Source organism: Alosa sapidissima, chromosome 16, assembly GCF_018492685.1.
Source record: "Alosa sapidissima isolate fAloSap1 chromosome 16, fAloSap1.pri, whole genome shotgun sequence".
Lineage (NCBI taxonomy): Eukaryota > Metazoa > Chordata > Actinopteri > Clupeiformes > Clupeidae > Alosa > Alosa sapidissima.
Window position 1 is genome coordinate 32,874,651 of NC_055972.1, and position 72,089 is coordinate 32,946,739.

General features: G+C 39.9%; 1 protein-coding gene across 1 annotated transcript; it reads left to right on the plus strand.

Moving 5' to 3' along the window:
- The first annotated feature begins 685 nt into the window (after positions 1-685).
- Positions 686-59,612, plus strand: tm9sf3 (transmembrane 9 superfamily member 3). Its single transcript, XM_042066043.1, has 15 exons — positions 686-898; positions 21,947-22,142; positions 23,183-23,305; positions 24,813-24,973; positions 25,846-25,923; positions 27,881-28,012; positions 38,515-38,681; positions 46,342-46,436; positions 49,686-49,816; positions 50,536-50,675; positions 54,535-54,603; positions 56,830-56,976; positions 57,117-57,200; positions 57,894-57,970; positions 58,121-59,612. Exons 1-15 carry the CDS (start codon positions 803-805, stop codon positions 58,186-58,188), a joined length of 1,764 nt encoding a protein of 587 aa, XP_041921977.1. The 5' UTR covers positions 686-802; the 3' UTR covers positions 58,189-59,612.
- Positions 59,613-72,089: the final 12,477 nt, after the last annotated feature.

The following is a 72,089-nucleotide window of genomic DNA, read 5'->3' on the forward strand; positions in this document are numbered from 1 at the left end:
TGGGAGTCAATGGAGCTAGACAGCTAAATTTGTCTCTTTCACCTGATTGTCGTTGACAAATCTCAGATTTGATTGTAGTTTGTATAACTTCAACATGGGTTATAGGTCAAAAATTGAATGAACAAGTACTTATGTCCTTTTGATTTCTTACAGGTTGGGTCGTTGTTGCACATAACACGCTAGCATTGTGCTAATGAATGACGTCATTGACACATTTGAAAGGCTTTTTAGAACAATTAAGTGACTTTAAAAAATATAATACTCAACCAAGTGTATTTTCTTTGCCTCCCCTTTCGAATGCAATGCTCAAATTACTTTAAAAAAAATTATATCCCAAGAAAAGTGGATTTTGAGGGGTACAGCTCCATAGACCTCCATGCATTCTGCACTCGTGGACGAGCGCCCTCATGTGGAACGACAGAAGGAACTGCAACCAGTTAAGAAACCGGAAGTTTTCCGAGAGTGGCAGTTCTCCCCTTATTAGACATTCTCTGGTAATATCATGTTTTGGTCCCGATGGCCTTCCATAGACAGTACAGTAAGACACTTCCTCATAAATTCGATGTCGGGTGACGTGGCTGAAAGCAGGGAAGTATTTGCCGTGTTTGCAGCACAGTGAGATTGGTCAGACATGGTCATGTGATGGGGTTTTGCCAATCAAAATGGTAATTTACGACAATGACGTATGAAGACGTGTCGTTAGTGCTGTCAGGGACAGAAGCAGGAAGAGGGAAGTTGGGATAGCGGGATAGCAAGGAAGGCTAACGTCCCAAACCTTTTGGAAAACTTGAGGTTAATTGTAATGATGGGATCTTCAAGATGGAAAATTACAGTAATGGTCATACTGTCTGCCTGTTGCATGTTGTTTCCAGCAAAGGCAGACGAACATGAGCACACGGTAAGACCTCAGCTAACATTAGCCATAATATGCTCCACCGTAATGTTGCTGCTAGATGAAAAGTATCGGCTTTTCATTAAGGGTAAACACAATGGACGGCGGTGTTTTGTCTCAAACACAATAATTGGTTGTCGAGCTATTTGTCTATCTGGTTTGATAGTAATTCTGTTCATTGAACTCACTCTACTGGTCTAGGAGGTGGACACAATATAATAGCACAAACCCCACTTGTTCACCGTGGTAGCCAGCGTTATCCTGCGTATTCCCTGATGCTATAGCTAATGAGATGCTGACTAACGTCAACGCTCAATGCGTGGATTACAGGTTCAAGGAAGCTATCATTGAATGGTAGCCTGTATGCTCGGGCATGACAACGGTAATAATAAAGTGCAGGATATGGATTTTATGAAGATCGCTACAAATATAGAGTTCACTGGAAGGTTAAAGCTTTATGTGTTCGTCTCTTTGTCAATGCTAGCTAACCGTCAGCTAGCTGGCTACATCCGGTTCGGGCCCTCACTGTGTAAATACTACGACTACCCAACGATATGACTATCATATTTTTTCATCCGGGAAGCTCGTGGCTAGCACTTACGGATATGTGACAAGTAGTGTTTCTACCTGTCGATGATTAGTTGGCTGTCATTAATTTAAAAAGCTTATTTGAAACACTGAATCGGCGGTCAGACATCATTTGGCTAGCATGTTCAAAAAGGTAAACTCTTTTGATGCATCAGTCATGCATAACTCACTCTGTATGCTGGTTTATTTATAACAGATTTAGTTTGAAACATGTTAAAGTATCCAGAAATGCATAAAACATCTAGCTTTATGTGTGCCTTATGTGAAAATACTCATCTGTAACGTTTACTCCATATGTAACTCTTCAGTGATTTTGAAGTAAGAGTTTTGGTCGTCAAAATCAAAAGTGTTCAGACTGGATGAAGCATTGATGAAAACGAACGTTTTGTGCATTATCTAGGCCAGGGTTCTCCAACCTTTTTTCGTCCGAGAGCTACTTTGACAAAATGGACATAGCCGAGAGCTTTTAATATTAGTAGTAGCATGCCATTTATTCACATAGCTGATGTCCACCCAAAACCGCTGAATAAGATTTGTATGCTTTTTTTTAAAGGTTCCTTTCAACTCATTTACCTTCTCTCTTTGTATACTGAATTTAATTTCATAGGAATTTTTAACATGTTTCCCAAGTGACTGGATTATAAGATTTATGAACATCTTCCTCAAACCTTTTGGAGAGCTACTTAGAAACAGGTGGGACCCTACTGGTAGCTCGCGAGCTACCTGTTGGTGACCCCTGATCTAGGCCTACCTTATTTTTGGTGCTCCTTGTAAAATTGTTAACAATGAGTGAGAAGCACCTGAAACTACAGAGCCACTGAAAGGTCCCAGGGCTTGTTGGGTACTAGAGCAGCTCAAATTTCTCCCATTGCTCTTTAGTTCAAGGGCCTTAAAGCAGGGGTCTCAAACTCAAATGAGCTGGGGGGCACTTCTGCCAATGTCATCTGATTGGAGGGCCACATCAGTGTTAAAGAATAATACAAAAAAGAACGGCTATTTCCTAAAATGCATTGTTCAAATACTGTATTTTCAAACACAAAACTACAAACAGAAAGTGCAAGTATTTGTATCTATTTGTAGACACCTGTGCTAGCAACCTTGTAGCTTATAAATAAAATAATGATAAAATAAATATTAATAAAAATTATAAAAACAAACAAAAAAGCATAAAAACAGGTAGGTGTGTGTGTGTGTTTCACTCCAAATAAAAATATTTTCCTCTCATAACTTTTTTAAACCTGGCAATAGGCGTCAGGGTTAAGAAAGCAGCAACATTGGATTTTTATATAATAATTTCAAAAGGCCATGGCTTAAAAGTGGTCAGAGATAAAGTCCTACTGTAAATGTAAAAATCTTTGAGTATAAACACAAGTTTATGAAGGGGGTACATTTACCCATCTAATTTGCCACTTGATGGCAAGCACCTCAAATTATGCACCTTTCAGTAAATACTGGATGAACATATTTGAGCAGGTTTACTTTCTTCTTTGTCATATTACCCACGATCGATCATAATCTCCAAAAGTATATTCTCCTTCAGAATCAGAATAGGTGAATAACATAGCCTACCTAAGACTTCATCACACGTGAACATTTTTCAACATTTGGTGTAGGCCTATTTCTGCTTCAATTTGTGCAAAACTGTGGCCTGCATCGCGTCATTACAAATCTTCGTGTTTCTTGCGTGTAGGTATTTCCTGAAAACTTTGTGCAGCGATTTTGGGTTTGAATCAAGCTCTGGATGTCTAGCAAATAGTGGAGGAGAGTAGCCTACAAATGAGATTTGTCACCGTACTTGGATCTATCGTCTATTTTTATCAGTATCGTTGTTTGTTGCAATTAAAAAATACCCTCAAGGGCTGGATTACATTATTATTTTGACATACATCGCGGTCCGGAATTGGGGCGGACACGGGCCGGGAGTTTGAGACCCCTGCCGTAAAGCAACACCAAAGTTTTTTTTATACCTTTTAAAATAATGTTTCCAAAATCGTTTTAGTGGTTCATCAACTTGTAACAGGGTGAACGGCAATTCTGCATTCGCTTCACGGCCCTCTATCGGCTATAACTGCACTATGTAAGTTTGCCAGATCGGGTAGCGGATCTGTAGTTCGATGGAATGAGACATAAGAAACTACAAATTTGACTTGCATCTGATGTCGCAATACCTTTATAAGTCATGGAAAATATTCTACCTTGTCTGTGGACATCGTTATTTGCAAAGCCGGTGCTGGATAAACAAATAGCGTGCCTGCGAAAGGGGGAAAGTTATTTGGTGTTGCTTTAAAAAGGTTCTGAATTATCCCACACTGTATAATAGTAATTTCATATCAAAATCAGTAATTAAGTGTGCTTGCAAATAATTTTTCCCGTCTCCCTAATTTTTTGTCAGCCTTAGCGCCGTTCCAACTTTAAAACGTCCGGTCAGTACCGGTGTAAGTTGGTCGCGAAGATGACGTCAGGTGGACGTGCCGTTCGTCCGCCATATTGGATTGAACAGAAAGCGAAACTAAATTTTCACAGGTCACAAATTTGATCCGAACGCCACGAAACTTGACATACATTATCCTTGGACCAAGCCTCACAAAAGTTACCGGAAGGATTTTTGATTTTCGAAAGCGTTTGCCCGTCACAGCCAAACGAAATCGGCGGCGAACCTCCGAAACAGGAAGTCGTCCATATCTCAGGAACACTGTCACATATCGATACCAAATTTTGTATATGAACTGGGGACTCCAATGTGAGGGTGCATAAGCTAAAAAAAAAAAAAAAAGAAATATTCCAAAAGTTTCCATCATTTTGCAAACCACCCACAGGTATTTAGTAACTCTCACCATTCACCTTTGCACCATTCACCTTCTATCACAATGCCTTCCAAGTATGCTCAATGCCCCTGGGCAGCCACAATGTCTCCGGGCAACCTTGCCCACTCATGAAATCCTTGCTCTGCCATGGGATAGTATGGACTTACGAACTGAAATAGCAAGGAGAACAGTAGCTATATATAGCTTACATAATAGAGTTGTTTTCACATTGACGGTATTCAAATACATTTTTTCATTATTGTTAAATATCATGATGGGAGAGTATTATTAAAAATGTTACAAGTAGGGGTGAACGATTTTGGAAAAAAATCTAATTGCGATTTTTCTCACCAATATTGCGATTGCGATGCGATATGCGATTATTTTTAAGCTCTTTATCTTCTGTCTTATTCAACAAAGACAAGCAATTTATTATTCTATAGTATGACCAACACAAAATTAGATAAGTTAAACATAAACTGTTCTTTCCTGGAGCCCAGGCCTATGTTATGATGGCATTAGGTCATTGAATAAAATTGATGAATGAAATATTTTTTATTTAACTATTTTAATCACATTAGTAGACCTATATTTGTTGAACTTCCAGCCTTGTAAACATTTAATGATTCCGATTCGTTTCTATTTCATGTAGATATGACCTTCTTTCGTTAGTTAACAAATAGGTCTACATGTAGTGGCACTGACACGGCTTCTCCTTGTCCTGTGCTCTCCATACATGCGCGCGCGCACACGCACACACACAGACCCGCTCCTCTCCTCTGTAGGCTACCTGCACGTGAATCGGAACAAACTACTGTAGATTGTTGTAGCGCAAATCAATGCGGCCGAATGACCGTTCGGCTCGGTGTTAACTAAAGGTTAGAATCATCAACACCGCAGCGCAATACACATGCATGCAAATTAACTAGTTTGTTCATATCACAACAAAGCCAATCGCGGAGAGACAAAACTCTTTAAAAAGGCAAAGTTAGCAGCATGTATGTAGCCTAGAGCCTTAGCTGGTAGGCTAATGTTAAAACAGCTGGGTTTTTGGTGGTTAGCTGTGTCAACTACTTATGCAACTTATTATGCAATTCATTACCTGTGAGATGAAATGTTTGTGCCGCCAACCCCCTTGGATATCGCAAATGCCCCCACTGTCACTGTACTCCAGTAAACAAAGTCCCCAGTGCACAGGTGAAAGCCTAAACATTCGTGGAGTTTTAATCGTCAGCTGGACAAGTGAACGAAGTTACCAGCCAGAGTAGCAGCACAGGGGAATTATGAACTAGAACCAGGGACATGGCAGGTTCGAGCAAAAGGTAATGAAGAGGTTTATTTTTAACCAAAGTAGCTCTACTGATCAGACCTTTCTTGACACTGTTAGCTGGTCCTCTTGTTTACGTTTTTTGCTTCTTTAGTGGTCGGTAAGAAGAGTCGGTGGCGCGTCGGCAAGCGCAAGTATAAATGTGTTTTGGTGATGTCACATATTACAAATCGCAGCCTTTGCGGTTTGAAAATCGTGTTTCATCATATCGCGATATTATCGCAAATGCAATAAATCGTTCAGTCCTAGTTACAAGTATGCAAATTCATATGTTTACGGGAAATTAGGTTTTACTGGGTTGTTTTGTTGTAAAGACATGCAAGGCATTCTGGGCCGTAATGAACAGTGGTCGGCAGCACTCCATAGGCTACGTATTAATATGAATAGGTGTTTCTGTAAACCTAGGGACAATAAACAGCTATCTCTGTTACAAAAACGAGCTGGTAATCGCTCATTGAAGAGAGAACTATGATAAAAAGATTGTTTTCCTAAAAGCATGGTGTTGACAAAAGAATAAGCAGGAAATGCCACGTTAATCTTAAATAGCCTACTGAACGCTAGGTGGCAACGTTGTATTACATTTCACTAAATGCGGTGGAATTAGTGTGAGCTTCACAAGGAAGGAAGGTGCAAATATTATGTAATTTATCATGGGAAATTATTGGAAGTGTTATTTCTTGTTTATTCTAATTGCAAACCACACACATCCATTCGTAATCACACGTACACATTTAATACTGGAAGACTGTCATTTCGTTTATTTGATGTTGCTTAGCAACGGGGACAGACTTCAGAGCAAAGATTCTAGAACAGAGCTTCAGAGAGACACGTTTTGAGTTCGTGGCCAAGTACCTAAAATATCGGTTTCCATGTGTATGTGCTGGATGGTGTGCTTCCTTTATGAAAGTAAGTGTTTTATACAGTTAACGTTACAGACATAATGAGTCATGTTGTAGTGGTCCACATAAATGTGCCCCTTCTGTTATTAGAATGCTAAGCGGAGATTTTAACATCATTCATTTCTTGTGTGGCTAGAAGCTAGCTAGCTAGGTCATAGGGAGGAGATGTTGCTGTAACGTTATGAGATTTATGTTGCTTAGCGTAATGCCATGGTCATTTGATATGAGATGCTTGTACTCGTAACTTCGTCACTCTTCACTTTAGGACTCCTATTTTTTTTTTACTAAGAGTAATTCAGGAAGCATTTTAGCCCTAAAAGTAGCGCCTGAGTCTGTGACAGCTTAAGCGAGGACTCCTAATAAGACCGATTCACAAACAATGTTTTGTGGTGGCATTTCACGTCGCGATGTTTTGAAATGCGTCTAACAATCACAAGGGAACAATTTTGCATTGTAGGCATAACTAAGGGATGCAGTAACACCACCAACAACAACCAAAACTAGCCTACTCATTGTTTACATGTACATTAAATGTAACGTTTCATTGTGAATCAAATTAAAAGATTCTCCTCTTTGCAAACGTTGGCATAGACATATGGTGACAGATTAATTTAATAATGTTGCTGCGTGAATCACGGTAAGCGCGAATGAAGTGCCCACTTCTTAATGGGACTCACTGTATGGAAGTAGGCTAAGTAAAATAGAGATGTTTAAAATAAGATAAAGTTAGGATATGCCCGCTTGACAACGGAAGAGATAACTGGCCTTTGGCCATAGCAACCATCCATTTAGAACGACTGGCCTTCATAGCAACCAAGGATCTTAGCTGTGATTCATGTAGCTACAGTATGCATGCAATGTGATGCAAAGTATAGAAAGGTGATGAAATATACAGAGACGGGTCAAGAAATATAGTGCAATGTAGACAGTAGTATACAGTTGATTTACAGAAGGTGGTTTAGAGTAATATGAATTAAATATAAATATGTGCAGTGTATTAGCAGTTCTCATACAATAAGTAGAATAATGTATGTAGATGTAGCAGTAACATTATAATAGTATAAATAATAATATAGATATATGCAGTGTATTAACAGAATATAATAAAACAGATATGTACATAACATACAGCTATGTGCAGTGTGAAAACAGTGTCATTGTAGTGCAGAAACAACATTATAAGAGTAGTAAGAATAAGTCTATGTGCAGGATGAATAGTATGAAGATCAGTAGAATAACTATGTATAAATGTAATTACAGTAGGCTTTAATGTCACGCAAAAAGTACAACCAAAGCTGAGCTTGATCACCTAGAACGTCTAAAGAACCAGAACTTGAGTGTAGTTTTTTGCTGGGTCCCAGGCCATGTTGGTCTGAGGGGAAATGAGAAAGCGGACAGTGCTGCTAAGCAAGCCCTCAATGAAGAAGTTACAGAATCTCAAATCCTTGCCCCAGACCTTAAACCTATACTGAACTCTTACATCTCAGATAAGTGGCAATCTGAATGGGATTAATGTACCAACAACAAGCAAGGAATGTGAATTTTGGCACATTTTCATGATCCACTGGGTCGTTATGGGCCACACAAAATACGGTGTTGCTAAAATTACTCCTATTGTGGCTATTAGAGACATGCGCGCACACACACAGAAAAAAAACATCACTAATGTTGTGGACATTCCTTTATTCTGAGATACATCAATAGGCTCTCAAAACAATCCCAAACAGACATAAGGTCTTTATAGAGCAAATCTATATAATTATTTGTCAAATAAACCAGTAAAACAGAATTCGGGGATGGAATGTATAACATTCACACTCATAGCTCATATTTTTTAAATAAATCAGTGAAAAAGTATCCTGACAAACAAGCAGCATTTTAATGCCTTAGTCATATTTCATAATTTCAAATTTTTCTCTAGGTTACCTGATAGCCCAGTTTGAGAGGTGCAAGACGCGTGACATTATTTATTTTTGCAGCCAATCACTGCTGCTGTTTTATTTTATTGATTTGATTTTAGTCATAGAAGCTAAATTCGAAGGCAGGCCACAGGTAAAATCCAACGAACTGCATTCACCCCGCAAGGCAATAGTTGAATAGAGCTTTTGAGGTATTGCCACTGCTCCAACACTGAAAGGCACTGTTAGAATGCTTGGATCAAGCCAGGTTCAGCATAGCGTATGTCACTGTCTGCTCACGTTGGTGACCCGACCAGGGCAAGCACACTTTTGCAGTTCCCGCCGGAAATGCAGTCTTGTTCAAATCAGTAAATCAACCAGTTTAGGCAATTTTTTTCCACACTTGCAAAAAAGCATGTTTTGTTGTTTCTGAGAAACTTGCAGAAAATTGCTTACTTGAGGTAGCTCTGTCAGTGCACTGTAAATTATTAGCTCAGTATTCACATGTAAAATTGAGAATATTGTGTAAATGTGGACATATTGAATCACATACTATACATAACAGTAACCAGTTCACTCTAAACAAGCAAACTGCATAGCATTTCTTTTTTTTTTTTTTCAAAATAAGAAACCTGCCATCATTGGTTAATGGTTGTTTGAAAGATACAGACTATCTTTAGCTAAGGTCAGACTTATAGCCTAATTTTCCATGAATGTACTCAGTAAAGAGTATATTGCGAGGATGAGTAAGAGATGCAAAGTCAATCTAACCATTAGGCCTGCAAAAGGGGGTTTGACAAGCTCAACGTAGATAGTTGACCAGCTAGTTTGACCAGTTTAAGGTATGCTTTGCATTAGTCTTTGAGGTTTAGCTGGCTGTACCAAACTACCAGTATGAACTGGTTTTCAGCTGTTTCCACAGTTACCTCCATTAACATGCTTACTGGAGTTACTGTCACTTTAAGATTGTCTTGGTAGTGTATAGGTCTAATTGAGTGCCTTTAAGACGTTTATGAGGGGAACCCTTAAACAGTTAAAAGGGTGATGTGTGGATGCAATTCTACGTAGTTAAAATAAAGGTTCGTCAGGGCTTAAAATTCATTTTTCAAAATGGGGGGGAATTCCCCCCTTAGGTTATTCATGTAGGGGGGATTTACACAATTTGGGGGGGAGGGGGGGTCGATTCTGATACCAAGTCAAGAATTGCGATTTCAATACTTCGATACTTTTTTAAAAAAAGTGTTTGATTTTGGGGCCCCCACCACCCTGACGTCATCAGTAATATATACTGTAGTGGGATCATTCACAACAGTGGACATCCTAGATTCTGCTTGACTCTCTCCACACACACAAACACACTGAAAATGATAGCTTATGTGATATGTTTCTATCATATATTTTTGAATTCATATAGAGTGTATTTATTTAATAATGCATTTTTTTTAAAGTATAGCATTTTACTAGTAATTACTAGTAGCTAAACATATTTAGTAATTTGAATGCCTCATATTGACGTTTAACCTATAACACTTAGGCATATCTTTAATGTGGTGTGTAGGTCCAATTGAGTGCACATTGCTGATGAGTAGGTGTAATTGAGTGCCTGTCACTTTAAGAAAATACGTGAGTAATTTTATGGAGTAATTAGCCCCCCTTCAACCTGACGGTTTTAGGCTATAGTCGCTAGTGAATAAAAGTTGTGCATAGTGCGGTATGTGTATGCAAATCATTATGTTTTCTATGTCATTAGATACAATAAATGTTCAAAAAACTAACATGTCGAAGACAATCTTTCTGGGATCAAGTGTTGACGTGACCTGAGCTAGCAGGATAGTTACCAAGGAGCTCTTTCCAGATGTAAAAGTTTGCCATGGTAGCGTAGCCTATTTGCGTAAGCACAAAGTGGTTCTCTCTCTCTCTCTCTCTCTCTCTCTCTCTCCGTGTGTGTGTGCGTCTGCATGAGGCTATGTTCAATTCAACTCGGTAGTTGATCAGTCCGGTCAATAGCACCGCATTCACGCCACTTAATGATGGGCTATATTAACGTCATCAGACAGGCTGTAAAAGTGTATGCGGGAATTTCTCGCATTATGATGGCTAGAGTTGCGGGACTTGAACAAATTATGCGCAATACCCGCAGTGAAATTTAAGCCCTGTTCGTACATCTTCCTGGGACAAACACTTTTGAGTCAAACACTTCCATTTACATCAGGATTTTGCAAACATTCAGAAGACCTTAGGCATAATTTTTTTTTTTTTTTTTTTTTTTTTTTTTTTTCCCCAGTGGCAGTAAGGGATAGGCAGAAAATCAGTCCCTCCAGGATTTCTCAAGGTTTTTTGAGACTGTGTTGGATTCTCTGGTTGTTGCGTTGTGTTTTAGTTCTAATGTCTGTATTGAAGATGGTCAATAAAGCTTGACGGCGGGATCAGGATCGGCGATTAGATGATTTATTGTAGATAAATCAAACAGTAAAACTGTGCAGAGTCTAACAGTTGTGGTTGTTATTAGAAGCGGCTGCTGAGCCTTCCGACAGAAGATGCTCCTTGGGTTGCTTCCTCGATCCGTCTCCCTGTCAAAACCTAAGACAAAGCCTGTTATACTAAAACATACAAACGTCAATCATGCCAACGTGGCAGGTGCCAACAAGTGTACAAAACCCGGCCCTGGCCAGATAGAGATACTAGCCTGAATAGGCAGACATGCTGTCTCCCTCGGCCCATGTTATCACTGATGTTCCTCGGATGTTCCTAAACATCGGCCTGTATGACCTTCCTGCTGGTACACAGGCCTAAGGCACAGTTATGTACAATAATATGGACCTCTCCCTGTTGTATACTACACACAGAAGTAACATATGAACACATCAGAATACAGTAAGAATACCCCAGAATTCTACAACTGTTATGACCTAAAATGCCTGGATGGAAGTTGTGGTGTTTTTAGCTGTTTCTTGTGGAGAAATTGCGGGAGGAAGTGAAAATTGCAAAAATAGTTGCGATTTTTTTATTATTTTTTTTTTACTTTTATTTTTTTTTAAATTTAGGGCAATTAAGGTTAGTAAGACCAAAATCACACTGATAATCTTGATGCTTATTAAAAAAGGATAATCAAAGGTAAACAGTAAGGATTACAGAAAATCAAAGTAGGCCTACTTTATTTGTGAAAATGCTTTGACTGAGGTAATTCACAAAGCAGTATAACCTTTCGTAGAACTGTCCAAAAAGACGGTCACCTAAAGAGATGGCATCATGTCATATGTTTCAATACATTCATATATTTTGTAATTCATATTAAGTTCATATCTTTTTAATAATTCATAGTCTGTGGCCTGCATAATTACTAATAGTCAAGTAAGTATCTAGTAATTTCATATTGATTTAAACTATTTGACTACACTTCTGTTTAATGTCATTACATTGGTGGTCTACGTCTAATTGACTGCCTGCCCCTTTAAGGACAAGAGAGTAGCCTAATTACATTTCTGAGTGGATTGGAAGGCTTGCATCTCACTGTGTTCGGCTACGAGTTTAAATCACTTTTTGCATAGTGCATTACGATATGTGGATGCAATTGGGAATGTGTTCTATGTCATTAGTTAAAATAAATGTTAAAAAAACAACTCGAATGAAATCATTCTTGGATCATAGAAGAGGTAAATGTCTTGCAATTTTATTAATTTCTATGATTTTGGTAGCACTACTCAAACTAAGCCCACAAGTTAGCAAACATGACATAAGCTAAAAGGACATATCCAGGTAAACGTTTGCCAATGGGTTGCATAGCCTACTCAAATGTCAGTAAACCAAGTAGGCCTTAATTAACTTACTTTCATTGCCTAGGTAGGTTAGCAACACCAGGTTGAGAGATGCAAGTAAGCAGATCATTAACGTTAGCCTTCTATTTATTGTCATCAAAACTGTAGAGGAACGAACACGTTAGGGCAGTCTTTGGTGTCATATGCAGAAGGTGCAGAAGTAAGTGTGCCATCTGGCTCAATATTCTGCGCGAGGGACTGTTGTGGTAGGTGAAATTTCACGGTGAAACTACGATGATTGGTCAAATTTGCTAAAAAGTTGCAGTGTTTGGACAAAATTGCGAGTGCCTTGGTAAGTGACGAAAACAATCATCTTCGTGAACAGCTGTGCATAGGCTACTTTGTAAAAGAGAGAATACGCTCATCCCTATACATAACGCAAGGGGTAATTATAGTTCGCCTTTTATTTGTGGATTTATTTAATGTATTTAGTGTTATTTCTTCCCCAAGCTCATAAAATAAATTTGAGTCGCACATAAATTGACGGGGTCGGTCGGAAACCGGAACCCAAGATTTTTTTTTTTTTATGCCTTAGCAGAGTTAACTTGAATGCAGCAGTTTTGAACAAATTTGCGCAGCATGGTCACAATGCTAAGCGGATTCAATAGCAATTTAGCCCGCCGTCTTCTATGCAATGCTTCTAATGCCTTCAACAATCATTAATGTTTTGTTAAATGCACATGCAGAGGAGGGGCAGCGGGTTCGTTACGAAAGAGAACGGGGTGGGGCAAGGAAAGGCTGTGTGCATAGAAAGTGCAGCTCAATGAAACGATTTTATCTTATCTTTAATTTAAATAGTACAACATAGAACATTAATATGTGGTGGCCCGTTTTGATGTTGTGGCGCCCCGCCACAGATTAGTCAACGTATGGGAAACACTGGGTAGTGTACAACACACCCACACGCACAGTGTACACCCATTCAAACACACACACACACACACACACTCAGAGCAGTGAGCACTCTAGGAGCATACATACACAGGAGCAATGGGCAGCCCTTAATCCTCATGCCTGGGGCTCAGTTGGGGGTTAGGTGCCTTGCTCAAGGGCACCTCATCCGTGGATGTGGGAGAGTGCTGTTCAATCACTACCCCCACCTGACCACCTAGCAAGAGAGCAAAAGAGAGCACGTATGGTTTTCTGTTTTAACATAGCTCAGCTAAACGGGGTCATCCCTATGTTCCCTGCTCAGGGTTAGGTTAAGGTTATGCTTAGGGTTTTACAAAAGGGTCCTATGTTCCCCGGTCCCATACAAAGCGGAGAAAATAGGACCCGGGGAACATGGGTACGCTCCCAGCTAAACTATGCATGTGAATTGGGCACTGACTTTGTTCTTGGAGCATAAAATGATCCAACTAACGTGACAATCTGGACTGAAATAAAGGCAGGGAAGGTAACATTTCTCTGTATAAATGACCAAAATGTGTGCTAACAAAACACTATGCAAATCAGATTTATCTACTGAAACGGAAACTCCATGGAGTTTGCTAGGCTACTTATCCCCAACTAAGTACAGAGCTACACTAACACCAGCAACACACAGCAATAAGTAGGCTACACTCATGCGACATGCATAGTTTAACTAAGCTATTAGTAAAACAAAAAAAACATACGTGCGAGGGTATTGGCTGCATATATTCAACGCAGATACATGAATCTATCCTCTAGTTTTTCAAGTGCAAGACTGAAATAAGCATGGCGAGTAGGCTTCATGAAAGTGTAGCAGTTAGCTTACTATGATGGTAGGTGGTAGCGGGGAATTTTTACGAGTATATGGGTCCAGTATCTGCCCGATCCCTGATGCCAGTATCGATATCAGGCCATCACTAAACAATTCAGACATTTTTTAATGACCGAACAAATAATGGAGGTATTAGGCCTACTGCACAGTGTTTAACCAATAGCCTAGTAAAGCAACAGTAGGCCTATGCTTGCCATATGGATGCCCTGACTAGAAATTCTACTTGTGACACCTGGGGCTCATCTCAAACCTCTATCTGCATACGGTCTCTCTCCTCGGTTCTCCAGTTCATGCCCCGGAAATCGTTGAAAGCTTGATGTCATCGAGGATGTCTTATTTATCTAATTGCAACCAGAGTAGGCCGAGGAGGGAGGTGGAAAGCCCGATACGCGAGGAAACAAAAGAGCATTCTTTTCAGACGGAATTGTGCGGTCATTGGTCCAAGCTGCCAAGATAAAAAGTTCCCTCCCACGTCTGTCAACTTTCGGTTTCAAACAAGTTCGTAGGGATTTATTTGCGACAATAAACTAGTAGATAGACCAAGAAAAGACCTTTATTTGTTGTCAATGCTGATGCTGATTTGTTATCAGTCTTCGTGAGCTTAATGTAACAGTTTACACTCACTGGCAGCACTGACAGGATCACCAAGGACAGTGTGAGCGATGTGACCGTGTTGGTCAACGAGTTAAAAGCAGCTAAACAGTTTTAGCAAACAGAACTGTCCCAGTGCAGTGTTTTTAAGGCATCATACTTCCACTGGCAAACCATGGCATTAGCTAAATGTTAGCGCTGTGGCTAGCTAACATAGCTCCTCTCAGTATGATCAGAAAATGAATGGGATGACAGTCGGAAGAGAGAGTTACAGTGCTGTTATCAATATACTCTGTATAACCGCGACAACAATCAAATTAGCCTCCATCACTCAATGCTACAGTTATTTTACCTTTGGACGTAACATTAAGCTGGTGACCAGTGGCTCTAAGATTTAAGTTAGCCTACTGCAGTAAAAACCATGCATGTTGTCCGATAAACGTTCTCGGGTTTATTTAGGCTTCCAGAAGAAATGAGAATTACATTTTACGTGAATCATCCTACCATGAACACACGAATCACTAAAGAAAACTGACACGCAAGCTGCAATTCGTTGCTGTTGTGTAGGCTAGGAAGTGGAACTAAGTCAAGCAGCTGCGTGTCTTGCAGCAAGAATATGCGCCATCTAGTGGACATATTCAGTTTTCCTTTATTTAATTGTAAAATATTTATCACCCATTATAAATGTTGATACTGATAGTGAAAATCATATGTAGGGTAAGCGTACCCATTAAGCCCAGGCACCATTTAAGCCCACTTACAACTTTGAAGTCAATTTAAAAAAATAGGGTACTGTCTTATGCTATTCACTATTTTATCCAATCTAACAATTTCTTAATTACAGGTCAGTTTTTGTTGAGCACCAATCACATTTGTCAATGTTGAGTTAGGCCAGCCTACATCAGTGCAGTCTCAAGGAGGCTCACATAAAGTTGCCTCAAAACTTTGCTGTTTTGGGACCCCTCAGAAAGAATCTCTTTTCCACAATTTTTAGCCACTTATTAACGTTTTTCATGTGACATATTTTAGGTTCTATAGCTTTGTTTACATCCACCTGGTAGGCAAGGGACAAGTTGAACCCATTGAAGGAAGTCATCGTTGTCTGCAGCTGCCTCTCAGTAGGCTACATCTCTGTATTTCAGCAATGTCAACATTTCAGGCATCAATAAAGGTGATGAAACGTTATCCCATTGTTCAATATTAGATAGCCTGTCACAGGAACGTTATTTCGCTAAAATCGCCCTGATTTGGTGCATTGATCTGTATCGATAACATTATGGGAGAACCTGCATATGTAGCCTAACTTTTTTCCTCTGTTCAAAACTCTGTTTACACGAAGACGATAGACTTTCTTAGAAGCTGTGACATTTGGCCAGAAAGGAACGTCTTCCCTCTGAAAGTTGACACAAAATCAAACAATATTTGATCATTCAACATCAACTGAACAGCGACAGGTTTTGGTAGGCATGTAGACTCCGCAGACGTTAAAACGGTAGACTACAGTTATAGCCAGCGTCAGTCAGCATCATGTAACATTAATGGCGTTAGTCTAGGGCTGGGCGATATGGACCAAAAGTTATATCCCGATATATTTAGGTTGAATATCGATATACGATATATATCCCGATATTTTTTCCGCAAAGTTAGAGCTGTAAAATGAAATGTTCAGTCAAATATGAGTACTGTATTTTCCAGACTATAAGTCACACTTTTTTCATAGTTTGGCTGGCCCTGTGACTTATAGTCAGGTGCGACTTATATATGAAAAAATATATAATTGAACATGCTTTATGTTGAAATTTTAATTCATATTAACTGACATGAACCCTACATGAAACATTACTGTCTAGCCGCGAGAGAGCGCTCTCAAATGTGTAAGTTCTGTGCACTTTCTGTCAGAGATTAGTGGTTGCGGTATGCCTGAAACACACGTGCATACCTAAATCCTCAAATTACCGGTATGGCCAGGATTCTGTTTGGGCCTCAGATTCGGACAAATAAAGGCCAGTAATAGTTTTGTTTCAATTTAACGCATAAAAGAGCTCTTCTTAATATTTTATATTGTTGGTTGGTTTAATATTGTTGCCAATGAAACGTCATTGTCTTACACCATGAGTCTCTGACACGTTGCTCTCAATCTACCAGTTGCATGCTGCCCCTGCTTGCCAGAGGCTGAAGCAGTAACCTACAATTAAACACAATTGTTGCTGCCAGGCATCAGCCTACGAATTTTATAAAAAAGTAAATCATGCTTAATTAAAAAAATAACTAAATTTAGGCTGAATAAGGTTTCCATTTCAGCACAACTCACGTTCCATGAATAAATGAAAGTGGATGCCTTATCTCGCAATAAGCGGATGGAAATCCCAACACCCTATCATACATGAAACTTAATAGTGAACCATCAAATACCCCACAGATTTCAGTGGTCATCAGTCCCGATATTTAGCAATATAATCAAACAGTAAGCCATGCCTCAAATAAAGGTGCTGTGCTTTGCACAGCCTAAATAAAAAGACCCCAGCCATAATTTGAAGATTTACGATAGTCTGTCTCCTAAACATTCCTCACCCGTTATCTAGACATGCATGAAAACATTTGAAAACAAAACTCACTGCCATGTAGGCTAATATTTGATTGCTGTTTTGCTACTAATTATCTTTCACGTACTGAATACCACACTAGAAACTGAAAGTAGGCCTACTATGCGGTCCGTGTCTGTATCTGTCTGTTCACGTCCGCAATCGATTATAACGTTCCTCAAATGGAGAACACATCCATGTTCTCTTGCGTATAGGCGGTCATGCTTCTGTGTAAAGCAGGAACCGTCAGGAATGTTGTAAACTTACAAAATTCCTGACGGTTCCTGATCGCTAAACGTTTGTTTTCCTTTCCTGTCGATCGCGGTTGATGTAGAAGCACCTCCCAGGCTATAATTTGACTTCAGTGATGAGAGAGGAAGAGAGAGTAGCAAAGTGGTCCATGCCCGCGTGTGTGTGTCTCTGCATGGTTCAATTGAAGTCAGAGTTGGTCCGTCCAGTCAATAGTCCCACATTCAGGCCGCTCCATTATTAGATTAACGTTATCAGACAGCGCTGTAACGTGTGGGAGTTTCTCTCATTATGATGGAGTTGTGGGACTTGTATTATTATGCTCAATACTTAATAACTTATGCGCAATCCCGCGCTGAAATTTAGGCTATACGCATATTTTTTTCTCTCACTCTCGGAGGTGGCCAGCCGAGCATTTGTTCTGCTGCTAGCTTGTGCCAATATATCGTCCAAAATGCTTGATTGCATTGCATTCTCCACATTTTTAGCTAAATTTTCATGTACCACATCAGCATTTTTGTTCAGTGAATCTTTTGTAAATTGCTTCACAATTAGCGTGGGCACTCGTCAGCAGCCTTCGGGTTGCCTCTTGCCACTATTCACTTTTCCGTCTTCATTAACATTCCCTGTAGAATTCTCAATATTTTTGGACTCTGTGTCCAGTTACATCTGTCTGTTCTTGGATTTTGTGAAATAAATGTCTAAATATCACCTGCTTTCTGCAGCTTTGGTCTGCACGTCCTATTAAAACCGGTATGTGCACGTCTTTTTAAAACGCATCTTTTTCTCTCTCGTGGGCATTTAATCTGCTGCCGGCTTGTCACTCCACATCACCCAAAATGCTTGATTGCATTACATTCTCCACATTTTTAGCTAAATTTTCATGTACCACATCAACATTTTTGTTCAGTGAATCTTTTGTAAATTGCTTTACAATGGCTGCAACATGCTTATGGCACTCCCTACATATAGCGTGGTTTTGTGATCCAAACCATCTCCAAATTATTGAGCTACTACTTTTTCTTTTACTAACCAAGAGACTCCCCTCTGCATGCACATTGTTGCTTTCTCCATGTTTGTTGAAGAGTGCCAGAGTGTCTCTTCCTGCCCCTTCTGTGCATGAAAGAGGAGGGGCGGGGGCACGGGGAGCGGTGCAGAGAGCTCCGGTCAGCGGCTTGTGTGGAGCAAGGATCACGGCACAAATTTGAACTATATCGATATATGCGATATGGTCTAATTCCGTATCGCATTTTAAAATGTATCGATATATCTTTTATATCGATATATCGCCCAGCCCTACGTTAGTCATGAATCCTGTAACATATTTAACAGCGATGGCTTATTCGAAGACTATCTGCATGGATATATAACCACCCAGAAAAACTCAGTATGTGAGTGATAAAGTAATTAATTGTATGAGACTTTTTATTAGTTATCCATTGCTATATTAGGCTGTTATGCTAGCTCAGCCTTTAAATATGCTGTTATTTTGGTCATGTGGACTTGATTAAACGGGTAAAGATAAGTCATAAACTGCTATTACATGACTGAAGCAGTAGCCTAGGTTCAACAGTGGTGTTTGAGGTTGCTGTGTTAAGTTGTTGTGTGTGATCGCTAGGGTTGCAAAATTCCGTGAATTTTCAAAATTGGAAACTTTCCATGGGAATTAATGGGAATAAACTGGGAATTTTTAATATGGCAAGTTAGTCTATGGGAACTTAAATGTAGTGGACAAAACCCCATCTTGCAGTCTAATATTAGTTAAAACAACCTGATTTAATGCAATTTCAGTCGAATTTCTACCCTGCACATATGTCAATCACATGCACACAGCAATCGGCATAGGCTGATGGACATAAAGGAAACCTATGGTGCGTTTATATGCATGGGGGAAAAATGTTCCAACCAATCAGATTTTGTTGTTGAGTGGTGTGGTGTATCTTGGACAGTTCAGTGTTGCTAGTTTAGCACACTAGTAAACCATAGGCAGAGAATGGGATTCCCGCTAGCATGCTAGCTAGCTTTGTATGCTAAGCTAAGCGAAAATATGAACATACAAATCATATTGCTTATTACAAAACAAAATGTTAATGTTTGTATATGAAACGGTTTGTATGAATTACCCAAAATTCCCAGTTAATTCCCGTAAATTCCCATTAATTCCCATAATTTCCTTTAATTCCATGAAAGTTTCCAATTTGGAATATTTCTAAAATTCCCCAGCTTAACTTCCCATGGTAAGTTTCCGGAAATTTACCGGAAATGTTCCGCCCCTTTGCAACCCCAGTGATCGCTAAACAATTCATAGGATCAAATCAGTTTAATTTTACATACGGGAGTTAGCCTAACTGACCTGTAGGCTATAGCACATAATTCTGTTTTCATTTATTAGCATTTGTTGTGATTTATATAATCAAATGATACTCATGATAACTTGAAATAGAAGGACAGGAGATAGTTGATTGATGTCCACAAGCACGAGACAAAATTATTTCGGTAAAAATATTCTTGTCATGTTTAAAATGCTGCACTTTTTCCCTTCATAGCCTATCTCTTGCAATTCATTTTTGGATGACTGTAGATAGTTGTATTTTAGCCTACGTCTTCGTAGACAGTAGCCTAGGCTACACCATTAGGCCATCTTCAGAATAAAAGACTTCACAGCTGCTAACGATCATCCTCCACAACCATGATGATAGGTAGGCTAAATGGTCGTTCGTCGCCTTTTTGCTTCTTATTGTAAAACCAACTACACAAGTGGTCGGCATCCCGGTCAAAATTTCAATTTTGAAGCTATTTGTAACTGTGTAGCCTATGCAACCTGACTGTTGTAGGCTTGCCTACCACTCTCCAGTGCCTTGCCTATCATTCTTGCCTACCACTCTAGTTGTAAACAAACGGTGACATAACATTAGAACGGAGGTGCAAAACCTTGATAGACCCTTTCAAGAGTTCCATTATCAGCACCATAGTTGGCCCCACAAGACTTTCCATATGCTATCTTAATGCAGAGGAAGTAGATTGGGAAGCATTGTTTTTGTTTTTGTCAAAAGGGTCTATAGGGCCCTATGATTTCCGCGATGTGGAGAACGTGGACAGAATCACGGAATCTACACATGAAAACGGAATTCTCTTATGAACACGGAATTGCACGGAATTTGCAGATATTCTGTTGACACATTAAATAAACAGGCATTTTTTCTAGTTGCTTCACTTTTATTTCAGTTAAAACAAAAAGCATATAAGAAGGTTTCTACCTAAACCGTCACTGAAAGATGTTAGTTAAACGCGTTCCGTAGCCTTGTAATTATATCTCGAATATTCATGTACGTGGAGTTTGTTGATTGGTGTGTGACAAAGAAAATAAGCGATCCCGACAACGGTGGCACTAAACTGCTTGATTGCTAGATAACGGGGCTAAACAATACCCCAATGACTACAATGAGTCTGAAAACAACTAGTTTGCAACACATAATTGACCTGACTCGCAAATACACATGTATAGCGACCATAGAAATCAAAAGGGCAACTTAAGAACAAAGCTAAATCCACTGCGGGCAAATCCCTCCAGCCAAGACAATGACAAAATCAGTAGATGCAAGATGTGAGTTTGTGGAAGATTGTTGACATGTGACACGAATGTCAGCAACCTCAAGCAGACGCGCAGACCCACCATTCAAAAGTGGCAACACCAAGCGCCTTACCATCATGTAGCCACCCTTCAGTGGAGATGTGTGCTAACGATGGTAGGCTAAATGCTCTAGAAAGCAACACATATCAAGAATCTACAAAAAAGTAGGCTACTTGTAAGTAGTGGGACATTTTGAGTTACAAAGCGCCCTTTTATTGAGATCTAAACTTATGAAGAAGTTATGTAAGCCCTAGGCCCTAACTGTTGTTTTTGCATAGATATTCGTTGAATGTTTGGCTAAATGTTGGAGAATTTTGAATGATTGGCTTTGCTGAATATTTAAAAAGATAAATTGTGTCTTTTTATAAGTCAAGACGAGTAAAAAAAAAATCCAAAACAAGTAAAATTAAATCCGAAAAAACGGAATTTGAAAAAATATAAAATGGAATTTGGAAAATAATAAAACGGATTTCTTAGGCCCCTACACTTACTTGATAAGTACATTCATATTATAAATGTAAATTGAGAGATTAATGATTTTGAATTTTGTGTGTTATCAAGTACCGTAGTTCTCTCTCTCGCTCTCTCTCACTCTCACTCTCACTCTCACTCTCTCACACACACACACACACACACATCTCAGCTCTCTGCTGTAAACTTGTGCAAAGTAGCGTGCCGCTATTACTCTTCTTGCTGACTATCAGATATGTTTCGATGGTGTAACCTGTCCTGGTAGGCTAACGACTGCAACTTAGAGATGGAGACTGAGAAGGAGAGAAGAACAGAAGGGGGGAATCCCACTTTAGCCTACCGCCCACACACCCGACCCGTGATTTTACCTGGAAGTCTCACCCGCAATCTGGGTTGATTTGAGTCTTTTCCTTCAAATTGTAATTAAAATGGGTGATTTTCATTTCTTTATTCAGTATGCAGATAAAGAAGAAGTGGTTTTGTGGATGAATACAGTGGGGCCATATCATAACAGACAGGAGACGTACAAGTACTTCTCCCTTCCTTTCTGTGCGGGCAACAAAAAGACCATCAGTCACTACCATGAAACCCTTGGGGAGGCATTACAAGGCGTGGAGCTGGAGTTCAGTGGTCTAGACATCAAATTCAAAGGTATTTTTACATTTCTGTTCATTAATTGGATATAAACACTTCCTTCATTTGAAACACATGTCTTAAAGTGAATAAATAGCCTATAGAACAATCAACATTTATTCTTCTGTAATTGCTTATAATATTATCTGTCAAAAGTTAATCCATTGAGCCTAGTGCCATATTTATCATATACTTGGTTTGAAATAATAAAAAACATGTCCTATATGGGGTAGGAGCAAAGGGAAGGAACAAAGGGATACAATCCCATATCATCTTAAAGAGAGTTTCCAATCTTCAGGTAAAAATGTGTAACAGCAGGTCTGGACTTAAGCACTGGAAGCTAGTTTTTTTTAGCGATTTAACTTTGAATGTGGGCAGCTCAGTACAGGTAGCCAGTGGTGCTCGGTGAGCAGCAGGGTAACATATGCCCTTTTGGGTTAAAGCTCAGCTGAAGGTGATGTGCCTTCACCCATTCTGAGAAACATTTGCAAATCCATGCAGAGACCAAGGGGTCATTGGGTGGAAATGACAGAGCTGTGTGTCATCTGGACAGTGATATGAGAAGCCGTAAGAGCGGAAAATCTGATAATCATTTTTGTGCAACTTTAGTTTTTAATTAGTTTTAGAATTCCTAGGTTAGGCATTGTGGTTGCTATGATAATTAAAGTATGCTGGTTGCTAGAGTAATCATGTTGGTTGCTATGGCGGTTGCTAGGTTGACATTATGGTAATGGTTGTGGTGGTGTTCATGGCATTTATGGTTGTTTGTTTATTCTAAATAAAGTAGGTACTATGCTGGTTGCTATAATAATTTTGTTGGTTGCTATGGCAGTTACTAGGTAGTAATTTAAGTGTCGCTATCCTAGTTGCTAGGGTAATCATGTTGGTTATTATAGCGGTTGCTAGGTTGACATTATGGTAGTGGTTGGTAAGGTGTTGCTAGGGTAATTAAGATGGTTGCTAGGGTTCTTTTAAAAAAACATAACATAAACTGCTCCACTTTTATTTCATGACCGCTTTGCATTTTAAACATGTAGCCTACCTTTTTTTGTCATCAGATGAAGTCATGCAGACAACATACTGTGAAATTGAGCTGGACAAAGCCAAACGGGATGCTTTTGTCTATGCCATTAAGAATCACTACTGGTATCAAATGTATATTGATGACCTTCCTATTTGGGGTGAGTATTTTTTTTTTCTTTGTTTTTTTTATGCCATGCCATCCCACATTTTAAGTCGAGTGAAGAGTAGCTTAATTGAATGGCTTTATATGGTCAAATGTGTGGTACTTACTGATCTGTTGTATCTGTTTGGTTTGCTTTATTACATGGTATTATTGCACAGTTAGACCACACTTACAGATAATATTCTTGGGGTGTGCATTTTTTTACTGCTTTTTCTTTTTAATTTATGTACCCCAATTTAAGTACACCCAATGATACACCCCGTTAAACAATGTTAATTTACTTTGGCTGTGTTGTCGCATTTAGTTTCTTTGTATAGGCTTGCTCTCTCCCACCTTATGGATCATTCCGTGTCAAATCCAGGAAAATGAAAATGTCACACCGTCTCAGATTTTGCGCAAGATTTGTGTTGTTTAGGTTCCCAAACGAAGACCTATAAAATATTTGTTTTCATACTTTACTTAAAAAAATGAAATAAATAATTTTACACTAACAAATGCCTGATCATGAAGACTTATACTACCTGCTTTTTGCACTTTTTTAAAATCTAGGGGCTGCTAAAAAATCAGTGAGCAAACTGTACAAACTTTGAATGATTTGGTGATATTGAGAACATAACATGTTTGTCTTCCATTCTGTAAAGTTTGGGCTGACTATGGATAATCATTTTCATGAAATTATTGTCCAAACATTGCTTCCCAGATTGTAAAACAGAAGTTGTATCAAGGACTGAAATAGAAAAAACTGATATAGACAAGGTTTGAACAAAACATGAGACGGTGCAGCAATGACCTTATCTGATTTGGCACAGAATGACCCTGACTCCTTTCACACCATGTTCATTAAAGGAGAAATCCTGCCGATTTTTACCTGAATCTTGGTTGATAGAAGTCACCGAGTACTGTCGATAAGGGAAAAAAACGACAAAAATCGGTGCTAGCAAACTGGAGTAGCTGCAGCTAATGGCCAGAGCTCCCAGTTAGCTACAATGGCAGTTTTGGGGGCATGTTTTAAAGAGTTCCTTTTTTTTGACACAAAATGCAATTTAAAATTTCTGTGCAACGTGAAACTGTGCAACAGGGCCCTTACGTGACCACAAGATGCGTTTTCATCTCATAAATTGTGAAGAAACCGTTTAAAGAGGTAGGTCACAGTACAAACTTTGAATTTAAATGGTTTCTTCGCAATGTATGAGTTGAAAATGCATCTTGTCACGTAAGGGCTCTGTTCATGTTGCACAGAAATTTTAATTGCATTTTATGTCTATTAAGAGGCACGACAGCACTCTTTAGAACATGGCCCCAAAACTGGTATTATAGCTAACTGGGAGCTCTGGCCATTAGCTGCAGCAACTCCATTTTGCTACCACCAGTGTTGGTGGTTTTTTTCCTTATCGACAGTACTCTGACATCTCGCGATCAAGATTCAGGTAAAAATCGGCTGATTTCTCCTTTAAGCTAAACAATATTACCAAACCTTCAGTAGATGTACTTTGTTTAAGCAGGTATTGTTGGAGAAGCTGATGAGAATGGAGAAGATCATTACCTCTGGACTTATAAGAAACTGGAAATTGGATTCAATGGTGACAGGATTGTTGATGTCAACTTGACCAGTGAGGGGAAAGTTAAGCTGGTGCCTAACACAAGGATTGCTATGTCATACTCTGTGAGTAAATACCAGTGTCCATGATAACATGTACTCAGTTGAGAACATATCAAAAGGTTGCTGGACCTAAATGTCCAATTAGATTAGATTCAACTTTATTGTCATTGTGCAGAGTACAAGTACAAAGCCAACGAAATGCAGTTTGCATCTAACCAGAAGTACAAAAAAGCAGAAAAGTGCAATGTGATAAACAAAGTATAGATAGGTGGTGCATAGGCAGAACAAGAAATATAGTGCAGTGTAGACAGTAGTATACAGTTGGTTTACTGAAGGTGGTTTAGAGTAATATAAATTAGATATAAATATGTGCAGTGTATTAGCAGTTACTTTGAGATATGAACAATGTATGAACAATGATTGAACAACATTTACAGATATGTGCAATGTAGTAGCAGTAACAATATAGTAGTAGTAAGAATAATATAGATGCAGTGTATTAACATAATATATTATGAGGAAAAACAGAATAAATATGGATATTCAGTATGAACCATATAGACAGGTATGTACAGCTATGTGCAGTGTGGTAACAGTACCATTGTAGTGCACATACAGTAGCATTATAAAAGTATTAAGAATACGTGCAGGATGGATAGTATGAAGAGCAGTAGAATAAGGAATTCGGGGGGGGGGGGGGGGGCTGGGGATGTCCGCCTCCTTGTTGTCCCTGTCAAGGTTAAGGATGTTTTTGAACAGTAGATGGCATGTTGAGCCATTTTTAAACCTATAAAAAGGCAATTTGAATTAAACATGTACATTTGTAAGTATTTGCCAATGTTGATGTTTCATCACACTACAATGTCTTAATTTACTGCTCAAAACCCATTTGTATGTGCAATGCCTCGCTAACGCTGTCACTGCTTTTGCTCTAGGTAAAATGGAAGAAGTCTGATGTCAAATTTGAGGACCGATTCGATAAATACCTTGACCCATCCTTTTTTCAACATAGAGTAAGTGAATTATTTTACATTCCTGGGAACACCATTCATATCCTTAAAATATACTATGTAATGGTGTTGTCTGAGTACTTTTGTGCATTCTAGTCTTAGTGTTTTTTTATTTTATTATTTTTAAGCCCCTGGGGCCGGTTGCACCAACAGGGCTCACGCCTGGTTTTAATCAACGCCGGTCTTAACTCCGTGTTCTAAGCCCAACCTGATAGATAAACCAGTTGCAAGCGCACACTCTGAGGACATGAACACGAGATCTGAGATCTATGTGAAAAATCGTTGGATTTCTCCTTTAGTGCTACCATCACAGTGGTGTGATCAGAATTAGGATTCAATATGAAATTGAATTTTTTTTATATTTCTGAAATATTGCTGAATATGCGGTCTTCTAAGGCTGACTGAGTTCAACAGGTAGCTGAAGTTAATGTTAAAGTTGACAGGTATTTAGCAGGTGCTTTTATCCAAAGCGACAGAGACTCACAATGGCGGGTTTGGGAATGGAATATTGTCATCTGTTGTCAGACGGTAACGTTACCACTGTTGATGCACCTGTCCTCTTTGACTATTAGAAAATCTGGTTGGATTGAAAGGAAGAATACTAGTAAATGACAAATCTTAATTAGAGTAATTCATTATTTGTTTATAGTCATAAGTGTACTTAAATGATAATTAGCTGAGTGGGCTTACTTGCATGATGCATTCTCATGTCTTTCCAAGGAGCCTGGAATCACCTATACCATATTCGGGTCTACATGCCCATGGGTTCGAGTCTGATCTGTGTCATTTCCTGATCCCACCCCATCTCTCTCCCACTTTCTTCACTGTCCTATCAGATTTAATGCGGAAAAAAAGCTAAACAATATTTTAAAAAGATAGTAAATAAATGATATCAATATTTGGCACCAGTGTGTCGATAATAAGGGTGTCACGATTTCGTTCTTGAAAAGTTGAAAATTGATCGAAGATGCATCTCAAGCTCGAATTTCGACGTCAAAGGTAGAATCAGAGATTTTCTAAGGAGGAGACACAACACTCACAAACTAACTCTATGCATTTCTATGGAGGATTTTTTAACCCCAATATGGCAGTTGTCTACACGTATCCCGCCCCTTCCGCGGCAAAAAAGTGGCACAATTTATTCAAATGTCAAATCATGTGGTGTGTTGTAAATACATCGTGCCAATCATGCTGTGATCTCGTGTGTCGTGAAGCCTTAGGCATGCACATTTCTGCAGAAATAGATGCCCGATAAGTGCCCAAAAAGCGTTACAATATGGCCACCGAGTGGAGGGACTTGCCTAAAAAAGAACTTTGGTAGAATCGACAATGTAGCCACACCCCAAATATCAAGTCCAGCATGCATGCCAAGAGGCAAAAACACACACACACACACACACAGTGGCGCGTCAACATTATTTCCTCTAACTAGAAGCAGCAGCCAGTTAAAAAAACAAAAACAAATGGAACTCAAAGCCTCTCCTGCTACTCTGAAATCACGGTATAGAAGTATTTTGTAGTTCATTGACGTTAGTTAACACTAACTTACTCGACTTACTCAATAAGTTTTAGTTACAGTCCAAAATTACTTTGATGCATAAAATCCACATTGATAAGTGCAGCATTCTATGAACACTCACCTTTTGTCTCTTTGGAGTGTACTGAAACAATCAAATTATGTTGTTTCACTTCACGTCTATGTTTAATGTGTTCTATGTATAAAAGTCCCCCAAAACAGAACTGGAAATAAGGCAAATAAGTGAACAACATAAGAAATGCATTAATAGTAGTAATAATAATAACATTAATAATAATAAAAAATTGAAAATGAAATCAAATTGAGGATTTGGATAATCGTGACGCCCCTAATCGATAACGAAACATGTTATACAATAATTGCTTTATCTATATTTTGTTCCACCCTTACTAATCTCCAGTGTATCTGTTTGTTTTGTAATAGATTCACTGGTTTTCAATATTCAACTCCTTCATGATGGTAATTTTCCTGGTTGGTTTGGTGTCTATGATTTTGATGAGGACGCTAAGGAAAGACTATGCAAGATACAGTAAAGAAGAAGAGATGGATGACATGGTAAGCCATTTTTCACCCTCTTGGGAACCTGGGCTCTCATTTATACAATTCACAAAAAGGTAGCATAAACTGGAGTGAAATATGTATGTATTTCTCACTGCAAGCGTCAGTGTTCTGTATAGGGATCGACCAATTATCGGCGTGGCCGATTATTAGGGCCGATATTTAGCATTTTTATAATAATTGGTATCGGTCATTTTTTCCACCGATAAGCCGATATTGAAATGGATAAAGAATGAAACGCGCTACTTTGTCTGTAAAGCGTCTCTCACTCCCTGCATTTGCTACTCTGTGGTCAAGAGCATTGTCCCGCCCACTACACCGTCTGATTTGTTAGTTAGCACGAATGCAGCCAATCAGGATCGAAGACTGAACACAGACAAAGTTTAGGATTCTCACTGAGGCAGACTGTAGACTGGGCTTCAGCTGTACGGAGCTATTTTTCGAAGGTAAGGAAGGTAGCCTACATTGGTGAAGTTGCAATGAATCACAATCATCTACACTGAAGTTACAAAAACACCACTTTGTAAGCTATTGTCTCTTTGATCCGGATCAATAAGTAAAGCACCCACTTCCTTCATTTAGCGAATTTCCGATTGATGCACGTTACTGATGCTGTTTACTAGTTAGCCTACAAACTCGGGTGCTGCATGTCGGGAGTTCTCTGCCTCCGCCTCGTTCGTTAATTGTGAATAACGGGACACCACGGCGGACATAGTACAGACAAGTCCTAAATTTTGCGATAGCGAACGTCAAAAAGTCTAATTGCTACTTTTTGAAACGGACTGTCAGAAAAGACAACATGCACCCAGGGCCAACCGTAATTTAATCCGACCTGAACAATCGCGTCCTGACCTTTAGGCTCTCAAAAGTGTAGCTTGTAGCCTACACATGGACACATTGCATACTTAAATAGCCTAAGAACTATTTTAAAACTGTTTTGTTAAACTATTCAACCGTAACACTTGCCATCACGCATGCACCTCTTCCTCTTCCTCTCCCTCTCTCGTGCACTCACACACGATGGCAAATCATCCTCTTTGTGACAGGTCCCTTAACAAGCACATAGCCCATTGTGTAGGCCTAGTCTATGAAAATAATTGCTATCACTTAGCTCTTGGATTAACATGATATACAGGATTTACACTTGCAAGTGATGCAAGGTGATAGACAATTGTGTATCAAAAGAAGAAAGAAAAGTTTGCATAATTAAATGCTTTTGAATTAATTTTTTGCAACATATCACCTTTACTACCTACCCCCCTTTTTGACAACTCTCATATCGGTTTTACATATCGGTTATCGGCCTCCTGTTTTGGTAATAATTGATATCGGTATCGGCCCTGAAAAAAACACATCGGTCGATCCCTAGTTCTGTATATCTAGCCAGCAAATACATAGCACCTCAAACTCAACTACCATCAAGCCAAGTATTCTGGTAATGCATTATGGGTAATGTAGTTGTAATACTGAACTCATTTCCTCATCAAAATGATCAATCTGTAACAAATTCCATCTAATTGCTTTCAATTTCATCACTTTTCAGGAGGAATGAAACATTGTTTCAATGAGCTGTAAGGGTATCTAGAAAATTGTCCACATATGAATTAGAGGTCGACCGATATAGTTTTTTTCTATGGCACTTTTTTTCTAACACTAATTAGATTAAACTTCATTGTCATTGTGCAGAGTACAAGTACAGAGACAACAAAATGCAGTTTGTGTCTAACCAGAAGTACAAAAAGGCAGAAAGGTGCAATGTGACACAGTATCCAGACAGGTGGTGCAGTATAAGACATATAGTCAGGGCTCGAAATTAGGACCCGCTAAGCATCAATGGTGAGTATATTTTTGTATTGGCGGCTGAATTATGGCAGGTACTGCGACACTTTTATTTGCAGGATAAGACATATAGTCAGGGCAAAAAATACTCACCATTTTTTTTTTATTTAGCGACGATTTCTGCGCTCCAAATCTGGCACGAACTAATCTGACCTGAGTTTGCACTTTAGCCTGTGTGTGCACTCATGACGATTCACAACTTTTTACGGCAATGAACAAAGTAAAGGCAAAAACATGTTTCTTTGTCGAACAAATTGGGGTGCAATGTGAGCCTTGAATTGGATACCATGCAGGGATTTGCTAGGATCTCAAAACCGGATTATGAATATGCTTTGCCATAGAGAAACACTCGAAAATGTGGGGTAGGTGGAGCTATATGAAGTTATTATTTTGCGCACCAGATCTATCCGATCATTAGCCTGGCGGGCAATCCTATATCATTGAAATGTATAGTCTGGAATCGAACCATTTACCTCGCTTAATCCAAGGGGCGGGCAGAGAATTGTCTTTCAAACTGCCTAGGCATGCAATAGGCCAGCGCTACGACCATATCCGTATCCGGTCGGCAAAACGGCAAATACATCCTTCTTCGAAAGGAATTACTTAAGTGCATTGTGTTGCTCAACTTTCAAAGAAAAGCACAAGTCCAACTCCTCCAAAGTTGACGCCAACGCTGATTCAAACAACCGCTCTTCGTTAGCCATAGCCACCTTCCTTGTTGTTCACCGTCACAGGACTGTCGTTATCCTGTTAAGCCCGCCTTAAGACTCTCTAACAAAATAGAGCGCTGTGATTGGATGAAGTCCATGGCGTCAGCCAATAGAAATCCCTATGGTTTGATACTAGACGTACAGGCTGAGCAAATTCATTTAGGGTGCGTCTAGATTTCTAGGCTATCCGATCATGGCTTCGCGAGTAATTCAAACGAGAGTAATGGGTGCGCACTGCTAGGTTGAGCTAAAATAAGTTATTCTTTGGCTATCTCTTTGGCTATCACTTTGTCTGTTTTTATGATTTGATCCCATTGACTCAGAAAGATGTGCTTGGTATCAATGGATAGCTCTGTGTCTCTTTCATCTGACATGCGTGACATCTATGCAATCATGAGTTTGCGAGTGATTCAAACGAGAGTAATGGGTGCACAGATGAATGCAGAGCATTATAGATTGTAAATATGATGCAATTTGATTTAATTTCAGGATTTTTTTTTTTTAAGTTTGCATACTTGATCATACCGACAAGTCTCGTTGGAAAGCCCCACTTCTGCTCTGTCACGCAATAAAGGTCTCGCTGCGACGAACAGTTCCGGAGCAATTTAGCAGAAAAGAATGGATGTGTGTCTTTGACATATAAAGTTATATAGTTGACATATCATATTGACTTTATTCTCGACATCTCATCTTGACATATTCATCAGAACTAGTTTGGAGAGCGACCGCTCCAAAGGGTAGGCTACAACCAGGGCGATTGAAAAGGAGGACGAACGAAACATCCCAGTTTTCTTTGAGTGCAATAACGATAGACAGACATCATTTAGACAAAATATAGAACATATGAACCTCCGTTGCTCAGCCAAATACTTTCCTGTTGCGTCCTTTTATCACGGGAGTTACAGTCGATAAATTCGATCGTGAAAAGTAAACTTCAATATAGCCGCAAGTGGTAATGGCGGGCCCGAGCACCTGCGGGCCGCAACCCGTGACATTTCAGAATCCAACAAAGCACCGACGTGGTGCATTTGTAAAATGTACATATTTGATGTGTGTGCTATTTGTTTTTGCATGTTATTTTCTGGCACATTTACTTGCTTGGCCAGGTGAGGGCGCAATGCAAGGCAGGCCCATTGTGTGTCATCATAATCATAATATAAATTAACCTGAGATTTCAGATTATTCATTTGAAGCAAATAACATTTCTGATACACTTTTTGGCCAGATGGTGGCGCTATATTAGGCATTTGAATTACACATGTGAATATCATCACAATAATGATATCCAATATTTTGCAAAGTTTCAGATCAACCAATATAGGCATTACCAATTTCTGGCACATTTTCCTGCTTGGCCAGGTGGTGGCGCTATGCCAGGCAGGCCCATAGGGTCTCTGGATATCATCATAATTATAATATCTATTAACCTGAGAAGTTTCAGACCAAAGCATAGAGCATTTCTGGCATATTTCCTGTTTGGCCAGATGGTGGCGCTATGCTAGGCATGTGAATTATATGTGTGAATATCATCACAATAATGATATCCAATATTTTATAAAGTTTCAGATCAATCACTTAAGGCATTGTCCATTTCTGGCACATTTCCTACTTGGCCAGGGGGTGGCGCTATGCCAGGCAGGCCCATTAGGTGTCATATTACAACATATCAAAAATCCCTTCACAATTTAACATCAGCGACATCTTGGCATAATATTTGCCAAATTTCAAATGAATCTGACAAACCGTCTAGGAGGAGTATGTTCAAATTGATCATATGACCTCAGTATAATTGTCATTCTTTCTGTTGCCAGTTGGCGCTATGCCAAACATGCATTATGGGCATGTGAATATTATCATTAACATGGTCTTCAATGACCTGTGAAATTTAAAACATTTCAAGCCATGCATGGTGATTTATGACACATTTATTGTTTATGTGGAAGGGTATTAAAATTAATAATTTCGCCATTTCGTCAAATTACAACATATAAAAAAAAGCTTCACAATTTATAATCAGGAACGGCGTCATGTATACCAACTTTGACATGAATCGGATCAACCGTCTAGGAGGAGTACGTTAAAATTGATCATGTCCACAATGCACAAAATTTCAATTACCTCACTTCCTGTGGGCGTGGCTAATGGCATGTTAATACAAAAGTTGTTTGTTTTTGGGAGTTACATACACCCACCAAATTTGGTGTGTGTATCTAAAACTATATGCCAACCACAAATCACAGTGACATAAGGGGGCACTATGGAGTTCCTGGGCAACGCCCGGTGCCAAGCTTTTATCCCTGTCTCTTCACTGCATCACTTGATGTGTGTGCCAAATTTCATGCGTTTTCATTCATGGGAAGCACCTCTTTTGGCATCATGATTCATCACATATTTCATCACATATTAGTCTGCACAAAATCCCAATACCTCACTTCCTGTTGGGCGTGGCTAATGCATTGTACATACGAAAGTCGTTCATCTTGGAGAGATACAGACACCTACCAAATTTGGTGTGTGTAGCTGAAAGTATATGCCCACCACGGGATCAGTCATATAAGGGGGCGCTAGAGAGTCTCTGGGCCATAGCCAGGGCCAAGCTTTTTTACCTAGCTGCTTTGTGTGACACCTGATGTGTGTGCCAAATTTCAAGACTTTTCGATTATGTTAACCACCTCAAAATATTTGCCAACCACGGGATCAGTCACCTAAGGGGGCGCTAGAGAGTCTCTGGGCCATAGCCAGGGCCAAGCTCTTGTACCTAACTGCGATGCGTGACACCTGACGTGTGTGCCAAATTTCAAGAGTTTTCGACCATGTTAACCACCTCAAAAACAGGAAAGCAAAAAAGTGGAATAATAATAATCCTTACAAAAACAATAGGGCCTTGCGCCCTTCGGTGCTCGGGCCCTAATAATAGAGGGAGAGCAGATAGCTAACAAATGTTCAGAAAAAGTCCTGTTGGCAGATTTGAGGAAAAGTCAGTAAAGGGTCTATATCTCACAATTTGAGGGTGCTGAATTCAAATATTTTGTTTACCAAGCTCAATTTTGAGTTTTAAGCTTGCTAATTAGCCTAATTCACATACTTTTTGGTTTTGCCATCAGATATCATAGGAATTGCAAAAAATAAGGCATTAATATACTCTTTATGTATCAGATATGTTGTAGGATAGGACAGGAATTACCCCAATGACCCTCAAGTAGCAAATGAAAATGAGCTAAAATATGAATTGAAATAATAGCTAAAATTCAGTATGACGTTTTGAAACAAAATAGATTCCTTGATAATAAATTGATAGAATAGTAGGTGACTGCTCATTTTTCAGTAGAAAGTCCTTTGTCATAAACTCTTATGAACAGTCTGTAGGGCAAGGACAGTCAGTCTTTACAGAGGATTTACACTGTAATTTTTTTTTTACTGTAAAGGCGACTGTGCTTCCCTAGTTAAAACATCTCACTGGTGCTCTTTCCTATCATTCAAATTCCAGCTAGTGCTGGGCGGTATGACCAAAAATGTATATCCCGGTATTTTTCAAAATTCTTACGGTTTCACGGTATATGACGGTATTTTTTTTTTTCATGCATAATCAGATGTTCACAGCATTTTCTACAGGTTGAGAGAGGAATTGCTGCAGTACATTGACTAAGGCTGGTCTATTTTACTGTCATGATGTAGAATAACTCCACACTAGTGGTAGGCTAATGCAGTTTTGCATGGCCCCAGAAAATGATGCTGTTTACAAAGAGCCACTCCTGATTCTAATGAAGAATCTAATCAGAATGCAAAGACAATTGCTGTCAAAATACAGAACTTTTACTGTGCAAATTTCACAAACATCTTGTATAAAAACCAATACAAAAAGTAGTGCAACTTGCAATAATTATACTTTTTTGAAAATTATACAATTTAAAATAAAACCTCTCTGCTAATATGCTTACTCTGTCAAATAGGCCTATCAGAAACATGCCTTAATGTTACTGTGTGGTTTACATGACGTTAGTGGTAGGCTAATGTTAACTTGATGTGGATGTCTTGTTAGCCTGCCATGAGCTTCGGTTCGGTTAGCTAGGCAAAACATTAACAAAAAAGTTTGTTTTGGTGCACTGATGACCGTCAGGATCATTTCTAACTAGCCAGCTAGTATTGCTCAGTGCATGTCTATAATATGCTTTACTTGCTACCTGGATAATTTCAGCGAATATTCTTAAGGTGAGATGAATGATAAGAACATTAAACTGTGTTCGGTGGGTTGCTAACTAACGTTGCTATCACCTACTAGCCAGCTAGTTACAGCTGTTGAACAATCTCAATAGAATTTTCGTGACGGTAAATCCCGTTCAATGCAGTATCCCTTAATGTTTTTCCTTAACTGAAGAAACAATTTAAGGTATTCTGTGCAACACCCTTAAATAAACCCCCTACCTAAGGAGAAATTAAGAGTCATTCTTCAGGGGAAAAACTTAAGGTGTTTTGTGTTTACCCTCACTATGCCTCGCAGTGGCACCATGCGTGCGTGTGAAAAAAGTCCCATCTGAAAAACTGTCGCGCGGCGCAGCGTTCCAAACGCTGTGTAATAAAATATGGCGGTATATTAAAAAAATCATATCATAACGAAAATATACACCGGTATACGGTGTGAACCGGTATACCGCCCAGCACTAATTCCAGCCATGCAGAAAAATGGAAGAGTGTGCATGTTTGAAGACTGCTATGGAGATTGCATTATTTGCAAAAAAATATCCTTTATAGTGCAACCAAAAGAAACATTCTCCAGTGCATCATCACTGCATATGATGCTGAAAGGGAAGTGGACCTAGGACAAATCCTCAGCTATGAACTGATTAATGTCCCTGTACTGTAGCTATTGCAGATAGCGATGGTTATTTGTGAAGTGGAAATAAGTCTATCCTCACTGAAGCGCTGTCTAGCAATGTGGAATGTCCAGTAGAGATCACTGCAAAAATTGCTCATTCAACACTGGTAATAAATGCTCAAGATCTAGCTATGTCTTTAGGACACCCATCTGACTGCAGCACATGTGTATGCACATCTGTATGCAGGAAAGTTTGTATTGTTATTTGTTATGTGGTAGCAAATGATGTTGACTATCAAATAAATAGACCTAATGTAGAAATGCACACAGCTATTGCAACAGATAATGGTGTAGGCCTATCTGATTAAGACCTGAGTGGTTGAAACATACTTATTAATACACTGGGAGCAAAGACTATCTTCAATTATTTCCCTTTGCAACTGTCAAAGAAATCCCAGAAACACGGGAAGGCCTAGGGTAGCCTACATCAGATGGCTATAAGATTAGGCTCTTCTGCATAGCATTAAGTGATTTGCATGCAGTAATTTGAACACTGACCTTGATCTAGCCTACTTTAAAACCCAGAATTTAACCAAAGTGCACCAAATTCAACACAAATGACTCAATACACTTGGAGGAGGCCTGCATCCTTTCTTTTCCAGATATTTTGGATTTGGATATCGTTTCAGTATCGAGTATCAAGATATTTATGGCAGCTATTGTATCGAAGTCATCATTTTGGTATCATGACAACACTATGCCAGAGCCACTCTGTTTTCTAGATGTCGAGGATTGGAGGCATACCACCAACAAGTGATGCAGCTCAATGGCATATTAGAAGAGCACATTATCAAGCTCTAGTATGGAGGCAAGCACACATACTAAATCCAGTGTTACTAGAAGTAAAATGTTTTTTACTTGTCGGTTGTTGCTAACGGTAGATGCAGTTCTGCATTAGGCTTATTCCAGCTATCTAAGTTCATATGTACTGTAGGATATATTCTGAGTTGAAGGTTATCTGTGCAACTTGTTATTGTGATGAAATGCATTAAACACCACATGAGTGACTCACTATGTTAGCAATAAAAATATGGTTGTGTTTTGATTAGAATTTCGGAGTTTATTACATGTTAACTGTAATCATGTTCCCATTAAATACATTAATAAACTATAGTATGGGTTCTTTAATGCTCAGACATGTATTTAGAGAACACTTTTATTTGGTTTTAGTGATTACTTTTGAAATCAACCCAATTTAGGGAAAAATAAGCAAATAAAATCGCTATTTTATGTTAAAATGCTGATTATGTGGCTTAGAACTCAGACATAAAAAATATTCAGAATCAGCACCCTCAAATTAGGTAAGAAAGGTGGTTTACCAACTTTTCCTCAAATTTGCCGTCAGAAGTTCTCTTCTGTGAAGCTGCTCTCCCACTATAATAATCCTTACAAAAACAATAGGGCCTTGCGCCCTTCGGTGCTCGGGCCCTAATTAGCGGTTTATTTCTTTATTTTATTATTAGAGAGTGTTTTTCATGTGTTTTCAAGATTCGACTTCATGCTTATTAGCCTAGACTACTAAATGCTCTCCCCAATCCCCGACTTTCACATTGCATGTTTGTTTGTAATGGATGCAAAACAGGCTATTGCTGAATGTCTATGGAGGGACATGTGAAGCTGCCGTCCCGACCAGGCAGCCCCATTGTATTCTAAGTATGCACACATATCTATGTTTATACTATATTTTATGCAGGTGAGATATGGAAAAGCAGTTTTAGAAAAATGAGTTTTGCCATGTTAACCTATGGAGACTGATGGCCTGTGGGTCATGAAGGGCTCTTATTTGGATGTGCGGTGGCCTTACCCACGTAAGAATAACATTTTGTACTATAAAAACAGTATCATTGGAAATAACATTGTGTACTTATAGAAACATTATATCATTGGAAACATGTATTATTCTAGCTATATAAATGGCAGTGCATGGTATTTCCATAACTGCGAGATATACGCGCTTCACGATGATGGCAATGAGGACATTCACCAAGACGTAGCAGCAATCTATCTGAAATAACGCCTATTTAAAGTAGGCCTACCATTCATAATTGTCAAATATTGGAGTTGTGGGAAGTGTACATAGCTTAAACTGTATGTTTGAACTGTGTTTCGAGTTTAATGTTTTCATGTCGAAATTAAAGTCGACATGACATTTCAACTTTATTCTCAAAATTTCGAGTTTAAAGTGTAATCCAGCAAAAATTGACCCAAAGGTGTTTTTCTGAATTAAAACGCATCAAATAAGCTGTGGAGACAGTAATTTTCGTTGATCAACCACTACAGAGCTTGGCCTGGTATATGCTAAAGCCCCAAATTGCAAACGGTGGATTAGCTAACGACAGTAATCTAAACGCTTCCCAAATAGCATTTATTTTTTTAAACCAGTAATATTGTTCAAAACAGCACCAAACCTCTTGCTTAGTAGCTTGCTTAGGGTCTCTACACTTAAAACGAAGCACCAACAACCTAGTTAGCGAACCCGGAGTTTATTACAGAAGACTGAACACTTACCAACTGCCCCCCTAACGGCTCCTACACACAATTGCGTGCGTTGCAGTGCTGGAGACTCATCCCATTCACTTTACATGGGTTCACGTCATCCGTTGCCGAACAGAATTGTGGGCTGTTGCGTCGCGTTTCTCCCGTCGCTCGCGTTGAGAAGTTCAGCTGTTGCTGCACCGACAGACGGCACCGGCCAATCAAGCCAATCGACGGACGGCACCAACCAATCAAACCAATAGCTACCGTAGGGAACACCCACTGGCATGCGTTGACTGAACGCAACTGTGTGTTGAAGCCGTAACGGCACCGCAGTCACGCTATCCGGAGAAATTCTTAGGTCACCTCTTAACGATTTACGGACCCCCCCATTGTTTACATGTGTTGAATGGAAGTCAATGGGAGCTGTAAATTCTTAATAGAGGGGACCAAAGAATTTCTCTGTTTAATGTTGAGCCTATAAACTATAAACAACAATATATACAATGCAGAAATAAATGTATTCATCAAATCATTCACTTTCTTTGCTCAACAATTGAAACTTAAATAGTTCACATATTTATATTGGTTTCCTTTTACAGGACAGGGATCTTGGAGATGAGTATGGATGGAAGCAGGTTCATGGTGATGTGTTTCGACCATCAAGTCACCCCATGATGTTTTCTTCGCTCATCGGCTCTGGCTGTCAAATATTTTCTGTGTCTCTCATCGTCATTGTTGTGGCCATGATTGGGGATTTGTATACAGAGTAAGTTATTTGCATTACTATTGTTTTTTTATTATTTATTTACAATTTAGTCATTTTTGTACAGATATACACAAACAAAGGACAAGGGGGAAAAATAGAAAGTGTAATAGTGGACAAGACAAGAACACCAAGACGGGCATTAATAGACTTAAGGGGGAAAAAATAACTAGAAATGCAATTCCAAGGAATTACAGTGCATGAAAAGGCAATAATTGTGACGTAAAATATCATATAGTTAAAACAGATAATGCATAGTTTAATGAAAGTTGATAGTGTAAAAGTAGACTGTTTAAAAGTTGAATGAAACAATCTGTAAAAGTTGTTGATAGACTGATAGTTTAATGTAGCAGTGTCAAACATACGGCCCACGGGCCATGTACGATGATTTTGAACGGCCCGCACATCAGTCCCTCAACAACGAGAGAAAACTTCCTGTGTGTGTGTGTGTGTGTGTGTGATGTGTATCACACCAAATTGGCCCACCAACTATGCACAGTATCCCATTAGCTGCATGCCATCAGGCTATTTACAATTTTCTATCGCGTAAAGTTAGTGAACAAGTTATCAAAATTAACGCGCACACATTTTGTTTGAGCAGGAGACAGAATACGCACGCAGGCACAACTAGGCTACTTGTTGTTTTCTTTTACTCGGCTATCTAGATATGGTTATCAGCACACAATGTTGAGCTAATTCACAAACTCATAGGCTACTCATCATGGATATCACAAGTTTAAACAACGAAAACAGAAAGGACTGAGGCAGCAAAGCTTGAGTTATTCCAGATGGGCAAGAACATGGTAGGCAATTGGTGTGGTTGTCAGAACGTTAGACTGCATTACAGCTGTTTAAAGTCAGACGTCACGACACGCTAGAACAAAACTAAAGGTAAGTTTAGCTATAGGGCTGTATCAATTTGTCCAACTGAATAGCTCCTCGTAGATGTTGTTGTTGTTGTTGTTGTAATATTGCATGTGGATATTGTTATGCTATGTAGGCTACTTTTTTTGCAATGCACGGGCCTAAAACCGGGAAACGGACAAATATTGTACACGCATGAATTTGTTTTTGCCGGGCTGGGGGTGGGTAGGTGTGCGTACCATAGCACACACTCACTCACTCACACTCACACTCACACACACACAGTACCTTTCTTAGCAACAGTTAATTTTAGTGGTGAGCACAAACAAGTGTTATGGACATTGTTATGCACATTATTGACTGCAGTTTATTCTCATCAATGTCAGTCCATGAATGAATATTGATCAGTTGTTAACTAATAGGCCTAGAAGGTTTTTTTATTTCAGCCACACTGTTTTAAAGTGGTTAGGACCATTATTTCACACCAATTTTGAATAAGCCATACTGCAATTCCGATTTCATGGTTGCACCATGCACATGTTCGCCGATTATGTGGCCCTCAGTAACCTATAAATTCAATGATGTGGCCCTCTATGAAAATGAGTTTGACACCCCTGCTTTACTGCATGTTGATAGGCAAATAGTTTAATGGATGTTGATTAGCAGATGGCAATTGGCCAAGTTGAGCAGATGGCAGTTGATACAGGTGCAAATCAGTTTAATTGGCTCTTTGTGGGTGCCTAGTTGAGCAGCTGACAGTTCATACCGGTGCAAATCAGTTTAATTAAAACTGCAAAACAGTTTATGATGTCATAATGCTAATGAAAAGTCTATGGGGAAAAAAAGCTTGTTTTTTGTTAATATCTCAAATGGATCAGATAGTTTAGTGGATGTTGATGGACATAGTTTAATGCAGTGTTTCCCAACCTTTTTTCCTTGAAGGCCCCCTTGCCTGTGTCTAAGACAAGCCAGGGCCCCCTACCCGAACTCCTACCCGCATACACACAAAAAAAAAATAAAGTGATTAATTACAAACTTATAAGTTCAGAGGTAATAAATAGCTACATGAATTTAAATGTGGAACAAAAATATGGAATAATGTGGAATATTAAATTAAATGTGGAATAAAAATAATGTTAATGCAAAGTCAATGGGGAAAAATAAGCTTGTTTTTTGTTAATGTCTAAAAGTATAATGTTTACAAAAATGTGTCCTTTTCAAGACCTACGTTACAAAGTTTGAATGAAGTTTCTACGTTAAACAGTTGAAGCTGAATTAGACGCAGAAATTTTGGTAAGAAGAAGACTTCGGATAACATGCACTGATTTTCATGCACTGTAATAATAAACGAGACATTAACAGACATCACATAAGAGGGAAAGAAAAAAGGGCAGTCATTATTATTAACATTTACAAATATCCGTATGGCTGTGTGTATTAGGAATGTCATGAGAACCGATACTTGCGATACCTTTCGATTCTAAAATGAAAAAAACATAGACGATGCCAATTGTTCGTCGCAATCGTAAGCTCATATGCCAATGTAAGTATCGGTGCTTGGAGGCAGTATATGCCTCAGTGTTCCTCCTCAGTGAATGATCTAACAAGTCATCTCTCAAAAACATCAGGACATAAACCACGTATCAAAATCATAAGTTCTGAATCCAATACCCTCAAGCCCCTCTTTCAAAGGCTCTATTTTGGCGGTCAGAAACGGATGGTCTGAGGCGTGTAGTTTATAGACATTAAAGGTGTGGCTAGGGATGTAACGATTACCGGTATAATGGTAAATCTTGACGATAACAATTACCGTTTCAAATATCATAATTATTGCAGTTGATTACCACGGTGTGGAAACCGTGTGTTATAATCCTTCCCAGCTTCATCCAAGCCTGCTTTTGACATACAGTAGACCTGGTACAATTTAAAAAAAACTGGTACCCTACTGATTCTGTTGTCTAATTGATGGATTTAACTGCGATACGGATTAGGTTACACCTGATTTTAAAAGGCGGAACATTTTCCCTGCAAAACGTGTACTGTATCATGTAGCCACTCTGCGTCTTTTTATACCGCGATAATACCGAAAACCGTGATAATTTACATAACTTACATCTCGTGACCGTGCTTCTTCAGCTGTGCTTTATATGCGCCTTAAGCTATAGACCAGGTTTTTCTTGATCAGTGGCGTGATGAATTTTAGAAGGCTTATTTATGCTTCTGCGTCAACTCCATGCTGTAGCTACGCTGTCACTCCTACGGCGTCGTGACCCTTCTGGAGTTTCGTTGGGGTTGCTTTGCATCTCGCTAGGGTGTGTGTGGCTTCGAAGTTCTGTGTCGCCTGTGTCTGCATCGCTCACCACCGAAGCGCTAGTCAGAATGGCAAACCCCATAGACTGTTGTGCTGAAATATTAATCTTATTTTTTGGCCTTTTCTTGCTTAGATTTTGTAAAAAGTATCGAAATAGACACAGTAAAATCCAATGGGCTAGTTGCTGTAACCAGAAAATAAGTCTGAGGTTATTTGCGAGGTGTCTGCCAGCCAGTTTAAGTTAGCAAGCAAACTTTACCACAACTGCCCAAAAGGTACTGCTTGCTGGCAAAGTGCTAATTTTGAAAACGTTACTGACAAATAGACACTTTACAAATGGATAACCCTGTCATGTAACCAAAATATGTCTTTGTTTATTTGCAAAGCTTATGTCCGTGAACTACCATGTTGTTCACAGTAGGCTGCTTGAAATACCGGCTATCAACACACAGGACTAGTTGACCAATTACAATCCTTGCGGTCTGCGTCGCCTCAACGTGGGTTTACACATTTTTGGGGACACATATATTGCTTTTAGAGCCAAAATGCCTGATAAGAGCCAATTAGTCCAGAGGTCCTAGAGTTGTTTGTCAAGGGGATGGGTAGGTCCTCCTCCTTTGACAACACCCCAATAGAGATTCAGAGAAGCCCGATAGTCATTAATACCCGACTAGAGTATCAACACCTGAATAGAGTCAATAAAACCGGAGTAGAGTAGTTATCATGCGAATAGAGCCATAACGCCCGATAGTCATTAATATTCTAAATAGAATATTAACAACCGAATAGAGTAATTAACACCTGTGTAGGGTAATTAACACCCAAATAGAGCTTCAGAGAAGCCCGAGATAGCGCCGTTACGTCCATAGAGACTATTGCCCATTCTGTCTATTTTTGTAGAACAAAAGGATGACTACAGATTCCCCCTTTGCCCAGCTAAGGACAGCAATAGTACTACAAGGAACAATAGTACTCACCCAAAGAGTGATTTGTCCCATGAGTGTTGATCATACATAGTAGGTTTGAATTTTGGCAAAAATCCAGTCCATATCAATGAAAAATCTTGGATCTCTGGACTCAGAGTCCAGAGTGCTAGTCTCGGTAGAACCTCCATGGTTTCCATGGTAATTTTGATACCACAGATGAATGAAGACAGTCAGACCAATGGTAGGAAATATCCGGAACAGAGTTTAATTTACAATGATGCGCATCATAGGAGACAGCATGACTTCATCTAAAGATCCACCAGCTGCTCTAACTACACAAGGAAATAGTTAGGGTTTCCCCTAACTTTTTTCCCATCTCACGTGGACTGAATCAGACTCTGATTAGTGGCAACCTGGCAATCCGGAGCAGATAGCTACCGTCACAGGCATGCAGAACAGTGAAACACTGCAAAGTCATAATATTCCCTCTTATCTCTAAATACAGTCACACACTGATATACACAGGGAAAATACAGGAACAGAATGAAAAAAGAGCAGTCATCTCATTTGTGGAAGAACACATAACAAAAACATCAGGACATAAACCACTTATGAATATATAAATAATAAGTTCTGAATCCAATACAAGTTCCTAGTATGAACACAGGGTGCAGACATGTACTTAGTTTGGGTGACTTGAAAAATAGAGGCTGACTCTCATGTGCAACTTACCATGTTTTAAGCAGAATTTGTAGAAATCATTTTTTACTACCTTCACTTTGTCAGTGCATAGTCACTAGTTTTGCCATTAGTGTTATGGTTTTCTTCAAATAAAGTAAGTGATATAAAGTATAAAAGTGTCGTTCATCAAAAATAGACATGGTATTAGCATCACAGTAAACTATTCACCGACTGTTTATTTGTAAACACCTCTCTGTTACATTGTTTTATGATGTAATATCTTGGAAATGAAAATTGCGTTTTAAAAAATGTGTTAAAAATGTCAGTGTGTCAGTATCTCTAACTAATAATGTGTTGTTTTTTTTGTTTTTTTTGCTTGCTTGTTTGAGAAAATGTTAAGGACTTTTCTTGTTGGAAATTATATCTCCCACCCTGATTTTTAAATCTGAGGTGGTCAGGTGGGAAGATTTTCGTAAATCTAAGGAACTGACATAAAATGACCCCGTTAGATTATGCGTTCAGTCCAGCTCTTCATCTTAAGCAATCCGCATGCTTTGTTTTCTGTTACCTTTGTTTTCTGTTATAATTCCCAACAAGAAAAGTCCCTGCTCCAGCTCCAATGGCCGTGGTCTGTCCACCACCCCCGGCTGACTCAGAAACGGCTCTTGTTTGCGTGCCTGCCCTACCCCCACCTCCCAGCCTCCCAGTCTCTCCAGCTCTGCATCCCGGTGACACCCAACGACCTAAGCCACGATCACCTCACGCCCTGCCCCCGCCTGAGGCCTCCTTGCCTGTGCCTGTTGAGGTTTCCACGACTCTGGCAGCCTTGACGGGGACATCAAGGAGGTGGTCATCCCCCAGCCCCCACACCCCCTCAATACCAGGGCAACACTCACCTCCATCATCACAGGCTATCGTACCCCCACCATTACTGGATATTGCACCCCTCCCCCACATGGCGATCACGAACAAGGAGGTGACAACGACCTCAGTCAACAGCCATCAGACACACAGATCCCAGATGCACCCCTCCCCCTCCCCTCCCCTTACACCCCCCCATAATCACAATAGATCAAGTGAGAGCTCAACTAAAGAAACTGCTCAGACCCCAGGTATGCCATGCACTAGACCCGTTACAGTTTGCATACCAGGAGAAAGTGGGCGTGGACAATGCCATCACTTATCTTCTACACAGGACACATTCTCACCTAGACAAGGGGAAAAGTGCTGTGAGAATCATGTTCTTTGATTTCTCAAGTGCTTTTAACACCATCCAACCCCTCAGACTGGGAGACAAGCTCTTGCAGATGGGTGTGGACGCTCACCTGGTAACCTGGATTACAGATTACCTGACCGAGCGACCACAGTTCGTCAGACTGAAGAACTGTCTCTCTGACACTGTGATCAGCAGCACTGGAGCGCCACAGGGAACTGTGCTCTCTCCAGTCCTGTTCACCCTGTACATATCTGACTTCTGCTACAACACCGAGTCATGCCACATGCAGAAGTTTTCTGACGATACTGCAATTGTGGGGTGTATCAGGAACGGGCAGGAGGAGGAGTACAGGAGCCTGGTGGAGGACTTTGTGCAATGGTGCAAACTCAATCATCTTTAATTCAACACTTCAAAGACCAAGGAGATGGTGGTGGATTTCTGCAGGTCTAAGCCCACTGTGCACCTACAAGTATCTGGGTGTCCACCTGGACAATACACTGGGCTGGTCAGCCAACACTGACGCACTCTACAAGAAAGGGCAGAGCAGGCTCTACTTCCTGAGGAGGCTGCGGTCCTTCAATGTGTTCAGCAAGCTCCGCAGGATGTTCTACCAGTCTGTTGCTGCCAGCGTCCTCTTCTATGCAGTGGTATGCTGGAGAGGAAGCACAAAGAAGAAGGATGCGGAGCGAATTGACAGGCTGGTAAGGAAAGCTGGCTCTGCAGTGGGAGCTGAACTGGAGTGCATCACTTCAATGTCTGACAAAAGGACCCTGAACAAACTGATCAACATCTTGGACAATGTGTGTCACCCACTCCACAGCACTATTGTTAAGCAGAAGAGCCTGATCAGCTGGAGACTTTGCTCACTGCCTTGCACAACAGACAGACTGAGGAAGTCATTTGTCCCCAGGGCCATTGAACTGTTCAATGCTTCACTTAAGGGAAGAGGAGAGATAGACTTCTCTGCATAGTCTGTCTGCCTCTTCACCCCCTCCATGTTTGGATACTGTCTGTCCACTAGCCACTTTTACCACCGTCTTTCTGCCTCACTGTTTGCGTGCTATATTAGCACATATGCATAACCCCTCTCTCCATGCCACAGCCGGACTGTGGCCACACTTTCATTAATATATATATATATATATATATGTGTATATAGACTTTATTCTTGCACTGTTGGACTTACTCATTTGCACTATCACCATGACACTCATTCACACAGAGCACCTTACCTTACTATGCACAGAGAATCACAGACTCAGTCCCTGCCTCAGTCATTGCAAGCGCCTCTTGATTAATCACCCACTATGTGGATACTGTTTTTAGAATTGATTTAGATTAAGTGTTAGTTAGTATAATTTGTATTTTAGTATATTTAGTATATTCTTTATCTTCTAATGTCCTTATTGCTTAGTTGTGTTTTTTATATTATATACTTTTAATTACTTTTTCTGCCATTAGTGAATGTGTGTGTATTCTCTTAATGCTACTGAGACCTTGAATTTACCCTTGGGATCAATAAAGTATTGATCGATCGTAGTGTCCATTATCCTTGACATACATAACAGAAGGTTGATGGTAAAACAACTCCATTAATTGCAGAGGGAGTGTTGTAGATCTTGTTTGTCGTGTACATTTGTTAACCTATCCTATTATCGTCTGCAGGAGAGGATCCATGTTGAGCACAGCTATCTTTGTGTATGCTGCCACATCTCCTGTCAATGGATATTTTGGAGGAAGTTTGTATGCCAAACAAGGGGGTATGTGTATTTTTTTCAAAATTTCAAACTTTAGTTTGGGAGCGAAAGTACATTAATTGGAGGAGTTAACTGAACTATTTTTTGGGTAAACGATGAAATGGCTTATACTGAAAGCGCAAAGGGCGTGGCACCACATCAAAACAAATGACTTTAAAACGCTGACAAGGCTCAAAATAGCATTTGACTTGTGGTAGTGTGGAGTGGTCCCTACACACAAATTGAAGCATTGTAAACTTTAGATGAGCTTGTTGATGAGCTTGACGCCCTACTGTCTTCCATTCCTGAGAATGACTGTCCCATGCTTGTCCTTGATAACATGAACATCCACATGATAATCCAAGCTCTGTGTCTCTCATACATTTCTTTGAACTACAAACTATGAAAGTTTGAAGTCATCCTCCTCAAATAGACCCTAGGTTGTACAACGGGTCCACACTCCTCCAACTCACAAAGCAGCTAGAGAGCTTGATCTCATTCTCGCTCGAACCAGTGACACAGATACCCCTCTGCACCACTCCGACCTCTATTTCATACAGTTCAATGTGTGCCACGTGGCACCCATAAACTTTTCTCCACCTTCAAAACTCTCACCAACCTCACAGCTGACATCTTTGCGTCATTCTTCACTGACAAGGTAGCAGCCATCATTAGTCAGTTCTCTGAACCAAGCAGTCACAACCTACCTCCACAGGCAAAGGACACATCAAAGAACCCTACATACAGCAGTCCAACTACATACCCTCAGGCTGTCACTGGTGCATCATTTCCTTCATTCACCCCTCACTGAGAGTGAGTGAACTGAGAGAGTTGTCTAAACTTCTAACATGTAGCTGCCCTACTACATGCCCACTAGACCTTATTCCTACCAACCTCCTCCAAGACATATATCACACCAGCACATGCAATTAACCCTTCACTGGCCGAATTACTCTCAAGGAATGATCTCCTTAACCCTAACCAGTCTGGGTTCAAAAGTGGTCACTCCACCTAAATGGAGTGGAGTTAAAATCTGCCAGAGCAGCAACTCAGTCCTCAGTTCTCATCTTGCTTGACCTATCAGCTGACTGACACGGTCAACCACCGCATCCTACTATCCATACACTCAAACATGGGGATTTCAGGCAAAGCGCACTTCTGGTTTGAATCCTACCTCACCGAGCATTCGTTTAATGTGTCAATGTTTCACTGCCTTGTCACAGGGGTGCCCCAAGGCTCAGTGCTGGGGCCCCTTATCTTTGCTGTGTACACTATTGGGCCCAATTATCCACTCACATGGCTTCTCATATCACTGCTACGCAGATGATAAACAACTAGCTATCCTTCCCCCCTGATGATGCCACAGACTTGACACGGTCTCACACTGTCTCTGACATTTCCGCTTGGATGAAAGAACATCACCTCCAGCTAAACCTCTCTTAAGTCTGAACTGCTGGTCTTCCCAGCCAAGCAAACCATACATCACCAACACCAACATCAAAACTGACACCCTCTTACACCTACCAAGTTAGCAATAGATTGATGACCATCTAACCTTCTCTGACCATGTTGCCTCTGTCGCCCATGGCAGTTCGCACTATTCAATATAAGGACAATTAGACCGTACCTAACCCAACATGCCACTCAGTTCCTAGTACGGACCATGGTTATCTCACACCTTGACTACTGCAATGCCCTCCTCACAGGCCTTCCTGCTTGTTAACAGTTAAAACTGTTACAGATGCTCCAGAACGCTGCGGCCCGTCTGGTCTTAAATCAACCAAAAAGGGCACGTTAGCCCGCTGTTCATTGAGCTCCACTGGCTTCCCTCAGCCACCCACATCAAATTAAAGTCACTAATACTGGGATAGAAAGTGATTGCTGGGTCTGCTCCCATTTAAGTGCCCTCCATAAAGGCTTATGTTACCCCTTGGCCGCTGCGCTTCTCCAAGGAACGCTGTCTGGCACTGCCGCCCCACACACTTTTTTCCATCAGTGGTCCCCCGATGGTGGAACAAACCGCCAAGTCCCATCAGAGTAGGGATGTCGCTCTCTGTCTTCAAAAAACTCCTGACAATACCTTCTTTCCTAGCACTTCTGACAACCTCACACACCTGATACACTCATACCACACTCTTCCCTCTCTTCTCCCCTCTACTACTACTTCTACTACTTCTCCACCTAACCATACTTTGACTAGTACTTAGTACACGGGCAGCCGTGGCCTACAGGTTAGCACGTTCCTGTAACCGGAGGGTTGCCAGTTCGAACCCCGACCAGTAGGCACGGCTGAAGTGCCCTTGAGCAAGGCACCTAACCCCTCACTGCTCCCCGAGCGCCGCTGTTGATGCAGGCAGCTCACTGCGCCGGGATTAGTATGTGCTTCACCTCACTGTGTGTACACTGTGTGTTTCACTAATTCACGGATTGGGATAAATGCAGAGACCAAATTTCCCTCACGGGATCAAAAGAGTATATATACTTATACTTATACTTATATGTAAGCACTCCTATCCTCTAGTAATAGTATTGACAGATGGAGTGGTTATTCCTAGCTATAGTCTCCTCTGCACTGAAGCTTAAATGTTATTCTATATCTGTAGCTCTGTAGCTTAATTGTTAAAATGCTTAATTGTTAATAGCCTATGTGTCATTCTATTGCTGAAGCTCTGTAGCTTAATTATTAAAATGCTTAAATGTTAATAGCTTAAATGTTCTATCGCTGTAAGTCACTTTTGGATAAACACGTCTGCCAAATGAATAAATGTAAGTGTACAAAAAAAGTTATGATATGGACTGTTCATGAAGTCAGTTAACTTAACTCGTTTTTCCGTTACCGCCATCTAGACTTGTTGCCATCAGGCCCATTCGATTTTGTGAAGTGCTGTGCAGATCTGCGCAGCGCTGCATGACATCAAATGAGCCTACTGACTTATGTAATTTTCCTTAAGATGGCGATGACCAGAAGGCGAGTTAAAAAATACTATTTATGAAGTCTTTATCATTTTTCTATACACTTACAAATAGCTACCGGTATTTGTTTTGATGTAGTGCTATGCTCATTGCACTTTACTATAAGCCAGCTTGTTGATAATGTAAAAAATGGTCTAGCTCAAACCTGTCTGATTTAACATATTTTTATACCCAAATAAAATGTTTAACTCGTCATCCATAAATAGAGCCTAGGTTGTTTTTTGTACTCCAGATCATTCTTATAATTATACTGCTAATGCAAGCCATCATATCCATTGTATGACATGTCCTCTGTTCTAGGAAGGAGATGGATAAAACAGATGTTTATAGGGGCCTTTCTAATCCCTGCCATGGTGTGTGGTGTTGCATTTTTCATCAACTTTATTGCCATCTACTACCATGCCTCTCGGGCCATCCCTTTTGGCACAATGGTAAGTCCAAATCAGCCTTACAGAGCTGCTCTATGTACGTTTTATTTATCTGAATTACAATCAAATAGTCAAACAATTATAATAACATTCATGCACTTGCCATGCCAGCATGTACCAAGATTGGGTGCTGCTGGACTTTCACATCAGAAGAAATTAAAGGAGAAATCAGCGAGTTTTCACATAGATCTCCATTTCTCAAGGTCACCGAGTTCTGATGGTACAAAAAAATGAAAACAATTGGTTTTACCTAGCTCGAGTTGCTACAGCACGACAGTACTCAGTGACTTCGAGAAGCAGAGATCTGTGTAAAAACTCGATGGATTTCTCCTTTAACAACAGAATCAATACAAACCACACCCTGAAATTTGAAGTAATTTTTGTCAACATGGTCTATAGATGTTGTGTACCAAATTCAGAAGTGGGGGTGGCTGGGTGTGTTTTAATCAGTAGCATCCAAAGAAAATTACATATGGAACCTGGGATATGGCCCATAACCTAAAAGTACTTAATGTAGCACCCCCTAGAGTTGAGCGGTCGCTGGCAGGATTTGAACTTGCCTACCAAGTTTGGTGCCTGTGTGACTTGTACTTCTTGCTGCCCAATCACTGTTAGGTAATTAGAAGAACAATATAATAATCCTTACAAAAACAGTAGTCGTAGTAGTTGTAGTCGTAGTGCCAAGTTGAACATTGTGCAATATGTTTTTGTCATTTTTACAGGTCGCAGTGTGTTGTATTTGTTTCTTTGTCATTCTTCCCCTCAATCTGGTTGGTACCATTCTGGGAAGAAACCTGTCTGGTCAGCCCAACTTTCCCTGTAGGGTGAATGCGGTCCCAAGGCCTATCCCAGAGAAGAAATGGTAACTGAGTAAATGCTTTGTAATAGTTACCTGTTTGTATATGTACAGTATATAATATAATATACCGTATTTTCCGGACTATAAGTCGCACTTTTTTTCATAGTTTGGCTGGTCCTGCGACTTATAGTCAGGTGCGACTTGTATATGAAAAAAAATATATAATTGAACATGTTTTTAAATGTTAATTTATATTAACTGACATGAACCCTACATGAAACATTACCGTCTACAGCCTAGAGAGAGCGCTCTCAAATGCACAAGTCCTGTGCACTTTCAGTCAGAGATTAGTGCTTGTGCTATGCCTGAAACACACGTGCATACTTAAATCCTCAAATGGCCGGGATTCTATTTATAGCCGGGCCTCAGATTCGGACAAATAAAAGCCAGTATAATTTTGTTTCAATTTAACTCATAAAAGAGCTCTTTTTAATACTTTATATTGTTGGTTGGTTTAATATTGTTGTCTATGAAAAGTCATCTTCCCACACCATGAGTCTCCAACACGTTGCTCTCAAGCTACCAGTCGCATGCAGCCCCTTTCTGAGCTAGAGGCTAAAGCAATAACCTACATTTAAACACAATTGTTGCTACCAGGCATCAGCCTACGAATTTTAAAAAAAAAGTAAATCATGCATAATTTAAAAAATAACTAAATTTAGGCTATCTTAGACCTTTTTGGCTATACGGAATACGGTTTCACTTGCAGCACAGCACACGTTCCATGAATGAATGAAAGCGGATGCCTTATCTCGCAATAAGCGGATGGAAATCCCAACACTCTTTCATACATGAAACTTAATAGTGAATCATTAAATACCCCACAGATTTCAGTGGTCATCAGTCCCGATATTTAGCAATATAATCAAACAGTCCAAACGTAAATCAAATCTCAAATTGAACATCTGCTTTTGATAGCCTACCGGTATGCCGCTCCAAACGAAAAGTAGGCCTATGTCTCACAATAAAACGCAAGAAATAAAGCCCTATAGCTGATCGCTGTTTTGCTACTAATTATCTTTCACATAATGAATATGCACAGAAAGTGAAAGTAGGCCTACTATGCGCTCCGTGTCTGTAGCTGTCTGTTCACGTCCACAATCGATTATAACGTTCCTCAAATGGAGAACACATCCATGTTCTCTCGCGTTATAGGCTGTCATGCTTCTGTGTTTGCAAAATTCCTGACTGTTCCTGATCGCTAAACGTTTGTTGATAGCGTTTGATGCAGAAGCACCTATAATTTGACTTCAGCGGTGACAAATCCTGCTGAGAGAGAGAGAGCAACGAGAGAGAGAAACGAGAGAGAGAGGCAGCCCCAAAGTGGTCCTGCGCACGCGCTTGTGTGTCTCTGCATGGGGTTCGTTCGTCCGTCCAGTCAATAGTCCCGCATTCAGGCCGCTCCATTATTAGATTAATGTCAGACAGCGCTGTAAAATCTGTGGGAATTTCTCGCATTATGATGGCTAGAGTTGCGGGACTTTTATTAGTATGCTCAATACTTTGTAATAATTTTAGCGCGGGATTTTAATCCCGCGCTAAAATTTAGGCGCACAATTTAAATGCGCATCTTTTTTTTTCTCTCGCTCTCTTTTTCTCTCAGCATGTTCTGCTGCCAGTTTGTGCCAATATATCATCCAAAATGCTTGATTGCATTGCATTCTCCACATTTTTAGCTAAATTTTAATTTACCACATCAGCATTTTTGTTCAGTGAATCTTTTGTAAATTGCTTTACAATAGCGTCGGGGCCTTGTCAGCAGCCTCCAGCTTGCCTCTTGCCACTATTCACTCCTTCGTCTTCAACATTCCCTGTAGAATTCTCAATATTTTTGGCCTCAATGTGTCCAGTTACATAGTCTGTCTGTTCTTAGTCTTGGATTTTGTGAAATAAATTTCTAAATATCACCTGCTTGCTGCATCTTCGCTCTGCACGTCCTTTTAAAACTGCATCTTTTTCTCTCTCAAGCATTTAATCTGCTGCCGGCTTGTCTCTCCACATCGTCCAAAATGCTTGATTGCATTGCATTCTCCACATTTTTACCTAAATTTTCATGTATCATATCAGCATTTTTGTTCATTGAATCTTTTGTAAATTGCTTTACAATTACAGTCGGGCCTATAGGCCTATTGCTTGGCTTGCCTCAGCTTCGGTCACATCCTTTTAAAACCGTCTTTTTCTCTATCGTGAGAGTTTAATCTGCTGCCAGCTTGTTACTTCACATCGCCCAAAATGCTTGATTGCATTGCATTCTCCACATTTTTAGCTACATTTTCATGTATCATATCAGCATTTTTGTTAAGTGAATCTTTTGTAAATTGCTTTACAATTATCGTCGGGCCTAGGCCTATTGACTGGCTTGCTTCAGTCACGTCTAAAACTGCATCTTTTTCTCTCTTGTGAGCATTTAATCTGCTGCCAGCTTGTGACTCCACATCGCCCAAAATGCTTGATTGCATTGTATTCTCCACATTTTAGATACATTTTGGTGTACCACATGGCATTTTCTTTCAGTGAATCTTTGCAATTACCTTCCTGCCCTCCTCTTGGCTGCCTTCACTCCTTCGTCTTCATTAACATTAATCTTTTTGGCTTCAATAATCTAGTTACATAGTCTCTGTTTTTGGTTTTGGAATTTGTTAAATACATTTCTAAATAAATGCGACTTATAGTCCGGTCCGACTTATATATGTTTTTTTTCTTGTTCATGACTCATTTTTTGACTGATGCGACTTATAGTCTGGAAAATACGGTAATATAATATAATTAAGCAATATAGCACGAGTGAGAGTGGGGTGTTGTATAAAAGCAATATAGCACGAGTGAGAGTGGGGTTGGTCATGGATATTCCCACGGCTGTTGTTGCCTGCGCCACTCGGCCTCCGGCCTCGTGGCTACGGTCGAACAACACCCGTGGGAATATCCATGACCAACCCCACTCTCACTCGTGCTATATTGCTTTTATACAACAATTCTACCACAAACTAAATAATCTGAAAACACCCCAATATTGTTTAAAAATGTTAATTTCGACGTCGTTCGTACGCATCAAAAAATAGTTCCCTTTTCAGCGTCTTGGTTGCTAGGTAACCAACATTCCAGATCCCTCGTTACGGGTCTTTGTGGTTTACGTGTCTTCTTGAAAGAAATGTTGAAAGTCGGGCTGAAATCACATTCATATCTAGCTTTGCTGCATGCATGTTACAAGGACACTGGGCCATGTCATGTATGGGACATGGTACTGCAAAAAAACGGAAACATAGCCTACATTGCAGAACCACTCAACTTTATTAATTTATGGTGAATAAATGTTAGACTACTGTGCACAGCCCCATATGTTTTTCTGACACAATGCTAGCACGTTAGCAGCGGTTAGCTAACTATGCTAACGTTAGTTATCTACAAGTCTCCTCCAAGTGACAATCATATTATAGGCCCTACACAATGCTGGCAATGCTGAGAACAATTAGCATCCTCGTTTATCTTACTTACATTGAGTTGACTGTGTGGCTTAATCCACAGATGTGGTGAAGCACTGTTTCATTATGGTTTGCTAAGGAGTAACCCATTGCTTAAAATAGCGGAGAGCTGGGATGAGAACATTGTGTCAAATCGCATTGTATCGCGGAGTGATTTATTATTAGCTGTGCAAAGTCTGAGTTGAAATGTCCAGGGATATTCCAACTCATGGAACGTCTCTCGGCCAATCAGAAACAAATAAATAGTTCCATAGAACCCAATTGTTGTATAATATATATATATATATATATATATATATATATATATATATATATATATATATATATATATATATATATATATATATATATATATTTTTACCTATTTTTCTTATGCTTACCAGGTTTATGGAACCGGCTGTCATTGTTTGTCTTGGTGGCATTCTACCATTTGGGTCAATTTTCATTGAGATGTAAGTGTCAATCTGTATTTGATAAAATGCACTATTTCATCAGTGTATTGAAGAAAATAATGTATATTGTGTTTGAATCAGTGGTGGACCGTGCGTTCAGTGGTTAGGCCATCAATGATGACTATTTTTTGACAAAAAATAATAATAGGGGGCGTTCCGGGGGGGATACCCCCAGAAGATTTAAAATTTGCAATTTTAAAATGTGCAGCGTTAAAATGTGCAATTTCACAGTGGGGGGAAAAGTTTTCTCTTTGGCTAGCTAGCTAGCAGCTGGCTGAGTTTGTGTAATTTCCTGAAGTGGAAAGAGATTTTGTTCAGGCCTTAATAGATATCCTTTGTTTGAAAATAAATCGTTTCTATTTTTTCCTCTTAATTCCATGTGTTGCAACTCACTGGTAACTTTTAACTTATTCACGACTGTAACAAAACACTGCAACTCTCGCTCGCCCTCGAACTAGTCCATCTTCCTGTTTCCGCCTTGTCGCGCTCGTCTGAAAAAAAATGAGTGGTGCGATCCTGGCGCGCCAGCAAGATCTACGTCATTTTGACGTCACGTTGTCGCGCTACCGGTCGGGTGCATCTAGTATGTAGAAGCCCTTACCCGGCCATCATCCTTATCAGCAGAAAAGTGAATAGGCTGCTAGGCTACTTATTTAACACCCATATTCATTACAATCTGCTGTCTGCTACTGTCCGGTGAAGACGTGCAATTTAGTCCATGTCATATTGAAAGTGAACACCAAGTGCGCTCAAGTATGGGTTTGTGCAGACTATTTTGAAATATTTAGGCTATCGGTTGCCTAACTTATGTTCATGACTTGCACGCACATATGGCACTGCCACAGGTCTACAATGATGTGTCCAAATCATTTAATAGTTTAATCTGACATCAGCAAACTTCAGACTGTTTGTAGGGCTCTCCTATTTAGCTGTAGGCTAGTTTTAACGTTAACGTTACAGTGCAACCGTTTTAGGTTGTGCTGCTGCTGTGATTACTCAAAAGCTACCGGTAATGTGGAAATACCTGTTTGCCAAACGTATTTATGAGAAAGTGTCTCAACAAGAAAGTGTCTTAATGTAATTGCCCTATGCTGCTACTAGGCTACTGCTTGTTGGCTATTTCAGAATGTCTGATGGCCACGCCATGGATTTCACCAATAATGTCCACAAAACGTAGATATATTAAAAAGTCAGACTAACTAGCAGGGCAGGAAACCATCCAGACAGCTTCACCAAAGCCACATGACACACAACTTCAAGCTAGCATACAGTCTAGTGGTAACCAAGCACTGCGGTTTCCAAGCAGCACAAAAACACATTTTTATATAGAAAAGGGCCAGATCACAAGCATGTCTATGTTATCAAATAAACATGAAACAAAACTTACCAATTCCTAGCTGACGTTATGTGCATCTCGCTAACATGTAGTCCAGTTGACACTGTAACGTTAACATTACATTATATAATTTTGCTTAATGAAGGCATCAATATATCTTTTTTTAAAACAAAAACGGTCAATATACTGTCCATAACTATAACCATAGCCATGTCAGTGTGACATGTACTTTTCCAGTGAATATCAGTCTGACTGACAGACAGAAGATACCCACGAAGTTCCACAAGTCAAATAGATAGCGTCAAAATTCGTGATGAGCGGTTCCGGGTATTCTTTTCGAACATTGCAGGCCCAACTGCAGTCAGTCCTGCCTACCTTGCCATAATAAGTCGATTTGATTGGCTAATCAGTCAGATGTAGCCATCAATCAACCCGAATCCAAACATATGATTTCTAATGGTTGCTTAGGTACCGAAAACGCAGTGATTCCTTGTGAAGGCCTGCTGCGGGCCTTAACAAGGGAAGACATGCGATTGGATAAAACTGTGTCGCACGCCCTCACTATTTGTTCACACAATCTGTCAATCAGATCACATAGCGGAAAGCGGTAGGATATGGTAGTAGTCAAGAACGATCGGGAAGGAGAAGCAGAAGCAAATAATAAATGCTAAAGTACAATGTTATTAAAGACACTATTATTTTTCATTCGTTTGAAAATAGTTAGGCCTTCAGAGAAGGCCTTGAAGGCCCTGACGGTCCGCCACTGGTTTGAATGCAATATTCGATATACATTATACATGCTTTACACATCTACTTTTAGCCATGGGTTTTGAGAGATTTTTGACATTAGTTACTCATCAGTAATCAAACACATTTTCTCTGTTTCTCAGGTACTTCATATTCACATCATTTTGGGCGTACAAGATTTACTATGTGTATGGCTTCATGATGCTGGTCCTGGTGATTCTGTGCATTGTTACTGTGTGTGTGACCATAGTGTGCACATACTTTCTTCTTAATGCAGAAGACTACAGATGGTAAGTACAGTCCTATGAAGAAACATTTATATGAGGGGGCAACTTTGGGGTGGGCATATTGTTTTCTTATCTGAACTTGAATACAACTTTATTTCATATTAATTAAGTTTGTGTAATGAGTCTGAAATTCCTCTCTGCAGGCAATGGACAAGCTTCCTGTCTGCTGCATCGACAGCAGTTTATGTGTACATGTATTCTTTTTACTACTACTTTTTCAAAACAAAGTAAGTATATCATACATTGTTTGAATTACAATAGTTCCGTTATTGGTTGCTTAAAGCCTCTTCCATAGACACTTTAGCTCTAACAGGCATAGTAACTACAGCACATAAATCTGGCAGTGTAACATTTGAATGGTCTTTGTGGGGTAAACATTGCAAGTCAATATTAAGGAATGCTATGCCCCCCCAAAATATTGTACTATATACAATATACTGATTTCTTTTTTTCACTATATTCTGTAATGATTAGAGGATGAAAAAGGTAGTCAAGTGTTAAACTTATGACAATATTCCAAACATTACTTAAGGGATATTGGACAACATTTCATCAGAAAGTAGAAAATAAATAATGCATGTATGAGGTAGAAATGCCACCACAAAACAAAGCAGAGTGTTATCTTTTGCTACCTAAACACTTCCCTTAATATTAAATGAGTCATACAAAGCAGTCTTCCATTTCCTTCAAGTCAAAGGTAGCAAAGCTGCATTTCTAACTGAATATGGATCATTTTAAACAGATATAGATAATAGCCCCACTAAGTTTTTTTTTTTTTTTTGTTTCATCAGCCAAAAGTGCCGCTTAGTTTTCATGATTTCATACAATGGCCCTGTTGCCAAATCGGATGCAGGAGTACCTGACGAAGTTTACTGAACGATAACAAAAACATGTTAAGTGACACAAACTTCTCTCTATAGGATGTATGGCTTGTTTCAAACATCATTCTACTTTGGCTACATGGCTGTGTTCAGCACTGCACTGGGAATAATGTGTGGTGAGTTTAATAATGCCCTATTTACACAAAGAATTACATGTTTTGTTTAGCTGTTAGTTTTAGTTTGTAGTCAAATGCTTACAGTAGCTCTGTATATATTAAGGTTATTGTGTTGCATTAAAATTATATGTGTCCCCTTCTTTTCTTCAGGGGCTGTTGGATACATGGGAACAAGTGCCTTTGTGAGGAAGATATACACAAATGTTAAGATTGACTAGTTCAGTCAGTGATATTTGGACACATGAAAGATCTAATGTTTTTTTCCCCAGAGGCAGGCAACACTTGTTTTCAAAAAAGTGATTGTGGTATCTTACCTTGTATAGATCTTACTTCATTTTCTGGATTATTTGCAGTTAAATGACAGAAGTGCACAGAAAAAAGGACAGCAGTGTTTAATTATTTTCTAATCAGCTACTTCCAATCACCCCTTTCCTGCAATATAACTAAGTTCCTAGGGTTCATTTATAAATACGTTAACACATTTCCCTCCTCTTTCTGGCAGATGTCTCACCCACCAACTGTGAACATAGTTTTATTGATGGAATAATGTAGCTCTCTTCAGTGAAGAGGCCAAAGTATATTGAAAGCCTTTATTCTATTTTATGAGACTATCGGAGAGTTGGATTTGTGTTTGGATTCTGTAAATCACATATGATGCATCACACATCTGTAACATTTCCATTGATTAGATATAGTTAAAGTTCTAGTAACATTTTAATTCTGTTTCCAATCTGGTTCAAATTAACTTTAAAGTGACTCATTTGATCAACAAGCTTTCACAACAGAACGCTACGGTTTCTTCATGAGAATAAACAAAAACTGGAAAGGTTTTGTGGCGGACATGCCTACCAGTCTCATTTATACATTTTCTCATCTGCTCAAAGATAATATATGGATGGGGTATATGTAAACAACCTTCATATTGTATGGATCTAGATTCCCAGACTATTTTGATGTACAGATGTGCTAAGGGGGGAGTTTTTTTATATTATTATTGCTATTACTATATTTAGTCTTTTTGGGGAAAGGGGGTGGAGGCACTATTAGGGAGGTTGGCTTTGTTACATCTTGCCTGAATTTGCATGACATTTTCTCCTTGACAAAGGTACTTCAGAGTCTCTTTTTGGGCCATCATTACATCATAACATGCCTATGCCATGTGCACTTCTTAATTCGAATAGTCTTGCACACAGATGTAGTCATAACCATGGGGAATGGGAAGTCTTTGTATGTTTGTGTTTTCCTTTTTTATTGATTTAAAGCTTTAAAAAGCTCTCCATGTTTTGGATGGCTGAATACCTTGAGCTGTCTTCAGTATCAGTGACCTGAATCATTGTCGTGAATGTCATAAGAAATGGCAATCATGCTGATTTTCAACAAACGATACTGCACAAATTGAAGTCAGTGTAAAATTATTTAGATGTTGTTCCCAGGAGTGCTACATTGTGCTTAAAATGTGTTTTATATTTCATGTAAATACAGTAGGTATCTAAAAAAAGGCTTTGCCAGTTTTAAGACAACAGTCCTGATTGTTTAATTTCTATATTCATCTGGCATTTTCCTTGGTTGGCAGGACATTTTAAAACCAGATGTGAACTTGTTGTAAAAAGATGGAAAATAAACCTAATATCTATGTATATAAGATGTGTTTTCTTTTTTATTATGATTTTTTGTACATCTGTAATGCTATTCAGTTATTGGAGTATTGTTCATGTGTCAAGTCATTTGATTTAGATAGATAGATAGATAGATAGATAGATAGATAGATACTTTATTGATCCCCAGGGGAAATTCAAGGTCTCAGCAGCATACAGACAACAAACACATTCTTTAACAGCAGAAAGAGTAATTAAAGTATATAATATAAAAACACAACTAAGCAATAAGGACAGTAGAAGATAAAGAATATGCTAAATATACTATGCTATATACAAATTATATTAACACTTAATCTAAATCAATTCTAAAAACAGTATCAGTGATTAATCAAGAGGCGCTTGCAATGACTGAGGCAGGGACTGAGCCGGTGATTCTCTGTGCATAGTAAGGTAAGGTAAGGTGCTCTGTGTGAATGAGTGTCATGGTGATAGTCATGGTGATGGTGCAAATGAGTAAGTCCAACAATGCAGAAATAAAGTAAAGTCTATATATTTAACTCATAGACTGTATATATAGAACTGGACAGTGTGCCGTCTGTTAAGAGTGATGCGAGCGCTAGTCCAGAGCCCCCTGGTGGCTGGCTGCAGTACAATGTGTAACTCCGCCCATCCCCATGTATTTCAATGGCCAAGTAGCCAACTTTCCGTGTCACTTTTCTCACCTAAAACTATTTTTGTATCAACAACTTTTTATTCGAAAAAATAGTTTTCAAGATGCTTCAATACACACAATTTTTCTTTTCTCGCTGAAATTATTTTTTTTAATGTTATATTAACAAATCTAAAAAGGGCGTGTTTACACCTATGATTGACAGCTGGCTGGCTGCAGACACGACGCTTTGTCCATTATGTTTTACCGTCTAGGCTGCAGACACTACCACGCCATCGCTCACTTATTTTAATGACACCTGATTTCGACACATAATCTAACCTAAATAAGTGTTGCTGTTATTATCATTAGGCTATATCTTATCACAGTCTGACTAAATACATAGTCATACATTGTGTAGTTGTTTGTAAGAGACATCGTTGTTAGTTGTTACAGATTCTTTGTGAAAAAAGATATGTGCTGTTCTTTCGTAGATGCTAAGTATATTAGCTCATAGCATGCTACATCATGCTAGCATTAGCCAGTTGATAGGTAAAGTAAAAGGGCTCTGCTATATTGATCCGAAGTGACGTTAGCCATAGTCCCCATAATTTACAGTCCTACTTGTTTCAAATGGTTTAACGTAACCAGTGATTGCCGCCATCATCGTTGCAACTTCATTTGAATACACTTTGTCTCTGGAGAAGGCGATGTTAAGTTTCATTAACGTTAACTCTTGCTTAGTTTTGCGAATGGCAATAAACGCCACCTAGCCTGCTAGGTCGACAACCTCGGTATTCCCATTTATGAATTAGCCCGACAAATAACTTTACTTGTGTTTTAGTGAACACATTATTGGACCATAGCTTAACGTGAGGTAGGATTCAAAGTTACAAATGGACAATTTGCTTAGTATGCTCATAACAGCGGTATCTGAAAATGCTGAGTTAAGGTATCGTTGTTACCTGCGATTGCACTGCTGGAGAAGCATTTTGCATTGGTATGATTTGATCAGGTATTCCCAGTGATGTGTAAATCCTCCCATAGACATACCCCATTTCAAAATAATACGTCTAAATTGAAAACTGTGACAACTCATTGATAGGCTCTCTCAATATGTCTGTAATCGTATGCCTCTACCACAGGCTTGCTAGTCTTTCACCAGAGAGGGTGCTCCATTATAAATCAAAAATGTAATACTGCAGCCTTCATGTCAGCTGTAAAAATATGAGAACATGGACCTACTACATCAGGATACTCTGTAAACATTTTACACATAATCAAGAAGCTACTTTGCTGTTCAGTGTGTGATGTGTTTAAAGTGGTACTACGTTTAAAGAAACATTTTTATTCTTTGTTTCAAGTGCATAAGAAAATACCACATTATGATGATGATGGTTATGGTTACCCTTAACAAATACAAAACAATATAATACTTAAAACAGGGATCATTCAATAGCCTAATGAAATAAACAATGAGGGGGGAAAGCAATAATAAATAATAATGCCCATTCAATCAATTATATCAAAAACATGGTAAGACTACATTAAAGAGAATATCAATAATAAAAAATGTCAAATTAATCAACAGCCTATAATGAAAATAAAACAGTACTACTGCATACAAACCATAATGTATAAGAAGTGCTTAAAAGACCAAAAACTATCACAAGAACGAAGAGCACTGGCAACTCATTCCACCAACATGGAACCACTGAGGAAAAGAGTCTTGAATTTGACCTAGCGTTTAAGACTGAAGCTCATCAGAAGACCGCAGTGGGCGGTTGGGGATGTATATCTTGATCATTGAATTAAAATAACAAGGAGCAGATCCAGTCAGTGTCCTATAGGCCAAAGTGAGAGATTTAAATTTAATTCTGGCTACTGTAGGGAACCAATGGAGAGTAACTAGGAGAGGAGTTACGATGTGTCCTCTTTGGCTGATTGAAGACCAGTCATGTTACAGCATTCTGAATGATATATCACACAAAAGAAATTAAAAAAAAAAAACATTCAATATTGATTTAGTATCAACAAATAATTATTATTTTAGTAACGTCTACATCTTTGTGTAGGCTACAGTTAAATACTAAGCAATGGCCTCTGACTTAAATACCAAGGCAGTTAAATGACCGTGGTATGGTATAGTCTACGTGATACACAGGACTACACAGTAAACCCATTTAAAAAGCATCATCATCTCAGTATACCCATTTAAAATAGGCAAGGATACGTATTTAATAACATTTGGGGTTGCTCACAGTATACCCACCACTACAACTAACTAACTAGACTACACCACTGGTTAAATGGCGCATTGCAATTTACAATTTGTGTGAGTTCAGGGGCATACAGAAAGTTGAAGTTTGGGTGACATCAATAAAGAAAATAGAAACAAAGGGATGTGTACAGACTCTAGTATGAATGAGGTCACATTAACAGAAGGTTCAGAGCAGCGGCAGACTTTTCTTGGTGCCACGCAAGTTATTGAAAGTCATGTGTTTTCAGAACGTAGTGGTGCTGTGCCATGTCCCATGTATAAGGGGCTTCATGTTGATCCAGTGACGGTGGGTGATGTCAGGGAGATGGATGTCAGGGGACTTGGAGAAAGGGGGAGGACATGCCACCTCAGACCACTCCAGCCAAACCACTTCACGTAGGCATTCCCTTGCTTGCAGACTAATGTAGATCATGGAGACCACCTTGCCGCCACCTCCAGTACATTCAGCCATCACCCATATCTTACCTGCAAAAAGGAAAGTTACAATAAAGTTAGTCAGACAGTTTTACAACATTACAAAGCATCTAATCAGGCACTCAACACCACTAGTAATACCAATTAATTAAATATGTGTGTGCAATAAACTTCACAGCCTACCTAATGTTAACTACACATTTAAATATGCGGTGTGAATGTTATTAACTTGCGTCAGCTTGAAAAATAACGTTATCAGTATGACTGATCATGGACGTTAGATGACAAACTAAGGTCTTTCTCAAATGTTCACCGATATCCCTGGGAAGTGACTGGTTCTTGGCGTAGTGTTTAATGCAGGCGTTTCATTTATCATTCACTTATGCGGTCTACAACTACCGACCTACCGATCTATTTTTTTACAGTCTATGCTACCGACCTACCATCACAGAAGTAGCTCTAACAGAGGTGTCTGTCGTTAACGTTAGAAAAAATGCAACGCTGGCAAACTGGCTAGTAGTTACATTAACATGACGGGTTGATGAGGTCCATGCTTCACATTATGTTAACGTTAACTTGCGTTGCTTTATCACATCATACCGTTGCTTTATCACATCATATACTGTACTGACTGTCTAGTGTTATTAATCCCCATGTACAGTCAATGGTTACTCCATGTTGAGATGGCATACATTAAGATTGAGATATTTGAAAACAGCAACAACTAATAAAACCAAGTACATCATGCATCGAATGTTACGGGAGCTGTGTGCTAATCTTCACTTCAACGACTAACTTAGCCTCCCGTTAACGGTAACGTTAATGTAGCTGCTAACGTTAGCATCTATTTCGCTGTCCGTATTTCTGTTGTTAGCTCATTAGTATTCACCATACTAAATTGTCACAGTCTATAATCAACATAATAAGCTCTCTTAGATGTATTTAAGAACACCAATAGACAAAAAAACGTTTCAGTTGATACGCAACACTTACCAGACAAGAACAAACCGATTGTTGTTTGTACTGTTTAGCTAACTCACAGCCGCAAAATTCATCCAGCCAGCTAGCCTTCTGCGCCGAGTCGACCTGCGTTGTGGAAAGGAGAAGGGGGCGGGTTTCACTTGACAAGGGGCGTGTTTAACTCGCTGAGTGGCAACTGAGTGGGCGTGCCTGACCGCGACTCCTCTTCACTGCGCATGCTTCAACTTTTGCTGCGCAGCCGCACTTCAAATTGGCTCCAAATTTTCCAAGATGGCGTCGCCTCGGCGGCTTCAATTCCATAGAACACTGTAGAATGCAGCCACACTGTCCAGTTCTATATATACAGTCTATGATTTAACTATTTTAAGAAAAGGTATAAGTGTGGCCACAGTTCGGCTGTGGCATAGAGGGAGGGGTTATGCATAGATAGATAGATAGATACTTTATTGATCCCCAGGGGAAATTCAAGGTCTCAGCAGCATACATACAAGACAAACACATTCTTTAACAGCAGAAAGAGTAATTAAAGTATATAATATAAAAACACAACTAAGCAGTAAGGACGGTAGAAGATAAAGAATATGCTAAATATACTAAAATACAAATTATACTAACACTTAATACAATATATAAAAAATATACTAAAATACAAATTACAAAAATACAAATTATACTAACATTTAATCTAAATCGATTCTAAAAACAGTGTCCACATAGTAGTGATTAATAAATCAGAGGCGCTTGCAATGACTGAGGCAGGGACTGCATATGTGCTAATGTGCTAATATAGCACGCAAACAGTGAGGCAGAAAGACAGTGGTAAAAGTGCCTAGTGGACAGACAGTATCCAAACATGGAGGGGGTGAAGAGGCAGACAGACTATGCAGAGAAGTCTATCTCTCCTCTTCCCTTAAGTGAAGCATTGAACAGTTCAATGGCCCTGGGGACAAATGACACTCTCAGTCTGTCTGTTGTGCAAGGCAGTGAGCTAAGTCTCCAGCTGATCAGGCTCTTCTGCTTTACAATAGTGCTGTGGAGTGGGTGACACTCATTGTCCAAGATGTTGATCAGTTTGTTCAGGGTCCTTTTGTCAGATAGTGAAGTGATGCACTCCAGTTCAGCTCCCACTACAGAGCCAGCTTTCCTTAGCCTGTCAATTCGCCCCGCATCCTTCTTCTTGTGCTTCCTCCCCAACATACTACTGCATAGAAGAGGACGCTGGCAACAACAGACTGGTAGAACATCCTGAGGAGCTTACTGCACACATTGAAGGACCGCAGCCTCCTCAGGAAGTACAGCCTGCTCTGCCCTTTCTTGTAGAGTGCATCAGTGTTGGCTGACCAGTCCAGTTTATTGTCCAGGTGGAGACCCAGATACTTGTAGGTGCTAACCACCTCCACATTGACCCCATCAATGTGGACTGGTAGCAGAGTGGGCTTAGACCTGCAGAAATCCACCACCATCTCCTTGGTCTTTGAAGTGTTAAGTTGAAGATGATTGAGTTTGCACCATTGCACAAAGTCCTCCACCAGGCTCCTATACTTCTCCTCCTGCCCGTTCCTGATACACCCCACAGTTGCAGTATCATCAGAAAACTTCTGCGTGTGGCATGACTCGGTGTTGTAGCAGAAGTCAGATGTGTACAGGGTGAACAGGACTGGAGAGAGCACAGTTCCCTGTGGCGCTCCGGTGCTGCTGATCACAGTGTCAGAGAGACAGTTCTTCAGTCTGACGAACTGTGGTCGCTCAGTCAGGTAATCTGTAATCCAGGTTACCAGGTGAGCATCCACACCCATCTGCAAGAGCTTGTCTCCCAATCTGAGGGGCTGGATGGTGTTAAAAGCACTTGAGAAATCAAAGAACATGATTCTCACAGCACTTTTCCCCTTGTCTAGGTGGGAATGTGTCCTGTGTAGAAGATAAGTGATGGCATCGTCCACGCCCACTTTCTCCTGGTATGCAAACTGTAACGGGTCTAGTGCATGGCGTACCTGGGGTCTGGGCATACCTAAAACCAATCGCTCCATTGTCTTCATCACATGTTATGTAAGAGCGACAGGTCTGTAGTCATTAAGCTCACTAGGGTGTGGCTTCTTAGGGACAGGGGTAAGACATGATGTCTTCCACAGTGTTGGAACTTGTCCAAGGCGTAGGCTCAAATTGAAGATGTGCTTCAGTGGCTCTCCCAGTTCTGCAGCACAGGCCTTGAGTAGCCTTGGACACAGTCTGTCAGGCCCCACTGCTTTATTGCTGCGCAATTTCTTTAGTTGGACTGTCACTTGATCTGTTGTAATGGTGAGGGGTGTAAGGGGAGGGGAGGGGGAGGGGTGCATCTGGGATCTGTGTGTCTGATCGCTGTTGACTGAGGTCGTTGTCACCTCATTGTTCGTGATCGCCATGTGGGGGAGGGGTGCAAAATCCAGTGATGGTGGGGGTACGATAGCCTGTGATGATGGAGGTGAGTGTTGCACTGGTATTGAGGGGGTGTGGAGGTGGGGGATGGTGGACAGACCACCGCCATTGGAGCTGGAGCAGGGAGTGTAAAACCTGTTGTAGAAGTGGTTCAACTGGTTCGCCCTGTCCAGGTCCCCCTCCACAGAGCTGCTGTTCTTCTTCAGGCCAGTGATAACCTTCATGCAGTCCCATGTCTCCTTCAAGTTGTTTTCCTGCAGCTTCTGTTCCACCGTCTTTCTGTAGTTCTCCTTAGCTTCCTTCAGCTTGAATTTGAGTTTCCCTTGCACGCGCCTCAGCTCTGCCATGTCCCCCTCTCTGAACGCCATCTTTTTCCTGTTAAGAAGGGTCTTGACATTGCTGGTTATCCAAGGCTTGTTGTTGGGAAAGCAGCGTACAGTTCTGGTGGGAACAACAATGTCCATGCAGAAGTTCAGGTAGTCAGTTGTGCACTGTGTGACCTCTTCTAAGTCCTCTCCATTCTGTAACACACTCCAGTCAGTGCACTCGAAGCAGTCTCTCAGACCCTCATCCACTTCAGGTGTCCACTTCCTGAAGGTGCGTGTGGCAACTGGTAGCCTCTGTACTTTGGGCTTGTACATGTAGGTGTTTGCACTGAATGCATCCCTCACGTTTGCATACATGAGGTCTATTGTCCTGTTTTTCCTTGTAGGGCAGTAGAAATTTGTGAGTGTGGAATCCATTGTTATGTGATTGAAGTCGCCAGAGATCACAAAAAAGGCGTCAGTGTGTTGGGTTTGAAGCCTTGCGATTGTGGAGTGGATGACGTCACACGCTGTATCCGGGAGAGCTCGAGGTGGAACGTAAACACAGACAGCAATTGCGTGCGAGAACTCCCTCGGCATGTAGTACGGACTGAGACTAACCGCTAATAACTCCACATCCTTACAGCATACAGTCTCCTTCACTGTAACATGTCCGGGATTGCACCATCTATTGTTAATGTACAGCACCAGTCCGCCTCCCTTCCTTTTGCCAGAAAGTTTACAGTCTCTGTCCAAACGAGCTACACTGAAGCCAGGCAGCTCAACGTTAGAAGTGGGGATATGGCTTGTTAGCCACGTAAAGCATAACAAACTAGAAATGCAATTCCGAGGAATTACACGAGGGGATGCAATCTTCTGGTTAGGGTGTTGGTGGGGCTGTTGAGCTTGCTGCTAGCTGGTTGGTAGGGTAATTGTGATACCAGCAAGGGTGCTTTTGGAGTAACCAAATTTGAATCTCGTGTGACATGGCACTCTTGAGATATCACATTTAAGGTGTTTTTGACCTTGACATTTGACCTTCAACCTCCAACATCAACTCACTTCACCTTTGAGTCCATAAAAACACTCGTACCAAATTTGAAGCATGTACGTCAAGCCGTTCTGGAGATATAATTCTGAATGCATGAGATATGGCTGGGACTTTTATTTTGACACACAGGAAACACTTTAAGCTTTCACTTTCACGTTAAGCGGTACGTTTGCGTTAAGCGGTAACATAAATTTGTACGTTAAGCGGTTTGGGCTGAATAGCGTGCACAAAAAGGTAAAAAGAAAAATAATAATAACTAGAAATGCAATTCCAAGGAATTACCAGTGCATGAAAATGCTTAAGTTGTGATGTAAAATATCATGTATAGTTAAAACAGATAATACAGAGATGGTTACTACGGTGATGCTAGGATAGACATGGTGGTTGCATAGATTAATAAAAGTTGATAGTTTAAAAGTAGACTGTTTAAAAGCTGAATGTAGATAGTTTAAAAGTTGTTGATAGACAGTAGATAGATTAGAAGTTGTTGATAGACAGCTAGTTTAATAGATAGTTTAATGATGGTTTAAAAGTAGACCGTTTAAAAGTTGAAGGTAAATAGTTTAAAAGTTGTTGACAGACTGGAAGTTTAATGAATGTTGATATTCAAATAGTTTAATGGCTGTGTATAGGTAGATATTTGACGATAATTGAAAGTTGGAATGGCTCTGATGTTTGCTAGCAGTTATGCTAAGATTTTTAACTATGCTAACCATGCTACTTAGCTAATGATTTATAGCAGTGCTAGCAATGCTAACATGCTAACCATGCTACTTAGCTAACGTTTTCTAGCAGTTTAATGAATGTTGATATTCAAATAGTTTAATGGCTGTGTATAGGTAGATATTTGACGATAACTGAAAGTTGGAATGGCTCTGATGTTTGCTAGCAGTTATGCTAAGATTTTTAACTATGCTAACCATGCTACTTAGCTAATGATTTATAGCAGTGCTAGCAATGCTAACATGCTAACCATGATACTTAGCTAACGTTTTCTAGCAGTTTTAATAAACATGCTAACTATGTTAGCAATGTTAACTATGCTAACCATGCTACTTAGCTAACTTAACTAACGTTTTCTAGCAGTTTTGCTAAACATGCTAATTATGTTAAACATGTGACTTAGCTAACCTAGCTTATCATTTTTAGTAGTTATGCTAACTATGCTAACTAGCATGCTAACAATGTTAACATGCTAACCATGTTACTTAGCTAATCATTTTTAGCAGTTTTGCTAAAAATGTTAACTAGCATGCTAACATGTTAACTATGCTAACCATGTTACTTAGCTAACCTAGCTAATCATTTTTAGTAGTTATTCTAACTAGCATGCTAACAATACTAACATGCTAACTATGCTAACCATGTGACTTAGCTAACCTAGCTAATCATTTTTAGCAGTTATGTTAACTATGCTAACTAACATGCTAACAATGCTAACATGCTAACTATGCTAACCATGTTACTTAGCTAATCATTTTTAGCAGTTTTGCTAAAAATGCTAACTAGCATGCTAACAATGTTAACATGCTAACCATGTTACTTAGCTAACTTAGCTAATCATTTTTAGCAGTTTTGTTTAAATGCTAACTAGCTACAGTGGGTAGGAGTCATAGTTGATGACAAGTAATAGTTACTATGGCTGAACAGTTGAAAAGTTCAGTAGTTTAAAGGGTTAAATTGTTTAACAGTGAAATATTGTAGTGAGGACTTTTATTTTGAAACAGTTGTTTGAGTTTTTTGAACTGAGGGCTTGTATCTCCACTTCTTCTCCCGACGCCTCGTCTTCACTTTTACTCCCGCTCTGCAACCCCGAAAGCACCACAGTTCCTCTGGAATGTTGTCGCGAACACAGCCAGCATTCTGTCATAGTGCGATCAGCTGGTTCCTTGTGTACACAAGCTTGCTGCCAAAAAGTTGCTTAGTAAAAAGTAAACAAAAGACGTAGAAACAAACACTAAGACACGGAGCTGCTGAGGCTGCCACGCTTGACGGCGCCGGAACAATCTTAGCACATTTAAAAACAGGAGTGGACCCAAAGTGCTTTCTTTACAAGTGATGACACTTTTTTTGTACCAACAGTACTCGGTGACCTCAAGAAACGGATCTATGAAGAGTTTTCCTTTAATGTTTATATTTATATTTATTAGCAGACACTCTTGTCCAAAACAACATACATTATATTTTAACCAGACCAAACGAAACACACCAGAAAGATAACTCACTCCCTTCAGGATTCTCAGAGAAACTCCACACATCTTGAGAAAAACAATAATTTCTTTACTATAATACCTGCATTTTTCCAAATAAACATTTTGTGAGGTGAGAAGTTGTAAATGAAAGTCTGGCTTTGGGACCCACAATTTCCCATGTTCATTAATGGCCTCCATTACACCAAACAACTTTGACAAGATTTGAAAAAGATACTTCAAAGATTGGAGTCCTGAGTAAAGCTTGAATGGGGGGCATCAATTAGGCATTAGGCATCTTTTAAGAATATTTCCCAAATCTTGTCAAAGTTGTTTGGTGTAAGGTGGCCATAAGTTGCGACCCATATATTTTTTTAGCGATCAAGCCAACGGATACGGTGAGCTACATGGTAAGACACGCAAAGTGCCTGGCCTACATGTTCGGAACATGCTGATGTAGGCATTACATTTGTGAAGTACTTGACAGGTTTGTCATTGACAGGGGTGCTTTGTTTCCATGTGGCATTTTCTCACGTGCCAGCTATTCAGTGAACACCGCTCACTGGGGTTTCTGTCCCATCTTGTCTCATTTTAAGTGAATTCATATCCTACTTCAAATATTCAGGGTCGTAGCCTACTTGCATTTACCGCTCAGGGTTCCCACGAGTCATGGAATTTCTGGAATATCATGGAATTTTAGAAAGTCTATTCCAGACATGGAAAGTCATAGCCTAGAAATCTAGACGCGCCCCTAGCGCCAGGGCTAGTCTAGCAACTCTCCGTTGGCTTGTGAGCTCCAGAAATCGAAACTCAATCAGGCCAATGAAATCGTGTATAGAGTCGTTAGGTGGGCTTAAAGGGGTGGTTAAGGATTTTGGACATAGGACCTAATTTCCAAGTAAGCAAGTGTGATATTTATCAGTGGAGACCATTTTCAACACGTTTCATCCAGTCCTTCTAATTGCAGGGTTCGCAGGTGCTAGGCTAGCGCAAGTCAACGGTATGTGCTAGCCTGCCACTAAAGACAGTCTTACCCACTCCAAAGTACACCCGAGGCAAATAAATTATAACGCCAGACTATCGATGTAAATGTCTGTATTGACAGTGTTATTTCTAACGTTATTCTATCCTTGCATATCAACGATCGCATTACATTTTGAGGGACTAGTTTCTTAGCAGCGGCGGAATTATACTTGCTCCGGTTAGTAGTACTGCGCCGAAAAGTAAACAGTAAAGCGCACTCCAATGGGGATACCTAGTAGTAGCCTTGGTAATATCAGTCCGCCACTGAGTTGCAAAATGACTACTAACAACTTTAGGGACCAAAGTATAACTATTGCAACGCGATGCAAGGGTAGTTGTATTTCTTACACTATTCTATCAACACAGACATTTACATCGATTGTCTGGAATTTGCCTCAGGTGTACTTTGGAGTGGGTAAGACTGTCTTTAGTGGCAGGCTAGCACATACCGTTGACTTGCGCTAGCCTAGCACCTGCGAACTCTGCAATTAGAAGGACTGGATGAAACGTGCTGAAAACGGTCTCCACTGATAAATATCACACTTGCTTACTTGGAAATAAGGTCTTATGTCCAAAATCCTGAACCACCCCTTTAACATAATGATTGATGGCAGAGTTGCAACGGTTTGGCTTGAATTCCCTGCTACTTGAAAACAAATGAGATGGATGTTGCTGTTGGCGAACAGTGTGACACAAGTTAAGCTTTTATTATTAAGTTGGCAAACGTTTAAACTAGCCAACTAGCTCCGCTGGTGGGAAATGCATGGTACTCATAGCGCTGCCGCTGTCCTATTGCGTGCAGAGAGAATTTGAAAGACAACTGATTATCTCGGACTGAGCACTGTGAACGTTGAGTGCCCAGACCCTACATTTTAATGTGGGTCTGGCTCGTCAGGCTAGGAAAGTCAGGGAATTTTATAATTTTTGGGGCATAGTCATAGCCTGGAAAATCCAGACCCTGGTAATCTAGAAAGATTAAGGATCTGGCCACGAACAATGTAATGGCCCAACTCGAGGAATGTATATGAAAATCTCACTGCACGCAATTGGATAACACTACGACCAATGTTTACTGACCTTCAACGTTGCAGCGGTCGTCATCAGTTTAGCTCGCCTCTGGCCCGCCTATATCAGATACGCCGATTTGATTGGTTCCCCGGATGCAAGGGGTAAAAGTAATGTGCATCATTGCCACAGTGTCTCACAATTCCATTGT

Excerpts from the sequence above, each read along its gene's own strand:
- tm9sf3 (XM_042066043.1), top strand. The coding sequence starts at position 803 with ATGATGGGATCTTCAAGATGGAAAATTACAGTAATGGTCATACTGTCT. Across the intron at positions 23,306-24,812 it reads TGATGACCTTCCTATTTGGG|GTATTGTTGGAGAAGCTGAT; the intron begins GTGAGTATTTTT and ends TTGTTTAAGCAG. Across the intron at positions 25,924-27,880 it reads CATCCTTTTTTCAACATAGA|ATTCACTGGTTTTCAATATT; the intron begins GTAAGTGAATTA and ends GTTTTGTAATAG.